Source organism: Tetrao urogallus (genome assembly GCF_951394365.1).
Source record: "Tetrao urogallus genome assembly, chromosome: 7".
NCBI lineage: Eukaryota > Metazoa > Chordata > Aves > Galliformes > Phasianidae > Tetrao > Tetrao urogallus.
In genome coordinates, this window is record NC_136820.1 from 3,605,099 (window position 1) to 3,662,736 (window position 57,638).

Here is a 57,638-nt window from a genome sequence, read left to right on the forward strand (position 1 = left end):
GAGACAGTTACGACAAAAATTCAAGATGCCCCTGTTAGAAATAGCTCAGAGATCACTGTGTAACAACTCTGACTGGTATCAAGATGTATTACTACAGTACAGACAGAAGGCTCCATAGCCAGTTTGGATGCTATATTTGCCTTGCAACTGGCAAGATGTACCTGCTTGGATTCAGAGCTCACGAGCATAAGTGTGCCACTGAATGTTTAGAATGTGCCACTTTCCAGTCTAGAAGATATGCACTGTTCTCCTCCTTTAAAATGGAAAGTTCTGAAGATGCTCTATAACAAAGTCACAGCGTTGAAGCAAATGCTTCAACAGCTGATCACTTCCACGCTTGTCAAAGCAATGTATTATTCTGGTACGGAAGAGCTTCAACAGTGCTAAGCCTGAATTACTCTGGACTCACTCTTCCCCAGATCTACCTCATACCAAACATGCAATCTGCACAAGGGCAGTCAGTTTCCAAACCAACTGTACCAAGAACCATCCAAAACATCTACAGAGTGGATGGTTCCACTGAGCCCAAAAAATGTTGCTCCCATAGGCAAAGTGGGGAACACCCCTAAGTAACAGTTGTACCTTGTTACAAATCATACTCATCTCTTTTATCTGAAACAAATTCTAATTTTCACCATTATTTCAAGACAAAGACAGTATTCAAAATAACTCAGCACATGCTTGTACTTGCTCTGATTGAAGTTCTGTTTGTAAATAATGAATCTGGAGCTTTAGAAATTGACCCTCCCCCCTTAAACAGCAATAGGCATCACAGGCTTCTCTCTCTTTGCACTTCCATTTCTGTAAAGCCAGTCCTAAAGCTCTGTTGTTGGCTTGGATGCTGACAGCACAGGGCAGGGCCCTAGCACCCCACCATCTGAGGGAGATGGATTGCTTGGTCTAGGGTATAGGTCTGCTTTTTGGCACAAGACAAGCTTGTGGGGATTCACAGTCTCACCAGGGTTTGGTATAAAAAGCTGAGCAAACTAGATGCACCACAGGATGCATTTTGCTGTATGATGTCCCACAGACAAGAAGAAAAAAAAAAAAAAACAACAGCAAATCAGCAAAATTTTACTTTTTCTTTCCCTTTTTTGGTGCTGGTTTCTGGCACGTTCTTTGGAGCCCCTACCAGATGCTTACTGAACCTTTCCATCCAGCCCCAACCACCAGCATTTGATTGAGCATAACTACCACAGGCTTGTGGAAAGGAAGAATGTCTCCAACAATGGGACATCCGCCACCCCTCTGGGCAAACTGCCCCTGTTCCAGTGCCCATACCATAGAAAAACAATCTCCCCTCTTTGACTTTGAAACCATTTTCCCTTGTCCTATCACAAAAGATGCTGCTGAAGAGTCTGTTCCCCTCTTCCACATAACTGCCTTTAGATACAGAAAGGCTGCTGTCAGGTATCCCCAAAGCCCCATTCTCTCAGCCTGTACTCATAGAAAAGGTGTTCCTTCCTTTAGATCATTTTAATGGCCACCCTCTGGCTGTGCTCCAACAGGTCCATGTCTCTCCTGTACTGAGAATTCCACATCTGGATGCAGTACTCCAGGTGAGGCCTCACCAGTGCACAGTAGGTCCCTTCCAAACCCTGAAATTGTGTGATTCATACTTGTGAACACACTCAGAACCCCCAGAAGTATCTCAATCTCCAGAATACATGCTACAAAAACAAGACCAATAGAAAGTACACAATATGAAAGCAGAGTTAACAGCAAAGAGCATGATTTATATGATCACCAAACTACAGTACTACTATAAACGAGCAGCTCTAGGGAGATCTGCTACTTAAGGGATGTTTCTCAACACAGAAAGCATTTGTTTTTAATGCCCAAGAGACATTAAAGCATCCAAGGAAAAAGAAAGTACGCTCACTTGTCCTGTGTAAAGACGGCAGTTCCTTTTAAAATAAGCTCCCATAAAGACAGAAGCACAAATGCTCTGGATTGTAAATATATATTTTGGTTTGAGAAATACTGACAGGCAACCATTTGCAACAGGAAAGTATCTGATGTGAATCCAAAAGAACGATTCCTCTCAAGTCAAACATTTGGCCTTGCTAGCCTCAAACACAGGCTAACAGTGTGTCAGGCAGTTAAGAACTCCCACTGCTGGTGATATTTGTTAACACAGCCCTTGTGCCAGCTTGAAAAGAGTGGAAGTTCTAAATAGCTTTCACTGAACACAGAGAATAAGCTACAGACAAAACAGTTCCAAAACAACTTGTACTGACTTGATGATGGTATTATCATGAAGTAGCAGACCTGGCTAGGAAAAAAAAAAAAAACAACAGAAAAAAACCAACCAAACTCCCTACTTCAAAACCTTTAGATTAAAAAGTAAAAAAAACCTTTTTTATGAATACGAAGATCAAAATTCACTGTTCTGTGAAGACTTTCTTTATTCTGTTGGAACCTCAGCATTTCAAAGAAAACACGAAGCATCTGCTTTTGGTCAGTAAAGTGTCCATTTAATGAACTCCTCAGCCACATTCCCCAACCCTTCCTCCCACCCTAAAATTTCAGTTCACACTTGAGCAGCAGATGACAAACTGACGGAATACAACAAAAGTCTGAAAATCTGTACTCTTAAACTAAGAGCATCAAGGGCCAGTATTTGACAAAATTATCTAGAACTCACATGTGCCCATGCAAAAAAAAAAAAAAAAAAAAAGCAGATTTTTATATACAGTCCCTATTTATTTTCTTATAAATTTAAATATTTTACAAAAATGCATTTTCAAAATGTATAAAGTTCAGTGAACACCCCAAATGTATCTTAAAATAAAATGTTATCTGATTTCAACGGTTATTTCAAGAATGAAGTCTAAATTGCACCAGATAAAAGGCACTTGTGCTGTGTGATGTCTTGAGCAAACGTATGTTAAGTTTATAATACAGTGTCTTCTTGAATTCATGCAGTTGTCTCTGAGCATCAAGCATCATTAAAGCAGCCAGAAGAGATCGTGAGTAAACTTGATTCCACAGCTGTGAAAATGTTTTCTATCACCAGGTTGAACATACAGCATTGTGCTCCAGCTCTGACTCTAGAATCAAACGCTACAGAAGAATTGCTGCTATTCACAAAGGAATTCAAACTACATTTCATTTTCTCATAAGTTACAAAAAGAAGTACGTCATTTAATTATGAAACTACAACACCACTGAACAACTCTGTGTTCACATAGTGTGTGCCAATGAAAGTCTGTATTTAAAAAATGAGCTAGGGGCTAGTTATTCAAGGAGCAGTGCATTGTACTTTCAATTTCCACTTCACTGTTGAGATAGAAGCGCAGTCCTGTTTGCCTTCATCTTCTCCAGCCGTTTCATTAAGTGGCTATTGGTCATCTCCATCTCTTCTATCTTATCCAGTGCTGTTCTTAACTACAAAACGAAAGCAAAAGTTATCACCACCAAATTTAATTGGAGTTTTTGCTGTGTTTAAGCCTTGACAGTGAAAATAAAAGTCAGAAATACAGCTATTAAATTCTTTACAATAGTACTGTGTGAGTTAAGGCTGATACTTGAAGAGTAGCCATATCATTACTGCAGCCAGATGAATGAGAACTTAAATATTAACATAATAATGGGTAAGCAATTTGAATATGAAACACTGTCATCACCAGTTTCCCATTACATGCTATTGAAAGATAAGGTCCTCTCAACTACTGTCACTAGCTGCTGGGAACATATTCCCATGGGTAGCAGGCATCACACAAGCAGCAGCTTGTGTGCAGCAGCTCCAAGGAAACATGTTCTTTCCAGCTTTTGTGAGGTATGTGATGGAAACTTCCTAGGATGATACTCGATTATGGGAAGGTTGGCTCCTCAGTAATATTTATGGAAGGATTAGCTTAAGATATCCAAGTTACCACATTTAGAAGAAAATATAACTTCAGATCCTCTCTTTCAAGGACAATACTGCATTGAATGATATTTAGTACTACTTTCAGTGCTGCATTCAGAGGACAACTGTAGCACGTGAGAGTCAGAGGCCTTCTGAAAACACTCAAAGCTGTAACAGAAGATTACTAAAAAGAGAGAGCTTGGACATAAAAGACAGTGCAGTTCCAGACAAGTGAATCAAGTTGATTACCTCTCGCTGCAGCTTCCTCTTTTCAGCTTTGAGTTCATCTTCCACCTTTTCTGCATTTTCTGCTGCATTTTTATACCTTGCAACCTGTCCCTCCAGCCGTCCAACCTGCAAACCCAAACAAGGCGAGAGGAATGATTACCCAAGGTGTTCCACTCTGAGCTCACCTACCACCAGTACTTCCATTTCCAAAAGAACACTAACACAAGGCATCCTGTGAATTACCCCATCTCTGTAGAGAAAGAGGAGGTTTAAATGTACTCAGCTACAGCCATAACTTCAAAGTGTTCAAAACAAAAACAAACAAACAAAAAAAATCCACTATTACCACCAAAAAAAAAAAAGCTAAAAGCAACAAAATGGCAGGCAGAACTTCCTTCCCTTCTCTGCTGGTCTCCTGGCAAAGGATGCAGAAAACAGTAGAGAATGGAACATAGTATGGAAATATTTCAGATAATATGAAAAGACACTGAACTAAGCAGAGAGAGGAACCTGTAAAATAAAGAATTGGGGAATACATGGGGATTAATATTAACCCTGGAAAGCTAAGAAGCAGAGACACATGAAAGTAGAAAGAAGAAAGAGTCATAACATGATGCAAGACATCCTAAGCCAAAGCACAGATTTCAACAGAAAAGTATGGACTACGAGAGTGCAGTCGTGCAACTTTGACTCACATTTTCAAGTGATCTGCAGAGATGCTGCATTATACCACCTTGTTACTCACCCTTTGCTAATAGACTAAAATTCCTGAATTCAGTCCCTCTTTACATTCTGCTGTATATTAATGTGCAACTTAAACATAAAATAGAGTTAGACTATGCACAGCTATTTACTTGCAGCAAGTAGGAAGAAAGTACAAATGTAACACTGTTCTGTGCAAACTAAAGAACAAATAGTAAATCAAATTATAGGTTTTCATAGGTTTTCTTGAGAAAAAGTATTGTGAAAGTTTGCAGAAAAAGCATAATGGTATGAATAAATTTGAAGAAAGATGCACTTACATTTTGTTCCAAGGTGGTTATGTCTTGTTCAGCTTTTGAAAGTCTAAACTTGTATTCACTAATTTGTCTGTTGGCATCTCCTAGACAAAAATTGACATGAATACATTTCTCAGAGTGGTTCTCTGTACTATCAGTACTCCTTCTAAGTCAAATTCACTAAAAAAGCCCATTTTATTTATATTGAGGCATATGACAATCTGTTAAACAAGCAAAATATTCAGCTAAAAGAATAACTTGCTTGGAATGGAAAGGAGTGTAATGCTGCTAAGAAGCAGTTGTGAATTTTGAGCTATATTTTAGTAACTTCTCATATTTTGCTTTAGGGAATGGTTAAATCTTTTAGATAAGTTCCTGTGTAACACAAAATAATCGGGACATTTTAACAAAAGCAATGCAGGTGAAATTCTAAAAGCTAAAAAACACATTTGTTCAAGTATCGACACTCATTCTAGGCAAGACTGTTAACTGAGAACCAAGTAAATAATACATATTTTTAAAAGTTATTACACAGTGAGAAATTTCCTGCAAGGAGTCATACCAAGGCAAAAATACCTACTCCATGATGTATCTGCTCCCAGTACTACCCTGCGGAACAACACAGGAAAAGGTAGCCAGCTTCATCTCCCCAGTAAGAATACCTCTGAATAGTAACTGTATACGTACTCTGCATTTCAATTAGCTGCAAGTCAGAACCATTCTCTAAGCCTACTGTATCTGGATTCATGCCATCACTTTTAGAGTATTTCTGCCTTTCTTCTTCCAATTGCATCTTCAGTTTTCTAACCTGAAACACAAGTTCCGCTTTGTGAAAAACACAAACATTCAGTAGCAGTACATGTAAACATTCAGTGAGGCCAAATAGTACCAAGATGCCACTTGCTGAGACAGTTCTGCAAGTGGAAATAGCAGAGCCTTGCAGGAGAGGTAGGAAGTCCATTCCCAGACATCTGCCTACGAAACCACTTCCCCACTGTTGCAAGGTAAGGACTCTCTGCATGTCACCTTTGCAATGGGAGTTGCAAAATCCCCTTCCTGATACAAACAAAGTCTTTTAACTGATTTTTACACTTACACGGCTATAATTATACGTATTTTTATGCATATAAGATGCAGGTACATTCTCAGCAAAAACAGATGTTGGCAACATCACTTCATATTTTTTTATATTGATGATACGTTCAACTAGAAGCATAGAAACTAGTATTCCTAATGAACACTCACTGGACATATGTTTTCTTGAGCTCTCTCCTCAATACTGAAACTACATTAAAACACAGCTACTTTGGTACCAGTAACTTTCTGTTTAAGTAACTGAAGTGATTAAAGAAATTGTACACTTCACCGCTCAGCAGCTTGGCAGAAAGATGCTAGAGCTTCTGAGAGCTACATTTCACTGAATTCAGTACTCCTGGATAATACCAGAAGGAAATCTATGTGTACTGAACAATTTTTGTTTTCTCTCTCTCTCTTTTTTTTTTTTTTTTCCTTCTGTAGTGCTAGAAACAGAGTGAGAGGAGCTGATAACTCCTGGCAGTCAGACAGTTTACAAGTCAAACACTCGGTCTTATTTCGTTTGAGCGCTCAGCTATTGGTGACTAATCAAAAGGTGCCTGCATCTGTTTACTGCTACTTTATGAATATCCTGTAAAGGATACACAAGAGGTACATTTCTGAAAATAACAGGTTGTTTTACCTGGGACAGCAATTCTTCCTTTTCTCCAGCTAACTTGCGTAGCCGGACATCTAAAACAAGAGAGTTCCATTAGAAAAGATGAATCATTAAGTAAGGAATCTATTTCTTGTAATTTTTGTTTTCTAAGTAAAACATTCTTCAAACAAAGCCAACAGCACTGGGAGAACAAAACCATGATATCTCCCTAGCAGTAACATAATGCTTTTCAGTTAATAGCAGTAACATGAAAAAATACCCAATTGTTTATATATTAGTGTAACAGCTCTAGAACAAAGAGCTCTGAGTTTAGTAATTCTTCAAAGTAAATTAACAACCAAGTAGTCAAGTGAAGACCGGTTTTAAATAGTAAAACACAGTTTCGTTTCAATCTAGAGGCAGCCAACATGTTTTTTTCCCAGTCACATACTCTTCTTGCCTTATTCTTAAAGATTGCTACCTCTTCAGGTATAGCACTAGGCTTGTGGAAAGCATGCATTTGTAGAAAGTCTTATAGTGGCTGTTCTCAAACCACAGAAAACTATTTGGGAAAGATCCCAGAGGAACATTTCAAAATCTCCAATCAGCTAGGAGATCAGTAATAGCTACAAAATACCCTGCCAGATAATGAAATGTAATGATTATAGTTGTTTACAAGGAAAGCATAACCTTGTCAGTAACAAAGCATAAAGGTGTGTATTTCACAATACAAACACGTACCAAGCCCAGCCCCCATCTAAACAATGCTTAATCATTATACATCGTGTGCAAATATAATGCAAGTGTACGGAGAAATTTATCTGCATGTTAACTAACAGTTTCACAGGGTATTGACTACACACAGATTAACTAAGAAGCTAAAAATAAAGGCCTGGGAAAAAGAAAAAAAAACATATGTTATCTTTGATTGTTGTTAAAACTCGTGGATTGTGAACGGAAAGCAAGCAGACCTCATAAACTCTTACTTATTTTTGGATATTTTTACCTAGCGGCCCTTCTCCTGCAGATTCCAAGACTTGAGCAGCTTCCTGCGATACAACTGTTATTGCACCAACTGCAGACTCATGGTTGATATCACCATTTGGTGTGCCATCTGGGATTATCACTAACCCATGTTTCTGAAAGTACAAAAGAGAAATTGGTGCTCAGAGGAGACCACTGCTAAACTGCAACCGTACAGAAATCTTTTTGAAAAGCCTTCTTGAAGAGATTGAAACAGTTACAATGAAACGCTCCATCCGACCTACCCCAAGGTCATGTATCAGGCTGCACAAGAACAGTAACCATTCTTCCTCCTTTTCACCAGCCTTGATTTCATGCCCCGTTGCTGGATTTCTGACACCATCATACAGCTACTACCAACATACCTCTCCTCTCTTCATTGTTTCCTTCAGGTCAGCCAACTCCTCTCTGAGCTCATCTCGCTCATTCTTAATGCAGTCAAAGTAATCTTTCTGTCTTTCTAGGGCCTGGGTTCAGGCAGATAGCAAGAAAAAGAATGGCATAGAGAAAAAAAGATGACAGACAGCAGAAAGATTTTCTAAACATAAGTACAAAAAGCTTAATAAAAGAAATTAAAAGGGGTATTTTATGTATGTAAAATGCATCTGTGTCTAACATCTAACAACTACATTTTGCAAGTCAAACATCTAGCCTTACTGCCATGTTTCTCATGACAAATTTTGTCCCAGAGGGGTCTTAGTTAATTTCTATTATAGAATTTTTTAGAATATTCTGGTTTTGATAGATTGTGATAATCTAAACAAAGCACCAGAAGAGCAAGTCATTCTTCATTCTTCTTAACATGGCCAGATATAAAATTTGCTGGAACTCAATTGTCAAAAGATCTCCAAGCATCACACTCATTGAGATAAATTTCTGTAAGTTCTAAAGTATGGAAGTAGAAATCTTACCTCACTGAACCACTGCCATCCACTTAGAAGTCTAGGTTATTTCTACCAAGCACCTTTTACTATAAGCAAAGTAATCACTTCCACAGGAAAGCAGAAACAAGCACTAGCAGTACTATTCCAGCAGGAGAAAGGATCACAGCTAAAAGCACAACGTATGGACATAGATGGGTTTGCCTACCGAACTAAAATGCAGCTCTGTTACTTGGCAGTTAATCAGACATTTTCCCTTGACTGGGCAGGATCCCAGTATTCCATTCAAGCTCAATATTGCATGCATTACAAATGATCCTGACTACAGAGCAACTGCAAAAACATGCACAAGCTTTCCTAAGAAAGTTATTTAGCTGCACCTGGCATCATGCTTTTAGGAAGGAATGATAACAAGAAAGAAATGAAGGTGAATACCACTGTATTGCTTGTAATTGCTCCACGTGATTGCAGTATGCTGAACTTTAATAATTAGCACGAAACAATTAAAATGTAAAATTTAAGATGTCCTTTCATTTCCAGACCCATACTACATCTTTGTAACAACATCAGTGTGAAGATCCTTAATCAGTACATTGTTTTGTGTTCCACTTAAAGATGACTGCCATTTCTGAAGCATACAGGGGTGGCGTGGGGGGTGAGTGTTCTATGTTCACCCACAAGGGTGGGCACAGAGGCCTAAAGTCACACTGTAGATGCAGAACCTGTGCTCTTGGCAGTGCCCTGTGATGCTGCTGGCCTTACTAGAACACCCTTCCTATTTTCTCCCAACACATAAAAGTGCTGGCAAGCAGGAAATAGCTGTAACCACGTTCTTATACCTACAGAGAGATTGTTAATAACTACTCAAAACTGAAAAATCTTAGTAAAACTGCTAGTTTTTGTATGCCTGAGGGTTATGATATGACATGGATTTCACACTAGATATTGTACTATTGCAATTCTTCTCATAGGAAAATTAAAATTTAAATAGTAATAATAACAACAAATTGAACTCTACAAGCATGTTTTGACATACCAACGGGATTAAAATCTGACTGCCTGATAAAGAGCATATTTGTCCAGGGTGTTTATTATTAAATATTCCAAAAACCATGAAATCTATACCAAACTCAGATGCATCACTGCTAATTTCAAATTGGTCACACACGTACTAGACTACAACAGCTGTACCTTTCAGTAATAATCTAACCTAAAAGTTTTGTTCAATGTCCTCAAATTGACCATATTATAACAAGGTGCAACTACAAATTTTGATTGCTTTGTAGAAACAGGATAATATAAGGAGACTTGGGTAAAACAAGTCATGCTATCTTTGTTAGGCTTGCCCTTCTTCCTTCCTCTGAGGTACCAGTCTTGCAAACATTTTAGAGGTAGGTTATAATTCTAAGTCAAACTACTTCCTTTGCAAAGCTTCAGAAATTCAGAAGCTGGAAGAGAGTAAAATTAGCAATGTAACTCAGTACTGAGGAGAAAGACAAAAACTGAGAGCTTAGAAAATTACCTAAACATTTTAGGTAATGTGAGAAAAAAAGACAGTGGCATTGTTACATTTCAAGAAGTAGGAGATTTTAAGTTTGAGATGAGAACACAAACTGTGAGGAAAATTTTTTAGCTTTTGACTTTGTGACTATCTGCAGTAACTAAAGGAAAAATTATTGTCCAGGCAGCTTTTATTTCTTTGAATGTTAGATATATAATATATAATAGCTTCTGCATTAACTGTGGTGAGGTATTGGAAAGAAAAAAAAATCAGAAACTGAGACAGTCTGGTACACAGAAGTGATGAAGAGTAAATATGGAAGACATATGATCAGTTAATACAGAATTAAAATAAGCTTCCTGGAGTGTACCCAGAAAAAAACAACAACTATGGAAGTTGAAATACTATTTTTCTGATGGAGGAGAATGTAGCAGCATAGTTTGAAGGAATGAAACAATAAAACTGACATGAAGGAAGAAGGTTGTATATATTTTTTAAATAAATCTGGGCACTGCAAGCTAAAGATAACTTTTCACTTTTCACACTGACTTGAGCTTCAGCAAATACATTAATATTCAAAGAAATGTGAATAAGTCAAAATCCTGGTGTAAAATTAGTTTGATAGAAAAAACCCTGAAGTTGCTAAAAGACACTTCCCTTCTGAAGACTACCCACAGTTAACTCCCTCTGACCGCTGGGCAATTCACTTGTAGACCAGAACAGCCACAAGTTCAGGCCATGCAGTTATTTTTTAGGGTCAGCCTGGTTCTGAGGTAGCTTTTCCACTGTGACTGCCCAGAAACAAAGCTGACAAGCCCTGCCTGAACTGTATCAGCTGTGAAACAAATACATGACTCTGTTCTTGCTGTACCACCTTTCCTACTACACAGGAACCCCATAAATACTCCTCAAAAGAGCTGATACAGCCAATGTTTCAATTTCAGCTCTCAGTCTCTTGGTACCAGTCAGCCTGGTTCAGTACTGTATCCAAAGTAAAGACCTAGAAGGATCAAGAATGCAATACAGAAACCTGCATGTGTGGCTGAAGAATTCAACTCAAGTCTGCACGCATATCTTAGCACTAGGTATGCTAACTACAAGCTTAACAGGTATTCACTGAGACTTCTCTGCATTTGAACCCCTAGCACCTGCAGCTCCCCAGGTTTTCCACTATTCCAAGTAGTGGAAAGCAGACCAATTAAAAATCCACTGATTCTTAGGCAAATTTCTAAGACAGCAATAAAGGTAGCAGCCAAATCACTAGCAAAGGTTGACCTCTGTTCAGGTTTTGAAAAATTTAGTTTACCTTCATAAACACTAAAAGCGTTAAAAGTTATTTCAATTCTGTGTAAAACTCTATCAGTGCCACGTATCTGTGGATCAGTGTAAAGAAACAATTCTTATATCTGTTAAGGATATGCTAACCGTGACTTTTACAAGTCTTGACTACAGGTTAAAAATGTTCTGAAAGAAAAAAAATTGTGCATAACAGTTAATTCCATTTTTTTTATATATTAATATTATTCACCATTATGCAAGTAAAGAAAGTGGAGCTAATTCTCTCTCTCAAACAAGATGACTGCAAAACATCTTAAATATTTAAATTGGGAGTGGCCTTCATTTCTTTGGAGTACACAGCATTCCTTGGGAGGAGGAGGGGAATTAGTCTACTTAAAAGAACAATTCTGCCCCCGTATTTGTTTCCTACCCCTATTTTTTTATCTTTCCAATTAATTGTCTCCTGGAGATCAAACACCTCTTTGGTTATGGAATCTATATGCTGCTGCATGCGTTGATTCTCCTGTAGTAAATAGTATAAGGGAAGAATAAAAGAGGAAAGACAAGTAAGAAATGAGGAAAAAAACAACAAAAATTCACATTTGAAGGTAAAGGAAATAAAGCAATAAAAGCCAACCAAAGAGTATATGAACATGAGGTTAAAGAAAACGAGTGTGACTAAGCATTGTATAATATTTTTCATTTGAATTCATGCAAAAGAACTGTAGTTTTACTAAAACTGAAGTTTTATTCCATTTCTTCATGTCAAGGGCAGAATTTTGTACAGCTAGCACTACTGTTCTTCAAGAGTTCCCACTGCAGTTTGGAGATAGCATGCTTTCTTCAGACAAACAATTATTAGGTGGTAGTTTCCAGACACCTTTAAGCACTGTTTGGAAGTCAACGTTCTACCCCACCTGCTAGCTTCCCCCAACCCCTCCCCAGATACGCAATCTGTTAACTAGAAACAACCTTGTTCATGGAGTAAGACCTGAGAGAACACATAATGAAATAAATACATTTGGAAGGTTACTGCCACAGAGCAAACTAATTATGTAAGATAGTACTACTGCAAGAAACTTTAATAGATTTTCAGCCTGCACTTGTATTCAATAATTTGTCTACCACTGGTGGCAAAATAAATACTTCATTAAATAAACACAGAGCTGGCTTTTAGCCCATAAATTTAAAATTTAAATTGGTGCTTGCTAGATGCTGACCATTAACAACAACAAAAAAATCTAGAATTAACTGCTGAGGAGAGTATTACATATCTTCTTCATGTAATCTAGCTTCAAAGCATTGCAACATTAGTCAAAAGCAGTAGGAAGTATCACAGTACATGGACAAGTTGCAATATCCAACACTGTTCAGCAAAGAAATTTAGAAATATAGTAAATGTACAGGACATGACAATAGGAGAAGTTAAACTATTGCAGAAGATTAATTACCAGCTGATACTGAAAAGTTAGCTGACAAGGACAGTATGATGATATGTATGGAATTATGGCTATATAGGAACTAGTTATGTTCAACTGGGAAAAAACGCTTTAGTGCTTTTTACACACTTCCCTTGGCAAGTGATTTTGCTAGTGTTTAACACATAGAAAACTCTCTTGAAAGCATAAAAGAAGAACGTTTGAATCAAGCATCCAGGAAGTGAAGCGTGCTTGCTGACTACTTTCAGATATTTTAATCAGTGTATTTCAAATATAGCACTACACTACAAAAGAAAAAAACAGCAACATGGTTATGACCCAGTAACACTGACAACTGTTGCTGTATTTATGCTTGACTGCAAAGCAAGCAAACACTCAGTACTGAAAACTCCAGTGGCTGATGGTCACAAAAAATCAGAAACAGCTGAAATGGAAATTTTGGGAAAAAGCAAAGAAGAATAATTTGTCTAAATAATAATAAAAAGATAATTTGTACTATCCACGCTTCAGAACTTCTGGTTGTGGGATGAGATTTTGGTCATACAACATTATCTCTGTTCTCAGAAGAAAGTAAAGGCACAAGGCACATTCACGTGAGAATCATAGTTACCAAACAAAGGATTTTCTAATACGTAGCATACATGCAAATCTTTCAGCGACATTCTTAACTTTATGAGCTAACAGACTGATCAGCTTAAATTCTATTCTCTAAAACAAGATAAATTCTTTAATAAAAATGGGAATTAATATTTTAGCTAATTTTGTGTGTGATGACTGCTCCTGTTCAAATCTTGCACTGATTTTATTTGTACAAGTTCTATCATGCATCATTACCACACATCAACATACCTCTATCAATTCATCTCTTTGTCGCAGGCCCTCTTTAAGTTCATCCAGCTTGTGCTGCAGAACACTGCACGTGTGTTTCTGTCTTTCCAATTCCTGTATGGAATTAAATGACTTTTATTGATTTGTGATTGGACATGCATTTTAAATATATTTAAGTTAAACAAGTTACTAGTCTATCTTAACATGACAATATCTGAGAAACCCCTGTAATAACTTAAGAAATTCTAACTATGTAAAGTCTAAAAACCACAGATTAAATTTTAGGTAAGTTCCCCAGATACTTACTATACAGAAAATTCATTTAATAAGATAGGGAATGGAGACAAAAGACTCCATAAAGGTTTATGCATAATATCAATGATACCTAGTCTATCTATGTATTGCTTGGAAAAAAAACTGCCACAGATTTTCTGTTTCCAAGAAAGTTTGACCAAACTCATCCTATTCAGTTCAAATGAATATTTTGCTTTAGTATTTGGATGGATTCTTCTCTTAATACAGAGGTCTTTGACTGCTTCTTACTGAGAAGTTGGAGCTTCCTATGAACTATCTTTGTAGAGTGGGGGGAGGGGGAAGATAAAGCCCTCAAAAATCAGTACCTTTGACTTCTCTTCATTTTCCCTGTGGTACTCTGCTATTTGCTCTTCTTTCTCCTCAATGACATCCTTTAGAGTATCCACTTGGTACACCAAGTTGTTTTTCTCATTGTCTAGTTGAGCATTGGAAACCATAGCTTTCTTGTACTTCTCTTCAACTTCAGAGAGCGAATCCTATGGGTAGAAAGGGTTACATTTGTCTTTTTTATTAATTGCTTTAATAATAAAAATTGAAGTGTTAACTGTTACACAGTCAAACTCCGCGACTACTTTTGTTTCTGATCTATTTTTTCCGTGACAACTTTATGGATATCAAGCTCAATTTCCATTATTCATATTATGTTGTAGAAAGCAATAGAGAAAATTATCATAACACAAGTAACAAAATTACAGGGTAGTATTCCACTTGACACTTTCTGCTTTGCAACCTTCATAACGTACAGGAACAAAGTACTATCAGCATATTATTTACTTCATATTCAGTGCATGCAAAGGAAAACATGTCAGAACACAGCAACAAATCTGAAAGAACTCAGACAAATGACTGTAAACGTTTACAGAAAAATCTCTCAGAGCAGCTTTAATTTTATTCTCATTATATAAGAAGGGCTTTATAATCTAGATTCAAAATTGAAAGGTAGACAAATCTTTCTAGTAATTATGATTATTTTGGCTTAAACTGTTTTATCTTCCTATTTTTAAGGAGTAGAATAGAGAAAATTTTCTAAGAAATACAAAATCATGCATAGGTATCATAACATCATAACATGTGTAATTATTTATCCATGTTACAACAAACCTTCATTTTTAGGAAGCTGTCCTTAAAGTGCATATTTTCTCTTTTATTTTTCTATCATGATTATATAAATTCATGCCTATCAATTCAATACACTGAATTTGAGAATTTCATGCTGAGAAATCTAGTATCTCAAAAACTCCAGAAGAAATAATTCCAGAGACATCCAGATAGACTGCAGGTCAGATTAGACTCCACAACATAGGGAGTATTGAGAAAGATATTGTTATCATCCAGGAGATAGAAAATAACAAACAGCAAAGAAGATTCAGGCTGAGATATAAGCAAATAATGAAAATATAAAGACCCCTTCGAAGTGCATTCAGATAATTCAAGTTTTAGATTTAAAAATGTGATTACGTAATCATGACAAATTCTGTAGTTATTGGTAAAGCAAAACATCAAGAGACAGTAAAGCTTTCCAACACTTTTAAAGAAGAATTCCATTTGGAAGGAAAAGGAAAATAATAGGAGTCATAAAAGGCAGATGATAAAGTCCTTCTATATTTAACAGATTTAACAAAAGCAACAACAAAAACACCAGAGAAAAATGCCTACTATTGTTCATTTTTGTGAGTGTCTTGAGTGGCATCATACAGTAATGTATGTTGGCAGAGGTCCCTGTATGCCATCTGGCCTAACCTCCCAGTTAAAGCTGGGCCAAGATCATGCTGATTGGAGCTCTCTGCAGTTTATTTTGGACTTATCTCTAGGGATGCAGAGTGCACAACAAGGCTGGGTAACTTGTTCTCGTGTTTGACTATCTTCCTTGTGAAAACTCTTGAAATCAAATTGGCATTTCTCTTGCTACAACACAATTTTTGTCTGTTGCATCTTGCCCTACCGCTGCTTGCCTCTGTATGGAATCTGTTCTGTTTTTTTCTACAACTCCTTTCAGGCAGCTGAAAACATCAATAAAATGAACCCATGCCCCATCTTAACAAGTCCACATTCCCCTTATTTCATCCATGCGCTCCAGAACACTAGCCATCAACAAGAACTAAGAAAAGAGCAAACAGTGATTGCAAAACAGATGCCTAGCTGCCTTAAAAAATAGAGAGGAAAAAAAAAAAAAAAAAAGACTTGTTTGGAGCTTAGAAGATCAAATTAAAATGCAATTAATCATCAAGTTAATGCAAAAAAAAAATCTGCATTTATGGAAGAGGAATAAAACTGATATTGAGACAGAAGAGTGGCAATTGTTTCCAAGAAAGGAGATAAGCTTAGAAGACCCTGGCCAATCGAAAAAGTTAATCTTACTAAGACATCTCTAGAATAGTTCCTTTGTGTAAGAGAAGACTAACTCACAGAACCACTAAACTTGGAAGGACTGCTAAGAGCATTTGGTCCAACCGTTAACCCATCATCTCGCCACCCTGTCGTCCCTAGGTGCTACACCTGCCCTTTTGTGCTGGTAGGCTCTGCAAGGATAACTTCAGGATATAGCAGATATTCTGGATTAGGTATGGACACTTGCAGCAAAATCTACCTATGCAGCAGACTGTTAACTCTGTCTAAAAAGTGATTAAACGCTTTTTAAACACAAAACACCTGAGAAGCTTTTGAGATTAAACCAACTGCATGACAAAATACTTTTTTTTCCTCTTAGCATTGGAAAAATATTCATAAGTATCCAATTTTCATGCTATGTTCTCCTCTAGCTTAAGTTACCATAGCTCCATTTCGTGCAATTATTGATACCATTATTTATTTTTGTAAAGCGTCATCTTCCCTATGGTGCAAGAACTACATGCATTTTCAGTAATATCCCAGTTTTGCAAGAAGTAATAAGGATTTGGAAGAGTTTCTGAAAGACCTGGATGAGGCAGTAGGATGCCTGAGGATGAAGCAGTGGAAATGGGCTGGAATGAAAATAGATAAAACTCTGTACATAACCTGTAACTAAGAAGAAATACCACCAATAATTCTATGGGCAAAGCCAAAGGGCTGTGCAAATAAGCCTCTGGAGCTTGAACCAAAAGACTAAACAAAGCAGACATCAAGACAGAGCTCCATAAAATGCATTAGAAAAAAATGCTGAGGAAAGGAAAGTGATTCCTTTTCTAGCTGTTGCAAGAGAATACAGAAAGACTTAGCAAAACAGAGGCAAACTGAGACATTAAAAAACGTGAAAAACTGACTAAATCAAAAGTACTTACAATACTGTTGACTGTGCTGACACCCAAATTTGTAGCCAAGTGGAAAAAGAAAACCTTTTTGTAGCAAGAGAGATAGGCAACTACAGAGATATGGGGGAAGTGGGCCTACAGATCACAGTTACCAGGCACTGGAAAAACACAAGAAGTAGAAGCAGGTACCCTTGTAGCCCTTGTTAAACGAAAGAAAACACCAGCAGTTGAGAAGGCAGTGCATTCCTAACTAGAAAGAAGGGTTCCTGAAAGAACTTCTCTAAATTAACTTAATATATTTTATACCATTAATAATAATAATTTAAAAAAATGGAATACATTTTGTACCATCTTTAAAGTCAATCATCGGTCAAAGATCTTAGTGCCTACTGTACACCTGTGCTCTTCAGCAACTCTAACAGACAACACACAAATAAGAGTGCTAAGTAATGACAGAACAACTGCCTTGGCATGCTGGTAAACATGCAGAAATGTAAGAGGAAGTCCTACTCTGAAAATATAATGCAATCTCAAAGTTAGTACAATCACAGATGAGTCTAACAATCTAGCAATTCTTCAAGTCTGTTGAGGAAAGCTTTGAAAATGCAAAGTTTAACACTATTAAAAAAAATAAATCAGCTTCATACCAACTCTGACACCCTTTGAAATCTTTTTAATAGTCATATAGCAAATATAGTTAAAATAGAGGCTTTAATTGCTCTAATCCTATCATATCAAAAGAAGGTTATTATCCTCTAAAGAACATTTTTGCTACCTTGAACAGCTCTAATTACATATTTTCTCTTTGCTAGAATGTCTACCACATTGTTAAACCAAGAAAATAAAAGGAGGCTGTTAAATGCCAACATTATATTGTCTAGCAGCAAGAAGCAGCCATTGAATTCTTCCTCTATATGGATGTAAAACAAGTATGTTAAGAGCTCTATATTTTATACAAAGCCACTCACAACTAGATAGCAGGAAAGAGAACAAATCCTGGAAAAGATACTGTAAGTTGCCTGATTTGTTATATTTAGTTTTCCTTCAGTGCAGAAGAGAGACCAATCATACTTTAGATTAACTGCAAACTGTTAATTGTGGAAAATTTACAAAAGAAAAGCATATTAATTTAAGCAAGCCAAAATACAGACAAATCTCATTAACCCAATACTGAAAATATCAGTCTATGATTTAAGAAGAATATAACTGGAAGTGCAAACCAATACAATCAAATCATTATATTTCATAACTGCAGTCTACAAATGATCCAAACAAAACAATCTCCTCCTGCAAGCAACATGCCTGCCTACATGTCCATATTTCAAAAGCATTACTTCAGTTTTACTTTATAAAATTCCCTGGAAATTAGAAGAGTAATTAAGTTACTCATCATAACTGTATCTTATTTCTTTCTTCCTCATCTGACATATAGCAGCTACTTTGAATATCTATTTATTTGCTAACAAAGCACTGAAAAAGTATATTAAACCTCTTAAAACCTTATCACAAAACATTCACTAAAACGTGAAAGTTAAAATAATGTTAACGTAAACCAAATAATGATTTGAAATGTACAACGAGCAGATCTTAATATTTTATCCAAATGACAAAATCTGATGCTCTCTATGCATTAAAAGTTAGGTACATGCTTTGAAGAAATTTAAGAACTTGTTAGTAAAGCTTTATACAGTTAGTGGAACCAGTGAGATCTCCATTACCCCAAAATACCCATACAGAATGCATGCATGGGAGAAGCCCTAATACCTTCAGTTCTTTAAGTCCCTGCATGTATCTCCCCTCTACATCGTGTATCTGGTCCTTAAGATCATAGATATCCTGCAGGACATAGGAATGAACCATTGCATAAGAAGTATGGGGAAATACATTTGTAGTTGAAAGATCGTAAGATTTGACATAAACAAGTTCCACTAAAATAAACTACCAGCAACATAAATACCGATCAGTACAAAATATACATTTTTCCCCTGATTGAAAATTAAACCCTCATAGCATTTTCTTACTACTATGAAACCAGAAGTAAAAAGCATTCCTCCCAACCACCAATACCATTTTAAGCTAGATCCAAATTCTCCAACAATGCAGTTTACCCGTAATTCACTGAGGGAGGCATCAGGATCCAATAAACTGCTTGTATCTCCACTTCCTCTCCTAGATGAGTTGCCACTCAGAGGAATTGAATTGCGAGACGACGGCTTAAAGAAGGGAAAACATTGCATCAGGTATGACATAGTGGTATACTTGACTTTAGTCTTTATAAATTACTTCATAACCATCAAGCACTTTTCTCTCATCTTTACTTTTTCATAGGATTATTTTCCACCAAATGTTTTCCAGCACTTATGTCACTTCTTGATGAGATGTTGGTTTCTGTTTACAGTCATCTGATTTATGAGAAGCTTAAAGAACAGTATGTAGCAGAACAGAAAGAAATAGAAAACATATCAGTTATCGTGACATTTCAAGTTTATTTCCAATTGTCTCTTCAGGCGATGTCCATAAGGAGCTGTTAGTGCCAAAAAACACTTCTAGAACTTCTCTGTCACACAGCATTCAGAATTCTCCAATGGGATCCAACATCTGTGTTTTTCAAGTCTTAGCCTCTTAAAATGCAACCTTTCCTGGTGAATGTTTTACCCAGAAAATGAATTCTACAAGAACTCGATACTTCTTAAAAGGATATTAAAGAATAACGTTATTTCCTTTGAGAATAAGATGCAACGCATTGTTTTCAGTAGAAGCAATATGTCCAAAATTATTTCTTTGGAAGTTCTTAAAATTACTAAAATACACTCCACAAAGAAAGCACGTATTTCTACTTTTGGAAAAATGTTAATGTTTTTAAACTGATGGATGAATACCAACAATCAAAAATTTTAATTCAAAGATTCTTACCCTTGAAAAAATTTCTGAATGTGATTTTTCGCTCTTTTCTTCCAGCTGAAAAAGAGAAGGAAAACTGGTTACAATACACCTTTTGCTACAAAGGACTACTAAAAAACACTATTCTATCCAAAGATACTGAAAAATATTTGAGAACAAAAAGTGAAATGAAGAAGAAACATCAGAAGTTAACACAGATCAAAACGCATGAAAAAAAAAAAAAATACAGCCTCAAAATGTAGTTTTACCTTAACTGCAAAATAAATGAATGCTTGTAAAGAAAAACCCAGAAACCCTTTACAAAGTTTTCCAAAGAGTCATTGCTTAGAATAAAGTACCGAGCAAAACAAGTTCCATTACTTCAAATTTGAGCACAGTAGTGACTGCAGCACTCGGTGGCATAACAAAGATTCATGCAAGTGCACTTCAGACAATCAGTGACACCAGTGTGAATGGTCTAGTTATTAGAAAACACATTTGCTACCTCTAACTCTTCAGTAAAACCAGAAGTTACATAAGGACAAGAACACACACAAGTGAAAGCTCTGAATTATTAAATAACTTTAATTCTTTTTTTTTTTTTGGACTGGAGCCTGAGCAAACAAACATCTCCTCCACTTCACCTCCATCCCAACTTTTTATTTCAGATCCTTTGGTAATCCAGACTTGCACTGTAGACTTCCATAGTTCCAACATTGCAGGGAAATTAACACACAGATGAGTACTTTTTAAAAGCATGACCTCTTCAAAAGCTGGTTTCTCCAAAACCGCCCGCTTTGCTCCCAGCCCAGTGACAACAGATTTGGAAGTTTGCTATCATCACAGTACAAACAAATGTTCCTTTATGAGATCTTTTTCCATCTGCTATGGTTTCTACAGCTTGACAATGCATTTCCATGGCAGATTTGTCATCTCCAATGATATACTGAAATTTTAATTTGTAATATTTGCCACCCCCATGATGGTAAAAACGATATGAAAAATCCAAATGATCTGAAGAATCATTTGGAAAGACAAAGTAATATCATAGTCTACATTTACATTAAGAATAAATAGTTTTACATACTCCAAATTAACTTACTAAAATAAATAAAAACAACTGAGAAAATAACAATTGTTTGTCTCAGCTTCCACACTTTCAGCAGAGCAAGCTTGAGTAAAAAAGCTCTACTGTAAGTTAAAAAAAGCTAAGACTTAAAATAGATAAATGCTCTCTGTCATACTTTGACCACATACAGAGACAAATAAAATACAAGTTATGCAGCACTATATGACTATTATACTGTCAAAATGTGGAATGACAGAAACAGCAGTTGTAAGGGTACTCTTTAGTAGTCATCTAGTCCAACCTTGCAACCATAGCAGAGTTGCTGCAAACAGAAACCCAGGTTAGCTTTTATTTATAGGCTCTGTGTGGTTAACTTTCACCAGCTCCTGAGGTTGGAGATTCTCCAACCTTGTTGTAACCTGAGTGCAACACTAATCTCCTTGTGGAGCTTCTCCCAGGCTCTAGCCTTGAGGAGCAGCATGAGGTTGCAAGATGTACAGTTAAGAAGTACTTGGCTTTTACCTAATTAAGCAGTGGCAGGCTGCTAGTAGATCAGGTAGCCCTTTTCCTTCTACTGTATATGCTAGCCCTGATCATTCAAAGGTTACGTACAGAAAATTCCCTGTTCTTTCTACTATTAAACATAAAAACTTTAATTAACAACAGCAATAAAAAACAAAGGCAGCTAGGTTTTTGAAGCTCAGATCAAAGGAACGCACAGAAAAACTGTCATCCCAATTTTCCTGCGACAAGCTCTGTTAACCTAGGACTCAGGGTGATGGCATAGATGGTTTCAATAAAGGATTCTTAGAAACTCTTACAATGGATTAATGAACACTAGAACATGCTAACAATAACGTACTTAAGTCTATTTTTGTCATTAAAACAAATATTAGTACTCCAAAACTCCACAAAGCAAAACTAGGTATTGCTAACTTCATAAAATAAACTTCCACAAGGAAAAAAAAAAAAAGATTTTTTACATTGAAGGGATGCTTATGCTCATCACCTGTCAAAATAATGTGAAGTGTTAAGATGTTACATGCTTCAGGCAACAGGCAGAGTCTCCTTAAAATAAAGCAGCATGCAACATGAAACAGTTTTAAGAAAATTCGTGGACTGAAATAAGCCCCAATCCTTCAACAAGCAGACTTATTTGACAAAAGAACTCGGGGTTCTTTTATAGTATTTACTCCTCTGTAGAACAAAAATAAAATTCACGGTTAGTCAGTTTGCTCTACTTGGCACAATGTAACAACAAGCATTACACTCACACTATTCAAACCTTGGACATCATCTGCATCAGAAACAACGCTTCCCCTGCGGTTGGAGCGACTGAAATAGTCAGCAGCAGTTTCGCTTTTATCAGAAAAATCAGAGGACTTGAAAAAAAAAAAAAATTAAAAAAAAAAAAGAGATTGAAAGAAAACTGAAGATTATAAGATTATACCACAGAATGAACAAGATTTTTTTTTTTTAGATGTAGCAACAACTTACACTTTCATTGTTGCAATTTATTCCTGGATTTGAAGTGTAAGAACTGCAAAATACTCTTTTCTGAATTTTTGAGACATTGTCTCTGTAGAAATAATACATGTGCCACACCATTATCAATACTTTAGCCATGCATAGTTTTTAAGTACACTTCAAATTTATTGTTCTGATCATTGTCTATCTAGCTAGGTGTTTATCTAAAAGCAAGACCATTAGATATTTATTATTGACCCATTTTCTATCATTTGAGTAATATAAGAAGTACAGTCAAACGTAGAAAAATGGCTTGGAATCAGTAGTGCCAAACTACATAAATCCTTAAAAAAATAAAGAGAATAAAATTGCAAATGGTAAAAACAGATGATACAGTCTGAAGTCAAGAAACAGAAGAATACTTTTGTCTACAAACGTTGTTTCTTCTTTGGATCACACTCTTATCAATCTAATCTGGGCTTTCACTCTCTCAATTTTCAGAATCTTTACAATGGAATAAAAAGTTTTCTCCCTGAAGCCACCCTCAAGTGGCTAAAAAGTGAGGGGAAGAAGTGCTCACATTACTCACAGAAAAGGCAAGATATATCTAAACACATGACGATCACTACAACTGACATGGGAATTCAAGTGAAATATTTTTTTTAAAAGCACATCATATATGTTAAATGTGAACAATGCGTTTAGTTTTAAAAGTACTAGTCTGAAAGAAAAATCTGTAAGTAATTTGAAAATACATGGCCTCCAGTCAATTTTCAGCATTAAAAAATAACTCAGAATATCTTTGTACTTGAAATAAATACTTGATGTAGCTTCATCTCATTTTGATTGAAGATGGTGAGATGCCTTGCACACAAACATGACATAAAATAGGCAGCTGATGAATACTTACAGCCACTTTACAATAACTACGGAACCAGAAGGAATTCCAAATACCACCATGCCACCCAACTCACCATACTATCACTCTTCCCTTGCATGGCAAGATCAGAGAGGATGCATTTCTCTCCATTTCATCATCTGCACATCACAAGGATTGAAAACATTCCCTTGCACTTAAGTCATTATAATTTTTATATTTCTGTATTTTATTATAGATAAAAATAATGTTTGAATGTTTGTCCAAGAAATTTGTATAGCACAAATGAAAGATCTGTTCTGCGAGGAACAGTGAAGAAACTATGCTTATAATTAAAGCATAATAAAAAGCAATAAAAAAAACTTTAAAAGAAGATAAAATGAATGACTTATACAAGCTTGAGAAACAACTATTGAGGCATATTTTTTCTCAACAGTAATATGTATGTGTTTTTTTAAACAGAAACAGTTAGGTCAGAAGGCTGAGGCACGAAGTAAGGCTTGTATTAAAAAACAAACAAAAACAACATTAAAAACCCTACAGCACCAAACAATTATGTGTCTAACATATTTATTGCCTCAATACAAAGCCAAACAGAAGGCACAATAATGGATCAAAACACATTTAGACTGTGAGTAAAACTCAATAGTATGCATCTTCATGGTGGCCAATGGGAAGGAAAAAAAATTTGCTCAGGTGTTCCTCAAAAATTACCCTGGTTTTTCTCTTCAGTAAAGATTTATTTCATTACTGTTAAGTTCATAAAACGTATCTTCAAAAGCCTCATCAGAAAATTTAAGAGAAGCCTTTTCCCAATATGCCAGTTCTACCTCTGAGAAGGTAGTCAGCACACCTGCATCTTTTTCCTAATGGGTTTTTCAGATGCAGAGCACTATGGATTTGTATGTTTTTCAGTGTTGTTTTCTACTCTGATTTCATGTTCTCTTCTATTCTCCCTTTTGATTTCCCAAGGTTACTGAGCTGATTTCCAATGCAACACCCCATTGACACCAAGTATTAACAACAGAAAGAATACATGGAGTGATGATCGAGCTATGAGCAAGATTTTTGCTCCATCTACTTAATATCCTTCTCAGAATTGTTTCATTCAATTTTTTCCACTTGGAAATCTATTAAATCTTCACTAGTATATGTTGGCATTAATGATATCACAAACATACTGAAAACTGATACCTAAACTCCAAAATATATATGTTTTATATATAAGAAATTACACTCTATCTTGAGAAACAGAGGAGACAATTAGTACACTCAACATCCAAAAGACTTCAGAGATGGATGACAGTAACTCCTAAGTTTTGGAACCCTTTACAGAAATGGCAAAAGCCCCTTTTTCCTATGCTCCTTAAATTTTAGTCTGAGTCTATTGCAGCTAAAAAAACCAATCAGTTTCTGACAAATGTTTTTTTTTTTTTTTTCATTTTTTCCTTTCTAACACTGATAAGAACATGTGAAAAATGAAAACATGACTATTTCAGTTTAACCCACACAAAATGCTGACATTCTTTTCTTGGGTAGCAGAATAGATGAGCAGATGCATCAGTAAAACTGACAGAGCTGCTCTGGGGCAGAAACATGGTGTAGCTATTAAAAATCACTTTGCAGCACAAAAAAGTCATCTTTGGAGCAACAGTTTCAGCTTAACAAGTTTATCTAATTTTTTATCTAATTCAGGAACAAGTTTATCTCATTTTTAAGTACCAGTCACCAGAAAAGTGAGCTGATTACTTCTCAGTGCACGATATGAACAACACTGAAGTTGACATCAGTCCTCTTCTCCCAGAGGAAGACTTTTTCCACATGCTGGGATCCAGCTGTGACATAAGGTGGTAACTGCACAAAGTACTGCACTTCAGCACTTAGTTCTTTCCAGTTCTGTACGTCACAAACATTTGAGAGATGCTTAAAACAGGAAACTCCTTACTGCTTCTTTATTTCATTATCTCACTGCCTGAAGTTCACACCTTGGTAAAATTTACATCTCTGTTAAGCAGCAATTTTTTAATAAAAAAAAGTGAAAATCTAATTAATCAGTAAAATGACTCTCTGTTCATTTCAATCAGTGAAAATTCTCATAGCTGCTGTGTGTTAGTATCAAAGCATTCAGCAAAACATGCAAAGGAATGCTCACCACAGGACTACTTCGAATTGAGCTTGCTCTTGAAGAATACCAACTGTATTCAGATGGCTAAAGAAAAGTGTTGAAAATTTTCTTAATTTTCATTGCTTTATGTCTCCAAAAAACCAAAATTTTGAAGGAAGCAACAGAAAACCTGTAACACTTACAGTGCAAGAACTACATGAGCTACGTAATCCATCACCACTCAAAGATGCCTGAGAAACAGAGGGAATAAAATGCCATTTATATTCTGACTCAGAAATTACTGTCACACACTCACACACTGAAATGCACTGATAAATTAAATCTCATTTTTATTATCTTACCCAGCTAAGCATTTTCCAGTTGCTATTTATGTTTTTTAAAAGGATGAAGAAGTTTTTAAGAATTGCCAGTAGCATTTCCTCCAACTAATATGATGTCTACTTCCCAATATAATCTAAATTTCAGTGAAAAATAGCTAAATAAGCTTTGAAAGTCAGCTTTTTTCAGAAAAATGAATATTTTAAGTGAAATTTGTTTTTAGAAGTTGCAAACCACCCTGGGAACTGAAGTCGTACCGTACACTTATCCATCTTGAAAACCCATGCAGATTTTCCTGAAGAACTTTTTCGGAGTGCCAGGCTGAAATCTATTTATGTATGGAACAATAACAGAAGCTCTGGCACCACGTTGAATAAAAATTTAGAGCCTCGTGTTGGTTTCCCCTACCTCTGAAGCTATCTCCAATAGAAATTAAGAATTATATGCAATCGCAGTTATCACAGTCGCATTCTCTCACTGGATCTTCTAATGTTATGACAAAAACACACACAAAATCAAGAAGCAAATTGCTTGCAATTCAAGTGCATAAGTGCATATTACAAATACAAATATTACATCTAAAAAATTTGACTATTCTCTCACATAGTTTCAGAACTTCTCTAGGTGGCAGCTAAGTTAGATTTGAATTGCTGTAGCAGTAAAAGGCATTAAGTTTCAAGCATACACAGTACCTTTTAAATAGAAGCTTTATGGAGCTACTTAGCCATTCTTGTTCTAGCTGCTTTGTACTTTGCAAAGATGCCCACTTGCACTTTTGCACACTTACAAGTTTTAATTCTGGCATCTTATTTGAAAGTACATGAAATGTATTTACCACAAATTTCTGTAACATCCAGACAATGAATCTCTCATTCAATTGCTAGATTTTTTAAAATATTACACATGCAGTTGTTGTCTATCATGCTTAGATTAACTAACTCTAAGGCCAATGTTCATGAACATTACTGCTGTATTCATAAACTTTATTTTTGTCCGTAAAAAGATCATCAAATAGCAATTACAAAAGCAATTTAAAGGGGGAAACCTAGCATTTAAGGACCCTGAACTAATGCCTCCCCAAAACGAGATGCATGAATTATGTATATTTAAGAGCACAAGAAGAATGCACATGTAATGCTGTCAAGCCACACGGCCATACAATACAAACTTAAGGCAACCGTGCAAAATGGGGCTTACGAACCAAACTGATACTTCTTATCAAACCAGTGTTTACAGAAGGAGACACCTATAAAGAAAAGCATAATTTTGATTTTTCAAAGGCCATTAAAACATCTAGAGAAAAAATGTCTTTCATGTAGTACTAACCCTGTAACTCCTAGTTGTTGCCACTGGATCACTGTATAGAGAAGACGACTGTAATGCGAAGAACAGAGAAAACAAGAGAGAAAGAAACTTTTTCTGTGTACAACTTATGTTCTTATCAGTTGCTTTACATTCACCAAAAGTTCTAAAGATGAAAGTAATCTATTATAGTTGCAAAATATGTAAGAACTTTTAAGAAAAGTATGGATAAACATTCCAGGAAAATCCATCATCTTTGAAAACGAAACATGCAACTTTCAGTAGAATAGTCTAGAATTTTTATCAAACAAAAGTAGCAATAAATTAAGTAGTGTTTAAAAGACATCAATTTCCTTTGGACACTTATTTAAACATGACCACAAACATACCTGCAGTTACTGTGAGATGCAATCTACCTCATCAGGCTGTTAATTTATCACTCACAGCAATGTACAATGAGTAGCATACTGGGGCTAGATTTTTAACATGCTGTATGTACTTTATATATTAAGCAACAAATATAGGAAGGAAGGACAGACCCGAGTATAGTAGGAAGGAATCGGTTTGCTATATCTAAGGCTGCTATAATTTCTCTGATCATGGTAAAGTCCACTCTGTGAAAGGGAAAGAAAAAGAAAAGAAACACTAATATTGCAAGAGAAAGAAACACTAATATTGAAAGACCAAATTTGACAGCCCAGCTATTTCCAAGTTCAAAAATTGGGATTTTTTTTTGCCACATATTAGCATATGCCATACTCTTAATGTCTTGCCCAAAGTAGAGAACAGTTGTGTTACGCTCCCTTATAACAAAACCCTAAGAAGTTTGACTAAACCCTGACAAGTACAACATGAAATATATGAAAAACATGAGACAGAACTCACTAATGATTACTACAGTTGTTTATTTTATCTTTCTTTTTCTATTAGATACCAACTTATATCAGAATGTGGAGGGAGAGAAGAATCTAATAGGGAATGGACGTTTGCATCATCACTCTTAGTCCATAGCCTAACGCTGTGCATTACACCAAGCACAAATTCTGAGGGCTAACAGCTGAAACTCTAGCTTATTGTTGCTTTTATACATTTCACAGACAAATAGCACACATATGCATATACATATGTGAGAAGAAATTATATAAGAGAGAGAGAGAACAGAGAGGCAAGTACATGGCACAATGTAGTACTTTCAGCATTGTCTCAACCCACACATCCACTGCTCCAATCACTGCTATGTCATCAGCTGTCAGCATCCCTGAAAAACTGCCTCCAAATGCTGGCACTACATTGATGCCACACACTGGATTTTCTAGAAGAGTGTTCAGAAGATCACAATAACCCACATCTTCCTCAAGAACTCACATGAATAATGGCAACGTTTATGGTAAATACCACCTTAGCTAGTTCAAAACTACAGTTAAACTCTAACAAGTAGTGGTCAAAGCACAAGTAATAAAAACCCATATTTCCGTTCTGACTGAATAAACTTTAATTCACAGAAGTGCCACTTCTAAGCCATTTGAAAAGGCTTCTCACTGAATGGTATTTTTCATTCAGATGAGCTCTATCCACGTAGCCCTACTGACGTGTCAAGTCAAAACGCTCAACTTGTCAGAATTTGGTCAGTACTACAAGTTCCCTTGTTAGCAAAAAAATAAAATAAAATAAATGCATATATCAGCAAGCCAATCCATTTATTCATGTACTGTATTAGTACATAACAATCTAGACAGTGTATCTATAATAAATATCATAGAAAACTAACCAATAAATCTTTACGGGAATAAGCAGTTTTCTTCTTTGTACTGTGAGATTCACCGTAAGCATGACTCTAAGAATCAAATTTAGAAAAATTAATAGCACTACAAAACAGCAGCTTCATTCTTAAAACACAAAATGTCAATTCAAGACATTACGTGACCAGAAAAATAGGCCATACATCTAACACTGTGTAAAAAAAAAAAAAAAGACAAGTAAAATTATAACCATCCTTATCTTTGGTTAGAACCAAAGTATTTACCTCACACAAGAAATGTAAAAGCAAAAATCAACTTAAAAGTGCTTAATATTACAGATTATTTTAAACACTGTTTTTATTATGCTGCCTATTTGCAGATTATTCAAATAAGCAAATTTAGCTTTTTAAGCTGCTAACATGCTTCTGAGTGGAATTGGTGCTTCATTTTGCTGAAGGACATGCACACAAATCTTACTTACTATAATACCATATTAGAACTACAATGCTTCATAATGGTAAGAAGGGATACAAACCACACGCTTTTCTCTCTAGACCGAAAAAAAACCCAGTATATTACATTAAGTTTAATCTTCTATATGAAATATAGAATACAAATGTGTACATACAGATACAGTGTTGCTTTTTTTTTTTTAATTATGTGCTCTATAAGTTGCACTTAATTACATTTATGGTTTAGCAATGACTAAAGTACCTACTGTAAAATAGCTGTTAGTTGTCTATACGTTACTTCATTAGACTTCTTCCCCACAGAAAGTGGGGAAATAGTATTCTTGACCTTAAAGTGTGATAGCACAAATCTTCTCTTTTTTAAAAGTCATTTTTAAAGTAGCAAGTTAGTGTCATCACACTGTGTAAGAACAAATCACAGTCTACATTCACACAAAAAACATGCAAAGTGTGAACATACAGGGACCGAATATCTTGCAGGTCTATCCTTAGCACTGTCATACTGAGGTAAAAGAAGAAGAAATGAAAATGCTTACTTACGAAAGGAAAACAGAACAGAAATAAAATTGCATTAAACTGAGGCAGTGCTTGTTGTGTTACATGATGAAAGGCAGATAGCTACACAGGAAAAGGAGTCAATCACCATCAGTCAACCCCACTGTTGAGGTACAAAACACATCACAATGTAGGGGCTCCCCAGAGCACCTTACAGAGCATGGGAACTTACAGCCTCTAGGGCACCGAAGACAATATGGGATGCAGGGAAATAGCATTTAGGGATCAGCTGGGGAAAAGGAGAGAGAAGTGTTTTTGGAAGGAACGGGTGCATGAGGGAAGAACGGTGGAGATAAAAGGGGTTCTCTGTGCGTAAAAACACTTCTGGTGACTGTCCTTGTCTGGCCATGCCTTCTGCCTCATCAAGACAGTCTGATCTGGCTTCTTATTAAAGCCCACTTCTAACTACTTTCCTGGGTGCACATCTGGATATGGAGGCCCAGGGCAAACGACTGGACAGACTGAGTGCCTAGGGCCAGTTACTGGAGGGATCCATATTGCATACATGTAAGTACTGCTCACTGACCAGCCTTCCTCTTAGTCAGCATGACACAGGAGCAGAATGAGGCTGCCTGTGTTCATGTGAACGCTGAGTGTTCCTGTCCACATCAGCCTTGTGTTTATATATAAACAAAATCAATTTAACAATCCAATGTTGTATATTTGTCTTTTTTGGACATTCAGCAACAATATTATTAGCTGAATCTGGGAAAATGGAATGACAGCAGAATGATAGTTTATCTCTCAGTCCACCAGACTTAGGAATGCTTTAGGAAATTCGTTTGTAATAAGTTTCCCAGTGTTCCCATGTCTTTTGTCATTCAAAGACTTCTAGAGAATCTATATATTAATTAGAAAAAAAAAAAAAACACCAAACAACAACAACAAAAAAGAAGAACATACATCTTAGGCTTTACACAGTAAGCTTGTTCTTTTGATTTCAACTCATATGTATAACAGTCATTCTGACTGTACATCATGCACAATTCAAAATGCTGCTCACTATTATCCTAAGCTTTCTTAAAGCAAAAATAAGCAGAAGTTGAAGATGATTCAAGAACACAGTAATATGCTAATAGCATGCTAGAGCACTACCAAATTGTAGTTTTGGTGAGAATCACTGGGAGGACAAGAAAAATAATTTCTCTTATCTACTGGTATGTCTGAGAATTCTGCAGAGTTTAACTTACATCTCAACTATAAAGTGTTAAGAGCTTACAAAAAAAATCTTTTTTCATGTAAATGTTTACTGAAAAACTGCCTAAGCTCTGAGTGACACAAATCAGATACAACCACAGATTTCTAAAAAAAAAAAAAAATAAAATAAAAAAAAAAAAGTAGAATTTCATTCATATTTTAGTCCAGAATGCAGAAATAGCATAGCAATAAATTTACTTTAAAAAATAGTTGAGAACAAAATGCTTCCTGACAGAACTTCCAGGAACACTTTTGTACCCACCAAGGTTGATGCACCACCTCTGTCACCTGATTTTACTTCTCTTTCGCAAACATTAGGAGAGACTGAGAGATTAACTCCCTTCAAACTTCGAGTTTTTCCTTATGCCCCCAAATTTGCTATCACAGATAAAATGCTTGATTACATCAGTTATTCCAGCAGTTCAATAAGCAGCGTTTTCCTTGAAGAAGCATGCTTTCACCAAGCAACTGCTTTGGTAAGTAGAGATTGAAAGGGTTATAATGGGAACACATCAAGGCATGCTCATTCTGGGTTACACACCACAAGATCTCTCCTTCTGGTGGTACTTGTTCTGCTCCTGTGAGACCCACTGCTATCCAAAGGACTCTTAAGAATGAAATTGCAAAAATATTTCAATATACAATGTCACTAGAAGACTCTCTAATGGTAACTGTTGAGCTTCACTAAATTATTTACTCTCAATCTCCACGTATTTGTTTGCTAAGTGAACAAGTGTAAGAACAAATCTGAGCAAATCTATATTATTTCACAGGTTTTTGTCTCCACTTACAATACAATATTTTTTCTCTCCCTGTCAGCCAACTGTTGTTTGCAAAGTAGTCAATATTAGGTCAGTAAAAGTGTTTATTTGGAGAAAACACCTGTGACAAAAAAATGTAGAAGCACTTATTTAACACAGAGACGTGTAAGATGTTACATAATCTTTGACAAATTGAATTTGATTTCTAATTGCTCGTAGCAAATGGCAATCATTTTTATTTAAGTCACACCAGAACATTCTATTCCAGTGAACTAAACAGACCCAACCCTTTTAATATTTTAACTTGTCCCTACCTTGGGCCTTTATTACAACTGTTCTTTAGCACCACTTTCATTCAAAAAGACTATGGGAAAGCCAGTACAACAATAAATCATTTTACTACCAGTGTTTGGGGTATCTCACAGCATTCGGGTAAGGCTTTGTCGCTAACAAATAATACATTCCCACATTCTCAAATAAATAAAACCCTGCACTGTATTTCTTCTTCAGAACACATCTTCAGATACTCCTCTTTATCCCACAAGTATTATAGAAACAGTACTATCTGAAGTGCAAGAAAACACAACAGCGAGCAGAAGACCACAAGCATCGATTGGGAATGAAAGCTGAAGTTACCAACTAGTATTATTCATCTTCAGTAAGTGGTCCTTATCTATAGGATGACTGAGTCAACGGAAGCAATATTAATTTTTTTTTTTTTCTATTTGCAGAACTTCTGACACAGGCAAAATGGAAAAGAGAACTTCTCCCCATGAGACCACTGCCATCTGAACTGTTATTGTCAATAGCAGCTTCACATCCAACAGTGAGCTCCTGGTGTGTAACAGTACCCACAGAGACAATGGGCAGCTGCTGCAGGAATTTTATTGCTCTACCCTTCAAGGAAAAACAATCGATTCTTACTAACAGGCAATATCTGAAGCCTAAATGAAGACAGTTATTCAGATATTTTTAAAGAAATACTTCATTTAATAGTAGGCTGGACTAACACTAAAAGATGACCCTTACAAACTGTCATTAAACATAAGTTATTCTAAGGAATCAAATGTTTCATAATATGCGTTTCTAAGCAATTTCCAAGCCCTACTGTTAGCCACGGAAACTGACCATAAATTATTATAAACAGAAGAGGAAAAGAACTCAAGGTATTCACAGCATTAACTTCAAAGATATAAAATGTGACGATTGATATTCTTTTTAAATGCAAAGACACAAATGCATACAATAAAAAACATTCATGAAATACTTATGTAGAATTGATGGAAATAAAATACCAAATGAAGTTCCACATCACACGTGATTTAAAATACCGTCCCCCAAATCGTTAATGCTGAAAGCATCATCTGCTTCCTGATAACATGAAATTGTACTTATTTTTAAAAATAACTTTAATTGTACTTTTTAAGAAGGGCCTTGTGGCAAGGGAAAAAATACAGTTGTAACACGAACCAAACATGAATGTCGACTGGACCGGTGAGAATACCTGGCCCTCTCTGAATCTTCCTGGGAAAGAAGAAATAGAGTTATTCATAGTAATAAAAAACATTAAAAAAAAAAGAAAATGACAAAGTAAAAGCAAGTGAAGGTGAGCAACATGCTGTTAGCACTTTTAATGCCATGTATTATTTTCAATAGTCGCTGTGGTAAGTGAAGTCATTCAAGATTCATGTCAGGAGGAATTGTGATTTCACCTGATTTTGGAAGTATATTAATGCATTATGTTATAAAATGAAAATGAGAAAGGTGAATATAATTATTTAGTTAGAGTCCAGCACAGAAACCTTCTGATTACTGTACTAATGTAGAAAATGCAGAAGATTTTTTTAAAGTCCATTTAAAAAGCTTTACAGAATTACATTTTACAAAGGCATTTTAACCCTTATGGAGATTATTGTTCTCTATTTCCTGATGTATATTTCAAATATTCTATCCCATAGGAATAAAGCTTCTTAAGCAAATGGATCAGTTACAGAATCTATAGGAAGCTGACATCTGTAGTGTCCGTGGAAAATGACGAACCTAACTTACACAACTGGGGAGGTAGCTAAGAGACCTTCACCTTTTATTTTGAAAGATCAAGGAATGTTTATATTGTCTCAAATAAGCATCTCAAAATTTTCATTACAAAAGGTAAATAAATTTAGAATAATTTCAAAGCAATCCCATTTGAAAACTAGAACAGGGCTCTAGAACTAGGATCTTTACTCAAATAAATCACTTCCTACCATTTTACCATATATCAAACTATTATGAAGATTGTAAGCTATTGATCTTCACATGTCAAGTCTCAGCTTCCTACAGACAGCTTTCATATCATTACTGTCACAAGATTACTTTCTATATTATTATTACTGGGTATATTAGCATGTTTAACTATTCAAAAATTGCTTGGTTAATAAAAAAATTGGCAATAAAAAAAATTGTACATCTTCTTATTATTCTATCCTTGTATTACCATAAGAAGAGATGGATTACATAACGACATTTTAGTCTTCCTCTCTGTAACAACTACTTTGAGTTTTAAAATGAACATCGTGCCATGGAATAAATACCTGCTACTCATTTTTGCAGTCTGCAAGCAGAAGCTCAATGCTTAGATAAAATTCCTCCTGGTTGCCTGTATAACACCAGTGTTTCCTCAGTAACATACCTGAATCATGAAAAGCCTGACTTTCTGTACACGGTTGCCTAATTTTGAAGTGAAATTGCTCACAAAGGAGATTTGCATTATGGAACACATGGGTGGTTTGGTTTTGGTTTTTGTTTTTGTTTTTGTTTTTTTTTGAAGGGGGGGGAGGGAGAGCAGTGTACATAAATGCACATTTTATCACATGTTAACGGAACCTGTTTTGATTCATTATAAGTGACATGAAAACTACCACACAAACATGCTAGCTAGGCAGAGTCAGTACCAGCTCAGCACAACTTCTGCAAGTGAAATTCTAATGACAGACCAGCCTTTTTCATCCTTAGTGCCAATTAACAGTCACTACCTTATGACTACTTTTGGCACGTCCTAAATCTTCTTGATTCAAATCATTCACAGCGAACGCCAGGATAAAAGCAATCCCCCCAAATTCCCACCAATTCACAACAACATTTCTTTTTAAGAGGAATTCTCTCAAGAGACAGACTAAATCAGTATAAACTGAGAAGCAACTCTCTAGGACTGTAATTCAACTATTCATATGCCTCCCTAGTCAGAGGAAGCAAAGGGCAAGGGGTGAAAGGATGAAAGTAACACAAAGCATTTTTGTTTTGTTTTAAAACATATTACTCGAAGATTTAAGTCACAAAAGCGACTTAATCGATGATCAACGAAATAACCACTGTTTGCTGTTACTCAAAAAGGAAATAAATGCAACTCTGCCAAGAAAACAGTGGAGAAAGCCTCAAACCAAACCCCACAAGCCAAATCCCTCAAATTCACTGAAGTAAAAATATTTACTATTGAAAAGACATTTACCAATACTGAAACTGAAGTAAATTTGAAGAAGGACACATAACCTCAAGTCAGAATATGATGTCAACAATATACATCTCATTTAAGTTTCTTCCTTTTTGCTTCCATTTGCTTCTTGCAAATCCACACCCATACTCAGCTATTATGCATGTTTTTTTTCCAGCAGTTCAAGACAGCACAAAATGACACACCACAAACCATTAGTAAATTATTTCCTCCAAATCCTGTTAGTTCCTTGAGTGGCAAAAACATGCACAAAAGGTTGTTTTAGCCTACCATCCATTTCTGGATATGAGCCCATTTTGTATCATATGAATGCTGAGAAAACTACAGAATGTAAAAAAAAACAAAAACAAACCATTTACAAAATAGTTTCCAAATCAAAACCTCCAGACAAACCTAAGTTCATTGCCATGTAATCTTCAAAGTAGCATCAGATACAACAGCAGTTAGACAACAAGGTATGTAGTAATGAAAGACACATAAAAACATGTATTTTATAAGCAATACTTACCATCACAGCAAAAAAAGCAAATATCATTTACACAGATTTGAATAACTACATGAAGTAACTGAAACACTGAAACTTCTGCTTGCCATGTGAAAACCTGAGCAGACTGCAGTAACCATGGAATAATCAAACACAGCTGACAATCTGCCTTCTTTATGCTTTTTCAGTCAAAAAAAGTGATTTTTTTTTTTAAAGGAGAAATGTGTGCAGTAAAACACAGTGTGTAAATATTATCCCAATTCCAGTAAGTTGTTTTAAACAGAAATCCTAACAGTAAATATTTATTGTAAACATCGAGTGCAATCAAAAGGGAAGACATTGACTGAAAATTGCATATCTGAAGTCACATACTCATATTATCCAGTTACTGAATGCATTATAAATAAAAATAGAGCAAAAACTGCTTTTCCATCATCCTTTCACCTTTATATTCAGCAGTGTTATACATGTATTATCTACACTGTGCTACCAGTTATCCATACTTAGAATGAATCTTTTTCACAGCAACAACAGACAAAAACTGCTGAGTGTGTTTTACAGTACAGTAAATGTTTACAAAAGCAATACAAGCCAGATGTCTCAGGTGGAAGTGTACTGATTCGTATCCAAACAATATTAAGCTTCACATTAGATACTGAAAACTGTTCCTTTCTACACAAAATTATTTGTGCACACCTGAGTCCTGGACATTGCCACTTACATTCTCTTCTGAACGTTTAAAAGAAATAAGCAGTAATATATAAATATCTCATAAAAACATGAATTCATTTATGCCCACTTCTAAATGTTAACACACTGAATTCACTGCTCTGTTAATGGTAAAACACTCAAATACCTCATTTGCCCGCAAAGGCAGAATAAAAAAAGAATGTTACAAATAGTTTATTTCTCCTTTGGAAGCACGAGTTCTAATAGCCTACTTGTACAGCAGATTTTTTTCTGCAATACAGCCTTAAATATTTACGGCCTTAAATATTACTCAAGTTCAAAATCAGTATTCAGACTAATATTTTGTGAGGTGTTAAGCACAGATGAAAAAGCAAGATAACCTTGAGTATATAATCCATAGGAAAGAGGAGGGTAACAAGAGTACAGTTTGGAACAGAGGGGGAAGGAGAAAGAGAGCTAACAGTTATCTGATGCTCAAAGTCCCAGAACAACATTGAATTACACTGAAGGACAAAACTAAGGATTTTAGCACAGGTTTGCAGTGACTCCTGGCACTTTAACACTACCTCTTTTTGCTGCCTCTCCAGCTCTCTCATACGTATATCTCTTGCTTCTGCTCGAGCCGCCCGTTTTGCTGCAAGTCTGGCTTCAGCCTACAAGCAAATTGAAAACATTCCAAGTTTAAAATAAGTTCTGTGCGTAACTGTTTGCATATTGAATGTAATAACCTCTTCACCTAATCCAGAATTGATCACCATCACCAAAACATGACTTCTTTTCCACTTACAACTTCACATTCCCCAAAATATCCACATTTCTCACATTTGGATAATGAATGGATCAAAGTTCTCTGTTTTTTGAAATATTAAACTCTTGATGACAAGTTTGCCATAAAAAAATCCTGTTCTTCTAAATTTAATTAAAAGGAGCACTGAGAACCGAAAACTCATACCTTCCATTATCCAGAACAATTTTACAAAATTTTTTTGAGGTTGCAAAATTCAATGGGATGTTGCCTTAATTAAGGGTTGGGGTTTTTTGTTTGTTTTGTTTTTTTTCCTGCTTTTGTCATCGGTACACCATAGGTTTATGTAAAACACTAGAAACCTATCAGATGCATGAATATCGTGATTACCTACCATGCTTCAGGAAAAAGAAAGGGAAATTAGCGTTTGAATGATGTCACAAGGACAAAAATATCTACCAAAGAATTATCAAATAACAAAAAAAAAAAAAAAAAAAAAAAAGCAGCAAAAAACATTACAGCCTTGTTACTTAAAATAGTCTTAATTTCAAACAGTTCAAGGATGTTTTCTCTCTATTCTGCATATGTAGATGAAATGATTGGAAATCAGTGCCAGCACTACTGACTGCCACTATTTGATCACTTCTCAAAGGCTGCTCTTCCTGCCTAAGGACCACATACAAGAGAGCAAGGGAATCCCCAGCAACAGGAAGTCTTTTCTCACTTGTAACCCTGCTCTGCAATTGCCTGTGATCATAGCTTACATGGGAGATTATTTCCACATGCTGTACAAAAAGAGGGAGGATTCATGTAGCTGATACGCCTAGTTTCAGATCTATCTATAGAATCATAGAATCACAAGATTGGAAAGGACTTACAAGATCATCTAGTCTAACTGTCCTCCTATCACCATTACTACCACTAAGCTAATAAACCATATCTCACGGCACCTCAAAGATCACCTACAGATCAGCAGACATAAGCAAACAGCCTTTAGACTGGTAAGGCTTTTTGGTTAAACAGAGCAAGTCTGTTTATTGATGCATGGTAAAAGTCAACTCCCTTTTCACCATTCTCTCCTAGCCCTGCAGCTTAAGTTTCACAACCATGTTTCTAGAGGGAAAACCCAATGTTTCCTCATTTTACTGAACCTTCTATAATACTCAGAACAGTACTATTAACATATTGGTCATAAAATATATGCCTGAAATTGAAAAAAAAAAAAATCCCAACTTGTTATAGAAAAAAAAAACAGGAAAAGAAACAGTTTGGTACTGCGTTAATTATTAATCTGAGCAACTAGATTCATCAAAAAAAAAGTACAGAATTGAAAAAACACCAAAATGCAAGGCTTTAGATCACACTGCATTCAAAAGGCCATCAATTATTCTTTATTTACTATGGAGTTGTTAGACAGCAGACTTGTCATGAAAACCACGATAACTATGTAGCTGAAACTGAAAATGAGCATTAAGCAATTAATTATTAAAGAAATAACCATTATTCATAAGGACATAGCAGCACTCAGGAAGAATGCTATTTACTCTTTTGTGATACTGAAGAAAGTCTGTAAAAGTTGTTACAAAACAAAAGAAATTCTTCAACTAGATTGAAATAGTCTCACATATCTACTAGGGGAAATACAGTGCCATGGCAGCTCTGCACAGACAGCTGACTTGAAAAGACGAAGCTGTTTGGACCACAGAAGTGGCACAAAAAAAAGAAATTTAGACTTTTTTTAATCAGGAAAAAAGGAAAGAACAGACAGTAAGATTCTAATGCTTTCATAATTCAATCAATACTTGAACTGAAAAACATTCTTAAAATATTCTTTGCTCAAATGCAGTTGGGAGTCAGTACAGGTTGATTTTTACAGCTTGCAATAAATAAATAACAATCTTAAGAAACTAAAGACTGGCCAACAGAGCCTTCAGCTCAGTTTTATCAATTGTTGTTTTTCATATAGTTTTAAAATCAGAAGAAATGTTTCTTATGAAAATATATTACAATATCACGGAATTTAAACACAGCTTCTTAAGAAGCGATGTATCAAATCCAAATGTTCCTGAAGCAACAAAATTAAACTCTGCACTGTCTACTATCTAGCAAACATGAAACTATTTTAAAAGCTTCTAAGGGGATTTCCAACTGCTGTAAGGAAAAAGAAAGTGATAGCTGAGATTTCTTAGTCGTTTCAATTGCAAAAAAGATGAAGTATCCAAGCCTGCTCAATCCACACCAGTACACCTAACTAGTGGCTAAAAAGAAAAGAAACTCCTTCATTATAGTGGAAGGCAAACAGGAAAATTAAGACAGTGACTTTGCCTGAGATTTATTCAGAGAAATGATCAAGAAAGGAAGTAACAGACAGATAAGATACCTGTAATAGCATACATCAAGTAGATAGGAACACGAGAAAGAGGCCCTTGCTACTTTATTTGGACAGGAAAAAAAAGATTTCAGTAATATTTTTTGTTTTGTTCTGTACATAAATACATATGCACTGTTCCTCATCTTCTACCTTCAGTCTAAGCACAGACATGACTTTAAATCAAGCACTGTATCTGCATTTCTTCAGGTATCAGCTCTGCTGCTCAAAGAAGAGCTAAAATATTCATTTACTTCTGAGTTCTGGAACTCATCTCATTCATTTCAAAACAGATACAAAGGTATTATATATTATAAAAACGTATTTCCTTAGCCTATATAAGCATCATTTCATTCTAGAAATATATATTCATATTTTTGCTGTTTTCAAGTACACAATCTGTCAAGAAACACCTCTTATTAGAGTACGTTATTTTAGAAAACATGGCACTGGAAGTGAATGCCCTCTTTCCATTACTGGTGATATGGTCAGTTTCTTCATTTTCACCTAAAAATAGTCACTAAAAACTACTTGCAATTATTTTAAAAATTGCCTCTGCATAATTCATTTCTCCTCTTTTCCATTTTTATTTTAAATAAATTTGTTGCTGCAATCTTTTTAAGAACTTCCGAACTACTTTATCTAGCACCTGGTTCTTCAGTTAGCATCCAAATAGTTTCTGTAGGAAAGGAAGAAAAAAAAAAAAAAAAAAAAAAAAAAAAAGAGGAAAAAGACCAGATTTAAATCTGAATGTCTTTGGCAGACAGTCTGGAGTCTTCTTTCTGAAGTGTTTTTTTCTCAGCATCTTCACAGCATTGATGAAATTCTTCATAAAAAGAAAAAGCTTACTATCACACAAAGGCGACATGGTAGATGTTTTCCTCTCCGCAAAGTTAAGCGAACATAAAATTTGCCTCCACAGTATGGAAAGGAATTTTTCCTCCTTCACCTCACTTGCAAGAAGGCAATCACTAGAAAGTAACAGTATTTTGATTTTAGTTTCTACAGTTACCTCACCAGCCTCATTAAAGCTTATTTCATATTTCTTTTTGAGGGAAGTTGTTTCAGTTTTCTCTCCTGTTGCTCATTTCTTCAGCTTATTTCCATGCTCCTTTACTCTCATCCTCTCCTTACTGTCTCTCCACGACAGCACAGTCATTTACACACCAGATGGATTTCTTGTCTCTCCTCAGCTGTATCTTTTGTTTTACATTTATGTCTGATACGCCTGCTTTTTGTCCAACTGCCACTAAGTAAAGAATACAAACAACAAAATCTTAACATTTATATGATGAAGATTTAGCTCCTGTCACATTTAGTGCAACAGCACAGAGGAAATGCTTGCCTCAATGCAAACGCCCACAGCAAGCAGAAGACAGGAAAGCTTTCCAGGCTAGTACTACAACAGGTAAAGGGGAGGGGATGCTAACAGCAAAGTTATCTGATACAAGAGAGAAAGAGCAAAAGAAAACTGACAAGGAGAAAGCAATTTGTTCAAGTCCCCCAGATCCCATGACAGTGACTTTCCATTGAATGCTTTCATACAAGACAAGACATCAGATTCAACTGATGAAAAAAATGACCATAGAGATGTGAGATTATTGATTCAGTGCCAAAGAATTTGACACCATAATTTCCATTTTTGCAGATGTTTGTTGGTTCCAACAGACTTTGGTTTTTTTTTTACACATCCCACAGAATAAAAATAATGATCTCAATTATGTCAAATTATAGAGTGGCGAGAAGCAGTGAGATTAGTACTTCCTTAAATATGAACATTGTAAGAAAGTAAAAGAAATTTTAAAAAAACAACCCCAAACCTCACACACTACACCAGGAAACCCTTAGTATTACAACTACTGACAACTCCTAGTGACATTTTGTGACTGCTTTGAATCCCAAAGCACTTTCCATGAAGTTTTTCCAGTTGTGTGCCAGACTTTTGTTTCAGCAAATTCTGTTTACTATTTCTTGCTGTCTAGAACACCTCAAAGGAATATTTTCCTCACAAGACATGCGAGTCAGAATTTGGTCCTGTAATCTACATCTGCTAAAAGGTAATTTCAGTATAGCAAATTGAAGAACAGAACACCCTTTGACAGTGAAAAGATAAACAAGACATGTTGCTAAGATAACTGACCGAGAACAGTTGTGTACATATTCATGCACAGAGAATTGGAAATCCCTATGTCATAAGCATGTTAAATGGAAACATCTCTGCAGCCTCAAATGAGAAGGCAAATGAGAAGAACAGCACAGTAAAATCAGATATTGTTTAAAGACAGACTTATTAACTGGCCTCAGCTGTTATACCCTGGGAAATGAATTCTGTTCCTTTAAAGTAAAATACAAGGGCTTTTTAGAAAAAAAGTTGGCTAACACTTGAATTACAGCAAGCAATTCAATGACAACAGCTACTCTCTTGGCTGGTTACTTCCAGGTGCTTATTTTTAAGCTGCTGATCCTACTAGAGAAGTCCTGGAATATGAATAATATGAATAACATATGAATCTATTTTTGACAGAACTATGACTTCATCTTTGAAATAGAACACGTTTGTCAACTCTTGTAAATACATTCAATAACTGTTACACCTTCAGTGCTAACAGACTACACTGACCACTGTAGGAATACTGAGCACTACAGCAGGCTAAACATTCAGGTTTTTTTATTTCACATTTCAGAAAGCAACTGGATTTCTCATAAATCAAGGTAACAAACAGTTAAAGCACACCTACCTGCAGAAGTAGCTGCTAAGCTAAAGTGTGGCACTATGAAGTTACACTAACCATAGAAGTAAGGACACTTAATTCCTGTAAATGTCATCTTTTCAATTTAAAGTACTCCTCACTGGTATTTCATTTTTGTCTAATTATTGGACTATAAATCTGCTTTCATCTCTATTCATGAATTAGAAACAAACTGAAATTAACATACCTCCCTGGCAATGCTACTCAGAGCTTCATCTTCTGCAGAAAATCTGTCTTTCACTGGAGTTCTCTTCCGTCCCGATCCAGGAGTCCCCATTTTTATTCTCTAATTCTGTATTTGCAAAGAGAAATTGGAGAAAAATAACACTCAGTTTTTAGATCTGGAATTAAATTTAAAAAAAAAAACCAACAGAACGAACCCACTCCCCACAATCTTAATAATTTAGTTACCTATCTTTTTAGCCATTTAACACTGAAGAACTCAGTATGACATTGGCATAAGGGCTGTATTTTTGGAAAAACTTTATCAAACTTTTATGGAAGCTTTATAAAATCTGACTGCATCGTACAAAGTGCACACAAGTTTTCCCACTTAACAGAAACCACTCATTTACCTACAGCTTCAAAGTCAGACACAACCATCAGCTACTCCTAGCTCAGTGAAGATACTTACACACCCTATCATTTTTCACAACTCCTAAAAATAACAATTAAATGCATTTCATGGACTTAAGAGACCCCACAGTCAGCAGCAGGTTCAAGAACTAGAATTACACAGTCATTAGAACACTCACCAAAACAGAAAAAATTCAGCAGACAGAATCTTTTCAAAGCATCCAGGCAGGTAATAGACATTTATTTACATTTTAATACAGCTGCAACTGAATGCAAATTTCAGTATATTACAGTAGAATTAAAGACATATCCAGGGTAACAAAAATATTCTTTTGCCTAACTTGGAAAATGAGGAGAGAAACATTCCAGTGCCACGTGCTCAGTATAATACAGAACATCTTCCAAGCACCTTTTGCAAGGAGAAAGAAAATCACCAGCAAACCAAGACACAGCTCGTGTTTACAACATACAGTCACAGAGAGTAAAACATTACTCAAAAGTAGGGGAACAACCTCAATTAGCTTTTTTTCCCCTAAATACCTTACTAAAAAACCTACTTCCAGACATCCAGTTGCTTACAAATAGCAGATCAGAACTCGCTGGTAGCCCAGCTACTTGAGATAAAGGAGATAAGTGTTCCACACAGGGCCTGGGAAAAAGCCTTATTTAGTAAGAACAACTTCTTCATGCAAATAGAAAAGTTCCAGGAGCGAACTCTTACTGGCCACCATTTTGAAAACAAATTGGTTGAAGAGCTTTTCTACCACCTCTAACTAGGAAACATCAAAAAAAATCCCTAATGCTTCAATCAAACAGGCAAAATAAATTCTGACAAGGATTCTTTGTGCGTGGACACTTCATCATTTCTTACTCCATTATTTTTATTAGAGTAACAAAGCCAAAATATTTGGGCTATTTTCTGGCAAAGAGATCAAGTAGCAGCATGATGCCCTTTTCTTCCTTTTTTTTTCTTTTTCTTTTTTTCTTTTCCAATTTAGCTTCTATACCTCTAATCCCCACCATAATATCACACTGCAAGTCCTCTCTCCCTTGCAGGCAGGGACCTTTCATCCTGCTTCCAATTCCACAGGTACTTTCCTAACCTTTATGTGCTTAGAGTAGGGAAATATTCTATTTGCTGAGAAAGGACAACAGAGCCTTGAAAACTACACATTTCCATTCTTAAAAGCTCCTGCATAGGACAGACACTGCTATTATGGAATATAATCTTACCAATTTCCAGTTGCTATTCTGAGATCCAAACTAATGACGTTCAGTGCTGCAGGTGTTGGATAGAAGTGCACTTTTAAGAACAAATATAGGATTCCAACCTCACTCTTATCTGAAGTTGGAATGGTTCTAAAGGACAGCAGAGCTGGAACTCAAGGTGACTACAGACTGATTTGAGGTCTAAAACAAGTTCTGCCCCTGTTGGTCAATTCTGTGAGAATCTGTTTTCTTAGTTTTAAAACAAAGCAAGCAAGCTCCTACTTTGTACTTTGATGAACTTAAGTATCCATACTGAGAAAGCAGACTGAAAATGTTTTGGTGGCAAAGATACAAGCTCAGAACTTTGGCTTGCTGCTCTCATTTGGGAGAGGTGTCAAAAAAAACCACATCTCTTTTCAGTAATTAATACTGACTGGTTTCAAGTAAAAAAGCAGATAGATCACAAGACAGAAGCAGCATCAACATGTAAAGTGATATTCTTCTACTATAACAAGTACTCATAAAGGCTATGGATTAGCCTAAATAAAACAAGAAATTATGCTACGTGCTATTGTGATAATCCAATTCATTTAAGCAACAGAACTCAAAACTATCTGCTAAAAGGACCAATAGGCAAGAAATGAAATTCTTACCATTTGCATTTCTCTTTTAGCATCTACAACATCAGCATTAACAGTTAGCGTGCAAGTAAAAACTGCTGAGTACCTGAGCACAATGCAGACCTGACCCACATCTGTGGGTTTAAACAACATATCACTTCTAACAGTCAACTAATTCAATTTTGTGAATTCACTGAGATCCTCAGAGGATCAGAGTAATTCAGGGAATGAAATATAGCCAGTTGTATAGCTATTTTTAGTATGGCTATGTTCAGACTGACAGTTCAGTACTTAACGTATAATTAAAGAGCAGTGAATGTGCAAATAGAACTTCGTCACAGTTGAACTGGAGCACAAGGAGCAGGAGTCACTGTGCTGTAAAGAGAGCACAGCATTCCTTACAGCCATCTGCCAGATTTGCTCACCAAGATGAGCACAGAACTCCTGACTGAGCTCAAGCCCAGGAAAGGAAGCATGAACAAACTACCTAGAAGACACATAGGGACATTCTTTCTGCATACAAAGATGAGTTAGAAAAGCCAAAAACTCATCTAGAGTCAAAACTAGCAAAGGCTGATAAATACAACAAGAAAGGTGACTATGAGGACATGACTGCAAAAGACAGGCTGAGAAAATAGTATGGCCATTGCTCAGTAAGGCAGAGGACATATGTCAGTGGTTAGACAATAGCAACTGTGAAGAAAAAAAACTTGTGTCAAATATGCAATTGTCTGACAGTGAGTTTGCCCAAAACATGTCATGATGAAGGGCAAAATGACTATCATTCACATCAAACAGCAGGAAATTACAAAGAAGTGTCTGAAACAAAGTAATCAGCTTTAAAGAAAATTGGACAAAAATACAAACATCAGTGGGGGAGGCCTTGGAGAGGAAACAGCAGCTGTCCAAACCTGGCCTGACACTACAATGTGATCCCTGCCCAGGTCAGACAGCATCCCTTCACGTTGTCCATCTCTCACCCTTCAGCCTGCAGGCAGCCAGTACAGGGTGCAGGAAGCAAGGAGAATCTGTGCCTGGCTGCAGGCAAGCCTTGAGGTCATTTCTCACCAGCACACGTTCAGGCACTGTGGGGAACGGCACAGGTACATGCAAATCCAGAGCATCTCCAAATGGGAAACACATGCAGAGGATCTCGGAGCTGAAGAACAGAGAGCAGTTAGACACTGGCCTAGAGAGACTGTGAAACTCCAGATTCAGAACGTGATCAGACAAGGCCCTGATCAACCTGCTCTACCTGACCATGCTTTGAGCAAGGCCTGATCTCCAGAAGTTTCTTCCAAAATTACTCATTTTTTGCTTACGTAATTCTTATAGCTGCCAACTTCAAAACTCTCAATACAATCTCTTAACAAAATGTTTTCTATTCCTTCGAGAACCTTATCACACAATTTCTTGCATTCCATGTAGCTTTTAATCAAGCTGAGGTATCACAGAGTATTTCATGTCTCGCTCTATGATTCAGTACTGAAGGGATCTAGTTGGATTGCTAACAGACCAATAAGCGTAATACTAAAGGTATCAGGATGTTACTTCTCATATAAGACAGCATCAAGTATTTCCACAAATGTGAGTAGAAATATTCCTTACGTGCTTCATTTGTGTAACTTGCACAATACAATAAACTGAACACATGCCATAACAGTAGAATTTTCACAAAAAAAAAAAAACCACAAAAAACTGAATACAACCTAAAATAAAATACCACCCAAAGAACAGTTGGTTACACTGGGCTTCCTGAACGATGGAAAGGAAATGACACTGTAATCTGCTGCGTTTACAGTTCAGAATTCCCAAGTCACATCTCTTACGTGCTCATTCCTTAACGTAGGCGGGGTTACACGTATTATTACACAGCTGATGAAGCGACATCCTGTTCTATTTCTTTTTATTTTTTTTTTAAAGTCCTAAAATAAAACAGAAGACTCGTGAGGAAATCCCTCAGTTTCTCTGATTTCCCTTCGCTTCAGTAATATATAAAGTTTCACCCCTTCCACAAGTTAAACATTTCTGCCTACTCTTCTTCCTACTATCTCCTGACTAAAGGTAATCTGTTTATCTTTTCCTTCCTAAACAAAGGTGACCAGTCTTACATAAAACAGAAGCTACTCTACATTTTAAGGCCCTATCACTCACCACCTTCAATAGCACCACCTGTTCTGATGCCTGGGTCTACGCCAGCGTATTTGGCATCGCATGCATGCGAGGCATTCAGATACTACAGTGTGAAGATGCTATAAATAAACTGAAAGAGAAAAGGAGACTTTCAAAGTAACACCACAGAACACTTAAGAAATTCACCTGTGTAGAAACAATCTCTGTGCATCTGATCCAATACCAGCAAAGAGCAGCTCTAGAACCACTGTTAGAGCCAGCCTTGCAGTTTCCTAACACTAAAGCCCAAGTCAGCAGAGGATGTGTATTTTAAAAAAATAAAAATAAAAACAATTTTTCTGATGTGGGGAAGGAGCTAAACCTCTTGCCCACAATACCTAGCTTCTTGAACAAATTTAGCTGCCCACCTGTCAAGCTGGCGTGCCGATCTGCTTTAACTATCCGTAAGTGAATCACATGGATCATAAAACACCATGAAAGCACTACCTGCCCCTAATGATAGCTACCTCTGACGTGTAATGAGAGAGAAAATACTACTAGGAAGGTGTTCATTATAAAATACCAGCTGGAAGTAATTTCACGCTACTAGACGACACAAATGTCTATGATACACACTTTTACCTGCCTTTTATCAAACAAGAGCCAGCAGTAAGTGTTTTCTCAACAAAACTCGAAGATCACATATTGTAATGGTCTACATGATCAACTTCAGTTATAAGTTGATTCCATTTCAATTTGTGGGTTAACTGTGATTTCACAAGGACAAAAAGGCAATGAAATCAGTGGGAGTTGATCAAAAAGGAGGGCTGGAGATTCTTAAAATCAGTGTGAAAACCTAGAAGACTCTGAATTAAGGTTGCTTGGATGAATGTTAGAAACACACTAAGCAGGATGGATGTAAGAAGCAGAAAGAAAAGCACATTCATCACTAATAAAACAAGCACAGATTGCTGATAAAAACCAACAGCAACTCATTCTGATTTCTGACAAATTTCAGAATTCCACAAACCCCAAGAATACCAAAAGAACAAGCTTGTGAAATACACTACTCAGTACAAAATCTTCTTCATACACCTCACTAAAAAGAAAGATCTAAGCAAGACTGCTATGCAACGATGTCGGAGTCAAACATTTTGAATATACTTCCTATTTTAATTGAACACCTGACCTTCACTTTAACAGATAACACAGCTGATTTCATAGCTATGAAAGGTATGGAGGCTACCATGCCCACAATTAAAACAGAATATGCTCAGCAGAACACTCCCAACTCAGTAATTTTGGAGAACTGCCTCATGAAGCTGCAGCTCAGGTTAACACAGATCTATAAAAAAAAAAATAATAAATCAGAGGTATTATTATTGCAAGCCAGCAGAAGTAGCATTTATATTTAAGAGGGAGCAGAAAGAATCAGACTGGAAGATTACAGTCTTATTTAAGCTTCAGTGCTTTGTGAAAGCAAGTTCTAAAGTAGAAACAGAAATAAATGGACACAGAACAAAGATACACAAAGAGTTAAATTACGCAAGGCTGACACAAGAGTGCTCCCTAGAAGGATGCACTTGTAGCATTCCTCTGAGCAAGGACACGCTCTTTGGAATTAGAATGTCTAATTCACGAGGGGAAAAGAAGGCAGCTTCATGTGCTAACGATCACAGCGACCACCATGCAATGAAGGAAAGAGGGAAATCAGCAGTTGTTTACATAATGCTTTAAGCACTCATTCATAATTTTCACTCAGCACCACCTTGCTCAGAAAAAGATTATCTGAAACCACAATCATCACAGGGGGTGGAGAAACTGATACTATGTGTAAAACATCTAGCATTAAAGGAAGAAGTAAAGACTGACAGTTACTGTCAGCCAAAAGGTGACAGTGCTTACTACTACAGCGGGGGCAGTTATTCCAGTTCATGAACAGTGTTTCCACTAACAACCAGAAAACCTCTTTGTCTCAAATCACGTCCTACCTCAAACTGGAGGTACAGAGATTCTGCTCTGAATGAACAAGCTCACGTCAGCCTCTTCAGGGCAAAAAAATCCCCCTAAAGTTACTTTGTGCACAGCTGTCAGCCTGCACTGAGTTAACTATCAACTATCCACACTCTCTGACACAACACGTTCCCAGTTCATTTCCCTTTTAAAAACCTGAGAAATACAGCTTTTTGCTTCGATCGTGGCTTTTAACAATAGAATGACAGCTCCTTAGAGAAAGCTGAAATCCCTTAGCTCTTGAGTGTTACAAAGCTAGGAATAGACAGAGAGCCAGAAAGCTATTATGTAGTCTGGAAAAGTACTGCCTGACCCAGCCATGAAGTGTAACCATATCAGGCTAGTGTTGGTAAACTTTAAGCAAGGCAAGACAGTAGCTGTACTGACACATCCTACAACCCTGTGGGAGTACCTAACACCCACAGGCCCATCCATCTGTCTTTGGTGACCTTCCTGTCTTTGCAGACTACCAGAATCCTGAGACAAACACCACAGAGCGAAGTGACTTCAATCACTGGTATTTATTTTATGAAGCATGAATTCTTTGCCAGTCAGCTGCTTACAGCTGCACTTGCAGATATCATGACTCCGTGATAAAAAATGACATGCAGAACATTATCATTATTGAGAAGAAGCATCTGAAAAGCTGTTATAATAGTCTCACAGCCAAGACTATCCTAGGGCACGAGGTAAAGGTAGGTGTCAGAGAAGCAGAGTGACACAGCTGGACATTTACAGTGTTACCACAGGTACTGAAGATTCAGGGAAAATAAAAGAAAATCAAGCATGATTTTCAAATTCGAGGAAATGACAGAACTACAATGAACACAATGAAAAAAATTAAAGGAATGCCTAATGAAAAACAAAGTCACACGAATCTTCCAAAAACAAAGCAAACTGCATTTTCACACTGTCAGCTTTTCCAAAATGAGTATCCTCTATCATTTTGCAAAAGAATGATTCATTAACCATTTAAAAACAAAACACTGAAACACTCTGCTACTCTATTGAGACTATTTGTTAATGAACGAAACAAACAAAGAGCTCCATGGTAACAGCCCACGTCAAGTAATAAGCTGCAGCTACTGAAGATATTTCTCCATTAACAACTTCATATTTACAGCACTCCTACTCTTTGCTGAAGTTACTCTACATTGCAGGAAAGCTACTGAAGCACAACAGAGCAAACCTTCCAGGGCACAATCTAAAGCTGGGGGTCCCCTGTGTGGCTATCAGGCCCTGGGGAGATGCTCCTTCACCTCTGCCATGGCAGCAGCTCTAGCTCTACATGCCTAACGCACATCCATGAACTTCCAACAGCACTATCTATGTGCACTATTTCAAATGATACATAACGCAGAAGATCACAAAGAAGCAAGCTTGCATAGGAACAAGTTGCCCATTGCATGCATTTACTAACTCATTTCCAGTTACTCAGGATAATAAATTCATGTTACTTTCTCAAAAAGCATCTCTAATATATATATATTCTAATATGTGCATTGCACTGACTTCTGTCACCGTTTATATTATTATTATTTTTCAAAAACAAACATCATTGGTTTTTCATCGCTGTTATATACTGGATGTACTAAGTAATATATCTATCTAGATTTCAAAAATAAATAAAAAAGGCATGTGTGTTATGATTATATGTGTTTATTCTTTATCGTAGAATCACCAATGTTGGAAAAGACCCACAGGATCACCCAGTGCAAACATCCACCTATCATCAATAGCTCTCACTAAACCATGTCCTTCAACACCAAATCCAAACATTCTTTGAACACCTCCAGGGTCGGTGACTCCAGCAGCCCATTCCAGCACCTGACCACTCTTTCAGAGAAGTGGTATTTCCTAACGTCCAGCCTGAATGTCCCTTGATGCAGCTTGAGGCCGTTCCACTCCCAGCTCACCGTAACCTTCCTTCAGGTAGTTATAGAGAGCAATAAGGTCTCCCCTGAGCCTCCTCCAAACTGAACAATCCCAGCTCCCTCAGCCATTATTTAAGACCTTAGCACGTACTGCACAGCCCCTGCAACTAGACAGTGCTGGTTAAACCGGACTCCATGTGTTAAAACACTATGTCAGCTCCTGCACAATGACAGCTATAAAGCAAAGGAGTTCACAAGAAGCATCATGTCTAGGCGAACAAGCTCACACCTGACATTTCACACAGCTGCCTTACATGCACGAGAGCCAGGAATTCTGTTCAGATAACACAACTTCACACCCTAAGGTCAACATCTCCAAACGTAACACAAAGCCATGGGAAAAGCACGTCACCTATCACTGTGCTGTACTGCCTGTGCAGCTTTCATCTGTTCTTACCTCACCACTAAGCAATCAGGCTGTGCGAGGAAGCAGATGTGTATTAAGATCATAGCTGCTTCAGGGCCCCACTGAAACACTTCAAACTCAAGATGTAACGAACGTTTAAAAAACGACTTTTTTAACGCTGCAGGAAATTCGTGCAAGTAAGTAAATATTCCAAGGAACAAGGCGGAAATCAGTGTGGAAACGAGCTATAACACACGTGGTGGATCGCAGCCCGGAGCCGTACAAAGGCCCCTTCCAGGCTGGGAACGTCCCCATCCCTTATCAGCACGCTCTGCCCGCAGCCGAAGCAGGGCACACGGAGCCGGCCCGGCAGCAGCCCGGCCCGGCGGGACACGCCCTGCAAGCGGCGGAGACACAGCGCTGCGCTTCGAGGAAGCGCGGCAGAGAAAGGCGCGGACGCGGCAATCAATGCCCGCGATTCGCTCCGGCCTGCTTTCCGCCTCTCTTCCGCCGTTGTTCCCCTTCCCGCCGCCCGCCCCAGCCTCACCTGCGGGCCGGAACGCCCGGTTCGGCCTCAAGCTCCGTGCCGGCGGCGGAGGGACGGAGGCCGAAGCCGCCCTAGGACGAGCCGTCGGCCTGGGCCGGGCAGCCGCGCTCTCTCCTCACCCTGCCCCCTCCGCCCTTCCCCGCCCCAGGAACCGCAAGAACCGGAGCGGGGCGGGAGCGGCCGCGCGGATGAGGGCCGTCCTCCTCTCTTCCTCTCCCCGCCCTCACGCTGCCGCCTTTTCCCCTTCAACGCCGAGCGGTCGCCGCCGCGGCGCGAGACTGGCAGGAAACGGCGAGGAGGAGGAAGGAAGAGAAGCGGGGAGGAAGGAGCCGGGCCGGCAATGAGGCGGGAGCGGAGCGACGCTCGCGGGCCGCCCTCCAGTCTCCGCGCACACCGCGCATGCGCGGCCGTGGGGCGGTGAGCGCGCGGAGGGGCCGCGTCTGCGGGCGGTGCGGGAGCTGGGGCTGCGGCCGTGCCGCTGTGCGGAATGTGCGCAATGTGCGCAATGTGCGCAATGTGCGCAATGTGCGCTGCTTTGCTCCCTGCGGCCGCGGTGTGCTGAGCTCCTGCTGACGGGCTGTGTCCCCTACGGCTGGGTCACCGCGGGGCAGGGACAGGTAGGTTCGCGGTGCTTCCTTCTCTGGGTTCTAAGTGGTTCGAACGTTGGGAGGTGCCAGTTTGAGGGTAAGAATCCCGTATAAGCAGCACACCTCATCCCACGCCGCCCCAAACGCCATTGGACTTGCACGCTGTTGTACGACAAATGCAGGAAGCGAGGAATCCTAGGGATGTAAGATGTAGAAAACAAATATTAAATTAAACACGCCATTAAATATATCCCGGTTTGTTCACCAGGATTTGACTAATATCCATCGGAGCCCCAGTGAGGATCCGCCTTGAAACAGCCCTGCCTTTCCAACTCCTCTGTCACTAAGGCAGGGTGATCGCAGGGATGGTTTGAGCTCTGGCAGAGATGGTATTTCGTGTTGGAAGACACTTGATAATCAAAAGGCACTGCAGGGTTGACAAGCCTAGGAGTAACGCTCAGGAATGTTCCCAAGAGCCTTTGGCAGAGTTCAAATGTTACACTAAAATAAGCTCAAGTGGATGAACATGAAGAAGGAGCGTCCAGGCAAATTAGATCTATTACAGTAGACATAAAGCAACCTCCTGGGGTTTCTTCAGTATTTTAGGACGTTCTACTTGAGAAACATTACAGTGTCTGTCTCCTTCTTCATGCAGTGTGGTCATTCCATGCTTATTTTTAACATCGTGTTGATTTCTGTAGTAATAGATGATGATCTCACCGCAGGGAGATGGAGCAGAGAGGAAGTGCTGTTGCAGAGGGAGTTTTTCTTGGAATATCAGTAGGAAAGACAAGAAAAGAATGCTGACTTAACCTCAAATAAGGATGTCGTTTTTAATTCTTACAGAAGGATTTATGTGCTGATTTTCTGGGCTTTATGGCGAGAGTCTTCATTAGAAATGTCTCAGGTGGTTTTGATTGAGCTGCAGGGAGAAGTATTTTGAATGGAGAGTCTGTGTGGAATCTTCTGATAGATGCCATGCCCCTGGTCTGTGGGAATTCTCAGTCAACATATTGCTATATAAAGAGAAAACATGTTTTCAGTTGTTTGTATTTTTTTTTTTTCTGATGAAGTGTTAGGATTTGCATGTGTTTGGTCTTTTGATATCGCAGGCAGCACATTTTTCTGTAATGATGCAGCAAAAAGCATGTCTCCTTGAGAGCAGACGTGCATTTTTGTGGCTTGAAAGAGCAATTGTTTACTGAAAAGCAATGCACAGAGCAGTGTATACAGAGCAGTTACTACAGGCAGTGGTACCAGATGTCACAGTAGCGATTCTGAGTTCAGCATCATTAATGAGGAGTTGAACAAACACTCAGGTTACGTACATTTTTCATTATAGACCTTTAATTGAAGGCAAGAAATGAAATCACATTGAACTTTTGCTATGGAATGGCTGCAGTTACAAAATAGAAATTGATCTATGAATCGAACCTGAACAAAATACTATTGAAGCTGCTGTAGAGCTTGTTCCATTAATAGTGTTTCAACTGAAATAAATAAATGAAGTAGCACTGGAACTCCCTTTCAAGGTATTTTCTCTCTTTATAAGGTAGATTATTATAGATTGCTCCTCATATGTTATTCAACCTGCTGATTTACTCTCCCTTTCCTCTAAAAAGCTCTCTTTAAACTGTTTTACTCAGATGAGGCATTCAGTGAGAGATCATCACCTGAAAAAGTGTATCTGGGATGAATGTGCAGATCTGTTGTATAGAATATCTCAACAATGTCAAGTTCCTGCGGTGATTTGCAAAGAGTTTTAAGATTTCATGGATTTTAAGGAGCTCTGTTGAACTCAACATCACTCAGAGTAAAGCAAATTTTCAGTTGCATTCAAAGCAATAGGTAAAAATCTGCATAGGTTAAATGTTAGATGCTGGGAATCATTCTAAGGCTTACTTCAAGAGAATACCTGAAATAATTACAAAGCTGAGTGCATGCAGACTGTATGCTGAATATAGTTATCAAATTATTTAATAGACTTTTGTAGAATTCAGTGGAATAATAAAGGACTATTATCAGACTCCCTCCGTAAGGCTTTTGTATGCCTAGTAAAACATTTACTAAATTACTTGCAAAAGCAAGCAGTGTTTTCCCAGAAATCTAGATTTCTGACTAAATATAATCTTTTGCATACATCTGAAAACATCTGTTTTCAGAGCAGATTTGTTAATTTACCAAACTATTGAAAACAGAGCTGTTTTCACTTCCTCTCTGCTGTTTTCGTCACTGAATTCTTAGTGAAGGCTTCTAGAGTTAAGCACTGGAATGTCGTGTTTTATGTTCAAAATGTATTTATGGGACCTTTTCTGTAATTACTATGGATTTTTATTCATCTTATACTTTAATATTTTAGTAGTAATGTGCTGAGCAGTTTCCAAAGATCAGTTTGTTGAATAAAAAATAAGGAGAAGACACAAGCATTATTTTGACCTATACAATTTACATGTATACAAATTATGAAATATATTAACAATGTCTATGAACTGAGAGTTCATTAGAAACTTTTTTTTTAAGTAAAGTGAAGCTATCATCTGAAAAAGGGAATTTAGAAATCAGTTGTACTTTAGAATGTGAAAGTTTTATATTTACATGGTGTGGTTAATTTTCATACAAAGCTTTTCATTATTATTCCACTGTAAAAACAACTAGGGATGTAGGTGGTGTTATCCTTACAGACTTGACAGACATCACAGAACTGTAGAATTAACATGCTCTTCAACGGATTTGTTTGGTTTGATGCATATAAAAATACTAGCAACTAATGTAGGCTAAACGTCATCCTTTAAAGCTCAATTTAAAATCATGAGCTGTTCCACGTGTGTTATGTATCCCCCCCAAAAAAGATTGTGTAAATGCTTGTTGATTTTTCTGGTGACACACAAACCACATAAAGGAAATCACCTCACCCTTACGTAGCCGTGCTGAGTCTGCAAAACTGACAAGCAGTGTCTAAATTAAGTATAAGCAACTAGATGTGATTTATTTTTTTTAGTATGCACTCATGTTTTTGTTAGTCACTGTTCTGACCATTCATATATTATTTTTAAGTAGATGTCATTAGTATAGAAAGCTTAAACGTAGCTTCTCAGTACATTTAGATTTTGTAACACACTGCAATCTAACTTATTAGATGCCCCCTATGCCTGACAGCACCACTCGACTTATCTTGACCTACTACAGAGTTCCCGTTGGCTGTGAAGAGATGAACAAGTTATTAACATAACTAAGACATATCTACTGCAGTTTTTTGTTCTCTTTGGTGAATATGAAAAGAGTTTAAATATTTTTTTAAATCTTTGCTTCCTACATGAAGAAACAGCTCCTTTACAATTCTCTTGTAATACTCAACTGCACCATATATTCACCATATAGTGAGAACAGCCCTTACCTCATTTTCTCCAACAGCAAAGCTGACCCTCAGCATTTAAAACCAAAAGGAGTAACAGAGCCAGCTTGAGAGAGATGCTTCCTTTCCATTACAGTTGTGCTTGCATTCTGCTGCTTGCTGCTTCTGTTGTTAATCCATATCTTACTTTGAGGGGGGAAGTGGATGCTTCCTTCATATAACTCCTGTCCCATTAGAGAAGCAGGACACTGAAATTGAGATTTTAAATTTGTGAGGCTCTCCCACTTTTTTTTTTTTCTTCCTTTTCAGAGATGGTCAAATTTGTTTGTTGCTCGTGAAAACCAGTCAAAAGTATGTTGGCATCTTCCTTCTGAATTAATCACCATCACTTTTGACCTATTTTTTTCTTTTCACGTCCTAAGCAGATGCTGTTGGCTTCAGTGATTGGAAACTATGAATGCTCAACATTTGTGAGAGAAAAAGCCCGTACAAATTAAACAGATTGGGTTTAATAATTCCACTTAGTAAACTGAAAAATCAGCATATGCTTTGGAAGACTGGAAATTAAGTGATATTTGCCTATAATGTATATGCACCTAAGATGTAGGGCAAAAAATGCTTTTCCAAGTTATGGTTAGAACAGTAACCCCAATCCCTGAAATGTGGGACTATCAATGGAAGGTCCTGCTCTTAAGATATCAGAGAAATGCTATGTTAACAATTCAAACACTGGAAAACAACGACAAAAAATGTGAAAAGTTCACAGAAAATTTCACAGTTCATCATCTAAATGAATGGTAATTCGAAGTAATTCTTTTAAATTCAGTGCAGTTGACACCCCACTTTACTTGTCTGTAAAGTCTAACCCATTGATTCGTCTTTTGTTTGATCATTTACTTTATTCAGGATTGTGAGATAGCAAGTACCTCTCCAGCTGAATTAGAAAATATTGTATTTATTAAACTGAAATTGATAATAGCCTTACGAATGCACATTCCATTTTGGGGCTTGAGGATACCTGGATTTTGTAGCAGGTTTATCACTGTGTGTACCTCGTGTTGGATTTGCCTGAGGGTTATGGCAGCTCAATCTCTATGGAGTAGGAGTAAGAAGTGGGTTTTTATGTTTCTATAGCAAATGTACAGTCCTGATGTTAAAAAAAAAACAAAACTTTGTAGCATTCTGTATGTGATGCATAAAAAAGATTGTATGCAACTTCTGACTTTTTTTTTTTTTTGCTGTTTTCCATCTTTTCACTGTTGTTTTGTTTTGTTTCAGAAAAATCATATGTACACTACTCTGATTACTTGAATTACAAGACCAAAAGTCAAAATTACTTAAACAGTGAAAATAGAGACGATCCAAGAGGCAGGATCTGCCTTCTTAATAGGCTGAGCAAATGTGAAAGGAGTACCGAAGGCAAAGATGTCACTCCAAATGTATACAGTGAATTTTAATTCCAAACATGATTTAATTCTGATGATTCATATCTAAATATCTTGTCCTCTCATTGACCGCTCACAACAACTCAGCTAAAAAGAGAGAGAACACACAAACTGGATTATATTTTCTTGTGCAGACTTGTTTGTTAGCATTCAGAGAGCCAATTGATTACTTACACATTTTCAAATTAGCTGGTCCAGTTGTCACCAATGGAGTCACTTTTTTTGTTTGTTTGTTTTCTGAAAAGAATGACACAATTGTAATGAGGACACTCTTGCAGTGATGTTACGCTGCATTACGAGAAGTGAAGTGTGCATGAGAAGTAGTGCTGGGTTACTACAGGAGCCAAGGTTGGATCTGTGCGCCTGG

The 57,638-nt window shown here is 37.0% G+C and overlaps 1 protein-coding gene across 4 annotated transcripts; it reads right to left on the reverse strand.

The window, feature by feature from the left end:
* Window positions 1–3,279: 3,279 nt before the first annotated feature.
* Window positions 3,280–42,807, reverse strand: LRRFIP2 (LRR binding FLII interacting protein 2; the record flags this gene model as incomplete). 4 transcript variants are annotated; one of them, XM_079538587.1, is made up of 26 exons in its annotated part: window positions 3,280–3,390; window positions 4,103–4,207; window positions 5,104–5,183; window positions 5,767–5,887; window positions 6,797–6,846; window positions 7,758–7,890; window positions 8,140–8,241; window positions 11,865–11,957; window positions 13,723–13,815; window positions 14,322–14,492; window positions 19,008–19,079; window positions 19,352–19,456; window positions 20,157–20,201; window positions 22,467–22,574; window positions 25,689–25,745; window positions 25,844–25,891; window positions 27,181–27,225; window positions 27,306–27,353; window positions 27,821–27,895; window positions 29,050–29,115; window positions 29,951–29,992; window positions 31,784–31,849; window positions 33,474–33,527; window positions 35,764–35,814; window positions 37,234–37,320; window positions 42,718–42,807. In XM_079538587.1, 26 exons carry the CDS (start codon window positions 42,805–42,807, stop codon window positions 3,280–3,282), a joined length of 2,118 nt encoding a protein of 705 aa, XP_079394713.1. The 4 variants fall into 4 exon arrangements, with proteins under 4 accessions (XP_079394713.1, XP_079394714.1, XP_079394715.1 ...); XM_079538588.1 differs by lacking the exons at window positions 25,844–25,891; window positions 27,181–27,225; window positions 29,050–29,115; window positions 29,951–29,992; XM_079538589.1 differs by lacking the exons at window positions 27,181–27,225; window positions 27,306–27,353; window positions 27,821–27,895; window positions 29,050–29,115; window positions 29,951–29,992.
* Window positions 42,808–57,638: the final 14,831 nt, after the last annotated feature.